Source organism: Homalodisca vitripennis, chromosome 6 (assembly GCF_021130785.1).
Source record: "Homalodisca vitripennis isolate AUS2020 chromosome 6, UT_GWSS_2.1, whole genome shotgun sequence".
NCBI lineage: Eukaryota > Metazoa > Arthropoda > Insecta > Hemiptera > Cicadellidae > Homalodisca > Homalodisca vitripennis.
In genome coordinates this window covers 66,087,178-66,156,128 of record NC_060212.1, presented here as the reverse complement: position 1 = coordinate 66,156,128, position 68,951 = coordinate 66,087,178, and the positions used below count along the sequence as shown (strand labels likewise).

Genomic DNA, 68,951 nt, shown 5'->3' with positions numbered 1-68,951 from the left:
TAATATAGTGATACATCTCGATAATGAGTAGAAATATTAACTTATAGTTTTGTATGTTTTACTTGCCTATAAAGTTTCAAGTAGAAACTCTTCTTATGTCTTTCTTTCTATCTGTAAGCTATATTAGTCGTCAAGAAAGAAATGATCTATAGACTTACAATTCGGCATGCAACTTCAGCGAAGCCTGTGGCGTGGCGTCCTTTATCCTTGGTTTTTATAAGAACAGTCAAGCCAAATACATTCATTTAATTCCAGTAGTACCAACTCCTATAAGTTGGAGATTTAATTACTGATCCAATGAAATAATTTGGGTACGGCGAGCAAAGGTTAATTTTGGGAATATTGTTTATTTCAAATATTTGATGAAGTATTTCTATAATTATGCAAATAATCTCGTATACCAATAAGATAATATTATTCTAAGATAAGATAGATTCTTCTTATATCTTGAAGATTATTTTAAACATATTTCTGATTTCTGCAAGGATAGGCTTTGGATTCAAGACGTTATTGTGATATACACGACAAATTGATATTACGTTAGAATTGCAGTTCGACTCAGAGGAGTTGAACTAGATTGGTAGTGACACCTCAAGAGAGAGTAATTCACCAAACACCTTGCAAAGGGTATCAATGTAGGTTCAGCTAATTGCACTTTATGCATTTCTCACTTTAAAAACATGACCGATCTTCTCAGCTACAATCTTTTGAAAGCTTTAGCGACACTTTTTCCCTTTACAGAAACATTTTATCGGCACAATCTTGTTTGTTCGCTTCGTGGATGTTATTATTACTTTTCTTTCCAACGTTAAAACAAGAAAATTTGAATACTGAACAAATTGAATATTTGCAATAAATATTTAAAACTTTCACTGCCATATGTTACGTAAATTATAAATAGGCATTTCTTAAAATTAGACATTACATCGTTTCTTACTAAGTTTGTAACTTCAAACTTAACCTAACATTAAAACTAAGTGCAAAATTAAGGTAAAAAGGGTGAATGGAGCAAAAAGTGACGAATCGGATACCAGAACTGAATAAATAAAGTTGGAGAGTAATCACATACTTGATGTACTGGGATGGTGAACACTTAGCTCAGAACGTCATGAGAATTCTTATTTCAGGCCTTATTCTGTCCAGCCACATAGCTACGGACATTTGCGAGGATCTTATAAAATAGAAGTTTTATTTAAAGCCTTATTCTGTCCAGCCACATGCCTACTGACATTTGCGAGGATCTTATAAAATAGAATACGGGGAAGAGTCGTGACAGTAGGTCAGTGTTACTGATAAAAAGTGCACTGCCACAGACAAGATTTGAGCTAGCTCTATTTCTAACTCAATTCCAAAGACTGGCGTCTTAGACCGCTCGGCAGTCGTCACTTCCAATTGCTTCGATGTTTGCAGTAATTGACAGACTACGTAAAGTCTACTCATTTAATTCCAGTGTATTCAAAACTTAGTTTATTTCAGCTACATACTATTAAATGATTTTTCAACAATTTTGCCGTACCCTCAGCTAATAAAGATTTACCTATTAGTTGACGTAATATCAAAGATACATAAATTAAAAGATTTTTAGTTATTTCAAATAAACACATTAGTTTCTATTTATTTAATGATGTTACTTTATTCTAAACTATACGTGTAGGTACCTTTATAACCTAACGATGTGCTTCATAAGATATAAATAACATTTTCCTAAAAGAACACTCGAACCGAAACTAGCTTATTCTAGAGACTAAAATTATCCAAAAAATTATAGATCTAAAGGGTGGTTCACGTGTGTCCAGAAAGATAATTATTAATTTTTGATAAATTGGAATGTTGGTAATTTTATTTTAATCATCTAAAACCATACGCGCTTAATAAATAAGTTATAAATAAGTAATAAATAATCAGAGAAAATGCTTATGAAATATGCAAAAGTTGATTAAATCACTTGTGGGATTACTCCAGGGGAGGGCAAAACCTCATATACGTACAATAACAAATAACTGCTGTACCAATCAAAAGTGGCAATACTAACTCTATTATACCTATTTACTTAATGGTGAAACAACATGTTGTATTTATAAGAAAGATCAAAGACGTAATTCTCGTTCAAATAGTGTATACTGCATAACAGTTACGAATATATGTAGAATTGGGTAAGATGCTTAATGTAAATAAAACAAAAAATGAGATGCTAATTGAAAAGATAAAAAAGATAACTGTAATATGATAGAGATAACAACAGAAAATAACATATTTAAATACAAGGAACGTAATTTAATAAACGAATAGTGAAATTATAATCATTATTTACTTAAGTTATGAAAAAGACAGCAATATAGAACAAATGGAAAATACGTGAGCATGAAAATGTAAAGCAGAAGAACAAAGAATTTATATTGTAACTTAGATGCTATGTGTATGCTTCAGACAAAGGAAAAACCTAACATATTTTAAAGAATAATTTATGAATCGACAATAAGTGATCTTATTAACTCCGCAATTTTGATTGAATTTGGTGAAACAATATTTTTCATTTATTAAAAAGATGAAAGACCTAACTCGTCTTCGTAAAGCTTATACAGTAGTAAAGTTAAGATAAATTTAGAATTGGTTTACATGCTCACTATAAATAATCGTATATATAAAAAAGGATTTTGATTATAAGTAAAAATAGTTCAATAGGAATCAGTAGTTGCATTACATGAGGATAAACTATACATATATATGATACAGCAGAGAAGAAAAAAGTGATCAGACGAGAAGAATAGTAAAATATTCTATTGCAACTTAAATACCGCGTGAATGTCCAAAATCTCTTAAGATAAACAAAGTAAAAATCATTAATTTATAACATTTTGAAAAGAGGAAACCGAGAACTATTGTACACTTGTTCAAAAAAGCATAATAAATTAATAAAATATATCAGGAGTTAAGCATTAAACATTTTGATATTTGCAAATAAACTACGTAAAACTTTTAAATTTAAAACATAAAACATAACATGAATGATTCCTATTTTTCCTAGCTCAAGACACTTAGATAACCGAATAAAGAAACTGTAATTCGGCATTGTAAGGGTCTGCATATGGTTAGCCGACCTGGCTTTAGTCATATATGTGTTTGAAAATATGTACATTTTCAGTGTAACGAACCAAGAAACATATTGTCTGAGAAAATTCATATAATTCAATAAGAACACCAATAAGGATGGCTGACCATCCAAATTTTTTTACCAATGCAAAACAGGTCATGAGCTTATAAATTTCAATTTGGCTCTTGGTTCCTCAAACTAGTAAAATCCCAATCTGAAAGTAACAGCGATCTTTTTACCCAAGAGGGTTCACATACGCCTATTACTTTTTACGTCCGAATCACGGTATAAAATCCCATCGGAACAACAATACGCTTTCACTGCCGGGTTCGCCGGTCGGTCCCAGGAGTGTGCAGCTAAAGCGGTGTTCCCCTATTTTGCATAGATCTCCTCACGCAACAAAGCTCACATTCCTGATCAGATGCCATTTTAAGTAATTAAGCGCCTGTAGATTACCAACAAATGTTAGCAATTAAATCGCCTTGAAGTTTCATTTTCATTCTGAAATGTGGATACATTCATTCCAGTTTCCAGCATTGTATAGTTTCATTAGAATTACTCATTGCGTGATTATTCTCAAATAGTTATTTATAATGTTATCAAATGTTGTTTAACATCTCTGAAAAATAACATTTTTTAATAAAACGTGTTTAAAAACAAGATACACAGGCCATAAAAGATATAACAAAAATAACTTGGCGTTGATAAAATATTTAACATGCGGAAATACTTGTTAAAAGTTTTTTTATTAAAACCAACTAAAAACCAACACAAATTCACTAATATAGTCACTAATATATAGTGATGTATAATTTATAAATTCAAATACAAACTATTGGGTTTATTTATATATATATATATATAACTACCTAATACATATTCCAGATTTCTGAAAACCTAAAATAATATATAATTTGAGAGATTTTTTTATTTCAAAATTTGTTTTGAAATACCAAATTTTCCTGAAAGTACCGACTTTAAGGTGATACTTTTAACTCTATTTTAGTTATATCTGACTCAAGAGATGGTAAACAATATTTTGTTATCTAATAATTTAATTATATTTTCATTATTAATTGGCAAAATTAAATACAAATTTCAGTAACCACTAACATAACAAATCCGGATGATATAATTTTAACATTAAAAACCTTAAACCATTAAAACCATGTAAAGCAATAAACACATTTACAAAACATTTCCAGTACGTGAAAATAGCAACATAAAATTTCCATTATACATGTTGAGCTATACTTTGGCACTATTTGTTGCTTATTGAGGATTATCAACTAACAACAGACACATTACTATATTTTACGTGTTTCCATTACGAGTGCAACTATAAATGGAGTGTTCTATAGAATATTTTATTATCAGCAACAGTTTGATTGCTGAGTTAATAAAAACATTATGTTGCGGCCTGCAGTATATTTACGATACTATTAATATCTCCCATGAGATGTCACTCTTATTGGGTTACACTACAAATGTATAATTTTTTTGCCCATTCAAGTAATTAATAATATGGCTATTACTAATATTTTCTTTAGAAGTAGCCATCCGGTTAAAATGCACAATTAAATTCAGAATGGTTTCAGATACCAAAAGTGGTATTGTATAAAAGAGAAATTTGTGTCTCCTATACTTCGTTTAAACTGTTCAAATTTATTAAAAATCCTTTGGTTCAAATATTATCTACGTTTATAGATTATTATCATTCTTTATATATAGTTTCAGTACAGCACAATGCAAATTATTTTAGGAACCATTTAGAGACATAGTAGCCGTATTAAAAATAATTTCTGAAAGTTGATTAACTCGTTTCTTTACTTGGGCATGAAAATTATTTACATAAACAACGAAAGTAGCTGATTCAAAGTCGATCTATGCAAAACTGCAGTTGAAACATCAGGAAAGGCCACCTAATCCCGACAGGTAGCCAGCAGATGACCTGATGTTTTATTTTTGAAAATAATCAAATAATTGCATAGTTGTTATGGATATAAGACTCCCCACTCACCCTAAGCAAGCTATAGTCCACAATATAAAAAGCCTTTCAAAAATGTCGAAAATATCACTACATATTATGTCGACAATTGGCGAGAGAATATGTGGTGAATTTGTTTGTACGAAAAAAGAATTAAAGTTTTAGGATTTCTATATATTTTTCGACATTTTTGAGCTTTGTAAAAATAAAACAAAACCTTATTTTTAACTCCTTGTGACGTCGAAAGAAGGTTGCACACAAAATCCACTTCCTGAGGAAGGAGGCTGGCACGAGTTGTATCTTTATTATACAGCTTGTAAGACATTCCGTTAATTAATTTCTGATAGAAACTTCCGTTCTCACCAACTCTAGAGAAGCATCCCCCATCTTAATTTACGTTTACTCAACATGGATAACAGACAATCATGAAATATATTTGACACTGACCTATCAAATTATGCAAACTACACGTATATTAATAAGCATGTGCATGATCTTACAAAGCATTATGAAATTATTAGAATTTTTTCTACAGCAACCACCAATCAATGATATTGATGAGTTATATCACACACACACACATCCGAGTATGTTGGTTCTGGTGACCTAGGTGTGGCAAAGAACCAACATACGATATGGTTAATATAGAAAATGTATTCTTTAAAATTCTTTAACTCTGCGGGTCGTGTTAGAATATACTTTATATATTTATTAATTAAAGGGATATATTTATCAGATAACGAAGGTGTTTTCAAAGCCAGAGGTTTTAATATAAGCACCCTTTCTTCCTCTTTTAAATCATCAAATTTTTATTACGTTCTCAAATTGGACAATAAACACGGCTACTTCATTTTTTTAATTTTAAATATAAACATTTATTCCTTTTAATTTTTTAAAAATGTTATAAAATTAAGCTGAGTTTAATAAATTGTTCTATAATCTATCCCCTTTCAAGAAACAAGTTTAAAACAAACTATATACTTTACTAAAATGGTCTTCTACAGAAATGTTATGTTGAATCTACGACAGATGCTGAGTGAGGTGAAAAGTCTAGTTTACTGAGTTACTAACTGTCCTTATCAGCACTCCAGTTATAGTTGCTGGGTTGTGACAAACTGTGACCCCCCTAACATTAGAAAAATGTGTACAGTTTATCGCGGATATATATTATTCGGTCAAACATTACTTTGAATATATCAAAATTTAACAGTCATCTAAATAGTTGACACCAAGGACAAACCTAGTTGTCAAAAAATGAATCTTCAAAAAGTATTTTAAGGCATTATTGTTAAATAAATTGTTATGCTTGATGTCTTCATTGATAAACTGTAAGACAGAACTGGCTTAGTATTAGCGAAGCTTATTGCTCAAAGAGCTGAACAATGTTATTTATATCTTTGTGCGTCTGTCCGCAAGATATCTTGAAAACAAACTGACTTATAGATAACAAATATGGATACAGTTTCATTTTTATAACATCAACATCAAAGTCAAAAGTGATGGTGCATTTTGGTCTAAAATTTTTCGCTTAGCATAAGCCTTTATATCGGTCTTATTGGTAATCATTGTGGCAACGATAAAATTGCAGAATAGGTCATCTTTAAACAAACTGAGGTCAATCATATGACATTTTACCATTTGACATAGTAACAAAGTGAACCTAATAAAATAAGCTACGGCCTTTAAATATTTTATCCAAGCTAGTTCAGGCAACAAAGTAATAGTATAGTCGCCGATACTGTGTACTCCTACCTTGTAACCATAAACGCTAATTAAAAATATTTTGTGAATGTTGTACAAAAAGTACACAATAATAAGAACACGTTCGATACATTGAATATCGATCAACTATTATCATTCATGTTATATTACCACATGTTAAAATGAGCAAATAAAAATAACCTAGTAAAAAAGTTTTGTTTTCGTGAACTTGCAGTGAATAAAAACTTACACAAATTTTTAGTTTTTTTTAATTAGAGTTCGGCTTTCAAAACATGTATTCAATCTGTAGCCAGGTTGTAAATAAGTGGTTTTAATGTTTAAGGTTATGCAGCTGCTTATGAAGTCATGGAAAATATAAATAATCTAAATGTATAAATAATGTTCTTAAGTGAACACAGATCTTCTTTACTTACAAAGACAAATATGGTAACTGTTGTGGATAAAGAAAAACATATATATTTAAGATAATTGTGCACCTGTTGAGAAGAACTGTATATTGTATTCATACTCATTTGGTATATCATGTTTTACTGCTATTAATTATGATAGATAAATTGATACAACAAGTGAATATAAAATGTTTTTTTGAATACCGATACAAACAAAGTTACAATATTTTTTAGGAATTCAGGCATTGAACATTGAATATGTATATATTCTTAATGTAGTGAAAGTTCCACCAAGGAAAGAAAATATACCACGAGACTTTTCCCCAGAGGGCCATAGGTCGGTGTGACTCACGAAAACACATTTCGATTTTTCCTCTTCAGCACCTTAGTGTTCAGTGAAATGTGTCGTACCTTACAGTACTATATTGTAGCCCAAGGGTCGTTCATGTCCAAGAATGTATATGTTCTTTATTGCTCTTAACTCCCAAATAAAAATCTGCCCTAATGAAAAATGTTGTGATAAACTTATCAGCACGTCTACGTGTTTTGATGTGTTTGCCTTTGGGGCATAACTTTATTAATTAGTTTTCTAAAATATTCCAACGAAAGTATTGTTGTGTTTTATATTCACTGAAGTACACGTTTTTCCAACTACTTTTCATTTACACTGGCACCTTAAACACAATATAACATTAAGTTATCAAGGGACTTCATATGTTAAAAAGTTTTTGAGGGGTCACGAATTGAAACTAAAATAATATTTCTTGGTCAGATAGAGAGTTATTTAATTACAATCCATTCTAAAGACCTGATGTGGATGCTCATTCCTTCAAAACATAAGAACTGTACTGGTTTGGCTTACATGTTCGAGAATATATTCTTAATACGATACATTCTGAATTGTGAAAAGAATAATGTGCTATGCAATATTGTCAATTTTAGACTGCAATGTGACATATTATTTTCTGAAAAATGTATTTAAATCATTAAAAAAATGTAATTTTAAGTAGTTGGGACTAAATAACCACCTTAACATATTACAATATGGCCGGGTACTTTAACTTATAAGACAAAATTACATTTCAGATCTCGAGGACCTGTCAATGTTAACAAGTACAGAAGAAATTGATCGAAACTTTTAGATTTACTTCTGTATCAGTATGTATGTATCTGTATGTAATGTATCAGTTCAAAATATCAGTTTTTTTCCATAAGCCGAACAATATATTAAGCTATGAGCAAAAGACAATAATAGGTTAACTAGGTACTCTGGTACAATAATTTCACGAGTGAACGCTTCTATAGACTGAATTAATGACTAGTTTACCCACAGCTAAGTTGCGATGCAACTAGGTGTACTAATGAACTAGTTTCGTCTTTTTACTATCGTCTTTAAAATTCTTCTGTTCCTTATAAAAGAGGCCAAATAAACTTAATATAATTACTCTTGGATTTTAAATTTTTCAAGGAGATGTTTCTACAAATATGTTTGTTATTCCTAACGTCACGAGACGTCTCGTATGATAAGACACTCGAAATGGATACTGATGGAATTTTTTAAACTATGATTATTCTCTAGCCATAGTAAAAATTATTATCAACAAATATTTTAATCGTTTAGGGTGGTAGCCACTTCTAAGAGCTTAGGGAATCGTATAGTACGGCATCTCATAAATGCCAGTGCCTTGGAGTCTCCAAAACCTTCCAACGGCCGACAGGTTTGGGACCCGCTATAAGTTAATAGCCCGAAATATTGGATAGTTTCCCAGAGGCCAGAAGAAATACCATAACAGTTAGGGCACACTCTTAAGGATGAAACATCCCTGTATTGAAAGCTCCCAAAAGCCGGGAGCACAAAAAGTTAAAGCGGTTCTAAAACCTTATATGTCCCAGAGTGAAGGACATTTTTAGAATCCAGAATCTTGTTCTCTATGCTTCAAACTTCCCAGAATCTCGTCTAAGCTGCGCCTAGTTTTCTGGAGCTTTCCTTTGGAATAGGAGTTCTTGAATACTGAGAGTTCCGAGTCTGAGGAGTTCCAGAGACTTTAGTAGTTTTATTGATGTAGAAAGCTGTTTCAGTTTAATTTTGAATGATGTTTTATAGGTTTTTAAAACATACTAAGAGTTTATTGTAAAATCTTACGCCTGCTTGTGACAATAATATCGACCCATTCAAATATTTACCTTGCACGAGAAGGTGCCGTTTTCAATATTTCAACTCTTTTAGTGGCAAGGAATTAAATAATAGTAGCTAATGTCTAAAGTTTTCCAGTACCTAGCGGTAGGAGGTATTTCTTAAGTAGTAAAGTAGCGCTTTCATAGTTGATGTGGTTTACACCTTAGAGATTTTCAGGAGTCAGGTTCAAAACAACATATCTAAAAGACAACAATTTTTTTTGTTTTCGGTCTGTGGTCACAAAGTCTGGTTTTATTTTAGGGGGTTGCCAAATAACTATGATAAAGCTAGGATAAGTAGAAAAATCTCAAATATTATTCCAAATTTAATTCAATTTTTTAATTTACCTTTAATATTAAAATTGTGGATTTTATTCTCTAAACAATACATGTAGCACACACAAACATTTACTATTTTTATTCTTTAATGTTTGAAAAAATCAATTTTAAAATATTATAACAGGAATGGATAAATTAGGATTTTATGATAACGTTTTAAATTCATTATTCGTAATTCATCGATCTAGTACGTACGCGTGGGTTGACGCGTACAGGTCCTATTAAACCTAATCCAATCATCTATACATTCCATAATTAGAAGAACATAACGTGCTAGAATAATTTTATTTATGAATTAAAATACCAGGAAATATTGTTTAGCAGTGCAATAAAAATTCTGGTCTAGCATATACGAGTATTGTCGAGGGGGGCAAACAAAACGCTTATGTCAGTAACACACAATTCTATATTCGGCATTCATCCTTACACATATCAAACACATTTTGTGTTGTTTTGACCATATCTATTGTCACGTTTCACTACTGGAAGTACTGTTGTTTAACGTATAAATGTTATCAAATTGCATAATTTATTTATTGCCTTAATTTATAAATAATTACTAAGAGGCATTTTCAATGAAATCAGACAGCGTTGAATTAGAAATTGTATTTCTTATCATTTATAAAAGTATGGCATTTTACCCATTGCTTCGTTTAAAATAACAAAAGATTCGAATTTTAATTTATACACAAGCCCCATTGATGATTGACAGTAAATATGGCCTCCACATCTATTTCTAAAGAGTTTCCCTGATTTAACATCCATTTTTCCTGTTAAGTGCACTTTCTAGAGTGACATTTGTGGAAGTAATGTGTGCTATAATTTGCCCTCGTGATATGAAAGTGCTCCAATAGGCAGAAGTCAACTTTGAAGATCGTTTTGTCATTGAAAAAGAATTTTGAGAACAGTCTATGGTGTTTAATATCAGAGTTATCAACTAATTGATGATGATGCGGTTTCCCCAGTGACTAATTTAAACAAATTGGTATCAAAGAATAATTGAATGCAAATTTCTTCTATATTAGTATAATATCTGCTATAATTATAATTAATTCTCCGTTTACTATGCCTATCTCATATTTAAAAGATTCATTAGGAAACACTTTAACTGTGTCTTGCTATCATATAGTATGCTAGAATTCTCTTCTTCAACATGTCTCTTTGACATTTATTTCAAAACGTAAATACCTGTAACTGCTAAACATTTTGAGAAATGTGTGGCTATTGTTATAGTAGATGAGATGGAGAGTAGAAAATTTATATTGTTAAAATGCTGCTATTAGCCTTCAGTTAATTTATTTTTAAATTTAACTTTTTGCCATATATATTTAAGGTTTTCTAAAGTTAGGTAAAGCCGGTTATATTTTCTGTTATTATGTGAGACAATTTTGTATTAAGACGCTCTTAGTTCATAGGTTTACATGGTCTATGTTAAAACTAGCATCTCAGTTATCCGGTTCATAAATTAACTTAAGTAGTATTTTGACATGGTGTGTATTGTAAAGCCTATATGTTAGTTACTTAAAGCGGTCTTTGAAGTATTTTTAGTCATGTCCACAGAAAAACTGCTGAGAAATAAATATATGTAATTTTTAAACATGTTGGCACATATAAGTTAAAGTGACAGAACACTAGCATATTTATTCCATAGAAACTTAAAGCCTAAAGTACTTTACAAGCCGTCTGCTACTTTGTGAATTTCTTCAAGGCAGGAAATATTGAAATATGAATTCATGTGATATATAACGTGCGATGTTCCTAAATAATATGAGTAATTAAGATGCCAGATGCTTCTCGTATGTATAATTTAGATTTTAGCGATAAAAACAGATTTGCAAAGAGGGTATGAAAGAACTTTGAATAAAATAACACTAATCTTTAATTTAACTTAAGAAGCATTGCAGTTAGAATTATCTGATACCTGAGAAACAGCAATACAGTAGAGAGTAAAGTAATGAGAATTCCTCTCTCAGTGTTAATAATGATACAATTCAGTTAATGACTATGTGAATGCTTCTGAAAATCTTTTTACTTTTGACTTAGTCAAGACCCCATACACTTAAGCTTAGTTGGTATTTAAGAAGTGTTTGCTAAGTTGATTCGAACTTAAAATGCTAAAATAAGAGTCGAACTCGTGAGCAGTACTTACCAGCTACTTCAATAATATCATAATAGTTTAGTATTGTGCGTATGTTTTAACTACGTTACTCCGTATACAAAATATAATAAAATGAAAAATTAACGTCCTAATAACAATTCAACTTTTTTTAACAAGATTATACAATAAATCATACGAGATATATTTGCAAAGATCGGGGATTATAATTCAAAAGAATTAAATAAAATATTATAAGAAACTTAGGATCATTCATGCCATGGATTTTAGATTAAATAATATACTAGTATAGTAGCTACTCTTAGCCTCCAGTCTATATAAACTAATTGTGTTTAGAATTTAAATGTGGTAGCAAGGAATATACTTAACAAGAAACGAAAACTTAGATATTAGATCAATTATCATCGTGCTCAACCATAATTACAGCTTAAAGCATAATATTGTGCCAGATACCATGAGAGCAACTGAAATAGCTCGCTTTCTGTATACGAATTTGGGAGGCAAATTAAGTTTCAATTTCATCTTTACTTTTTATAACATAAAAGTGATATTTTTATTTCTTAATGGTACTATGCCTATAAATCTCCACATTTTTAATAATTTTATACGCTATTATCACACATTACGAATTAAATTTTTGGAACTATAAGACTTTCTAAATAAATAACTATTTTCATATTAAAATGTTTTAGTAATACTAAAGGTTAAATATATCCAGAAATATATTTTTTAAATTGACAAGTATTGACGAGACATAAACGGGACCCAAGTGGTTGCTTAGCGTGAAGTACCAGGTGTTGAACTTGACTGATGGAGATAGATTAGTAATTGAGTATGGTGAGGAAGTGGGGTGAGGAAATCCACAAATCACACCGCTATATCTACACATATTTGGATAATACATTATATAGAATATATTCCTATCTATTTGAGTCCTCAGTGGTTCTGATCCACATTCTTAATAAAACATTTCATACTGTAATTCTTAAAATTAAGAATTAAGGTACATTGCTAAGTATATTATAAATAATTAAGAGTTAGACTGCCTCATTAAATGTTTGTGGTTTAAAACTTTTAAAACAAAAAAACCATAACAGTACACATAGTTTTACAGAATAGTATATTTGAGAAATATATGATACACAAATCTGTGCATGACAGTATTCAACAATGAATTATTGTTGACATAAACTATCGGAGGTCTACCAACATGGGATGCGCTGTAGGCAACAGTGCATATGTTCAAGGTGTGCTGGTTTTTATCATGACATTTTTAACAGAACTGAGGTTGAAATTAACACTTTTTTATTTGGTTATTTATTATTACGGGATATTAGATAATGGATAACAGCTGACTCAGGACAGTTCAAGCCTCTACAATTTAAAACATTGTACATAACCTAAAAATTCGAAATAGAGTTTTAACTGATTTTCATATTATGTTTTAAATGATTCATATTCATTCTTTCATGTGACGTTTTCTTTATGTTCTTTGTTTCTGCACCGTGATATAATTTGGGTCAATTGTTTCCAAACTGGACGTGCTATTGGTGTACGTAAATGTTTTTAATGGCCATACATTGCTGCACTTTTTAAGTCTTCAACGTTTTTCTGCATAATTATGTGTTAGGAGTTTTGCATAACTGAGAAGAGAGTAAGTATATTTCTATCATTCATACATACTGTAGTGTCATACGTTTTGTAATATATGACGAACCAGTTATCCTTTCAAACTATCATAAATTACAAACATTATACTGAAGAATGTTACAATATTAACTGGCACACCTTTGGATTTATTATGTGTGATATTAAAATAAGACTCAAAAGTACTTTTCGTCTGTACAAAGTGTGTATCTCCTTTATTTTACACGACCTCAGAACTAATGGTTGTGCCTGAAAATAATTACACCTTAGTACAGTTCTACTTAATGCTCGCAAACCATTGCATATCATATGTATTGAACTGGTTAGTTTGTCGGTGATAAATATAAGGTTGATTCAAATTTGCATGGATTTCTTAACGTATGGTTTATTCCTTTCTTGCTATTCTGTCGAACAGGTCTCTCACTTTAAGTAAGTAATGTCTGAACCAATGTTATTATTTCAAATATATACATTAAAACTGTATTTAAAATTGGTATTGTAATACCAGTAATACTAATTTAAGTACAGTTTAAGTGCGGTATGTACGATATACCATTATTGTTATTATGATAAAAATTATGACTGACGAACTATAATTACGGAATATTCAACTAAAATTATTCAATGATAAACTATTTTTAGTTAACTATTGATAGTTAAGTTAAAAAAATACGGTAACTATATAAAAGTTCAGTAATAATAAGAAAAAAAAGAAATACTTGTTATGCTCTCGACCCTTTATTAAAAATTGTCTTGTTTCAAATGCATATCATTTGTATTAATGTAAACATTTATTGCACAAAACTCCAAAAACTGCATTATTTGATTACGTAAATAGCATTAGAACATCTTTCTCGAGTTTATCTGGCCCTTCTACATAAGCAAATTGGACTTCAGATTGGATTAGCTAAATGGCGCCAGTACACACTAAATAGCTGGGTACCGTAGCGGTTCTTCCTTGTATCAATTAATACTGCCTCTTTTTATAACTCCGTCTGTAATCTGGTAGTTTTGCCAATGTATACTAGTATATAACTAACTAGTATATCATTCCTTGTATATATCCTATATCCTGAATTTTACAATGGATTCGAATAGTTTGTTCAACTAGTAACATTGTTTCATTTTCTCTTCACTTCAGCAAATTAAAATCTTCAAATACATTCTGTTTAATTATATATATATATATATATATATATATATATATATTATTTCTCGGCATTTTTATTGTTTAAATACTAATTATTTACTTATTATACTTAATTAAGATTCATATTTGCACGAAACTAAGTTATTACCCAAGGAGTAGAACTTTGCTAAGCTCTGCATGCCAAATATGCTTGATGTAACTCTGGGACATACATTGCTATCCCAAGTTAGACTTTGTTCAATGTGCATTCGTAGAAACTGAGTGGAGTCAGTTTGTTCTCTAAGGGCACCATCCACAAATATAGCAGGCAGCTCTACGTACTCATGTGAATTGAGGTAGAAACTGAACAAATCACATTAGTTTTTACTGATTTGTTTTGAATTTAATGTTACTAAAATAATGGATACATGAGATCAATGCTATGAAAGTGTTATTCAGTCTTTTGATGGTTTCATGGATCACTGACTTTGGTCTACAGGCAATAGAAAGAAAATAAGCCTAAGATAGAACCCTGAGGACTCCGACCTTAATATCATTCGAAATATCCACGCAATGGATTTGTCCTTGAGGTAAGAAGCTACGCGTTTGGCAGATACCATTCATATAGTGTATGATTATATGAGTACAAACATAAAAAACAACAATATGATTAGTAAAGTTAAGCTTACGCTTCTGGAATCTATGAATAGCTTACAGTATATGTAAAATTTACAGCAGAAGTTTCCTCAAAGACAGAATTTTGGTAAACTTTATCCCCATTTTACATGCAAGCCAAACTGTTTTTGCTATGTTAACAATGTTTAAACCTGTCTTAAGTATGTAAATGTGTCTCAATGTATAATTTAATGGTTTTTTTTATTTAATTCATCGAGTTTGAATATTGTCTTCGTAAGTTATTTACAGGGCCATTGCTTATGCTATAAATTTAAAAACTCAATTTAATAAAAACATTTTTTTAATTATGTATAATCCACTTCCACGTTGTTAGCAACAATGTATTACCTTATACTGTTTGCTTGATTATTGTTAGTAAAAATAGGGTACCAGTATGTTACATAGTGTTTTTTTATCCAATTATTTGCTACGAATATTTTTGTATAGCAAACCAGTGCAATGTATTGTTCGTACCACTATCAAAAGCGTATGGGTTAGCCGGCGGGCGTAACTGACGTATTGAATGGTAAATCGCCTGGGTCTATTCATCCTATTGCTTCCCCCAACTGCATATCTTTCTGATCACTATCTATTAGTATATTGATACTGTTAACCCTTTTTTGTCAATTAAAAATAATACAATAACTATAATACCAATAATTATAATATAAAAAACGTCTTTCTGAGTGTTATATTACAGTTTGTAAAAACAAAATACACTTGTTTACAGATTCACGATCCATTTTAAACTAAATGCCTTTACAAAGTAAAACAATCGATCTAGGGATTAGCCATGGTTATGTTGATGTTTTGTACCTGTATAGTAAGATACAGCTCTGAATTCTTTTCATAATGAATTGTTTCTGATGCAATTTTTATTCAGAACGTTTGCAAATCTCACGTATTCACAGAAAGCTGCTTCATTCAGAAAACAGGCAGAATCTCAATAATTATTATTTATAGTGACGTAATATATCAAATATAGTTTACCTTTCGTCTTACATAGATATAATTAGTTAAATGATTTTATGTAATTTTTATGAAATTATTTTCTTAAAAATTACCCACTTTATAACTCAAAGTTGTAATTTTAATGATATATATATATATATTATTTTATTGCTTTATTGAATTTTCAATTCTGTATGTGAGAATCGGGTCGGTAAAAATTAAAATTTTAATTTTTGAACGTACTAAAAAATTTAATAGGCTAGGTATACCAAAAATGCAATTTTAGTACAAAAAAAGAACAAAACATAATTAATATTTACTATAGGTAAACAAGGCTAAATTACCAGAAACATATTGTATTACATGATATTTTATCGTGAAATAAAACCATATTATTGCACGCAATATGCAATAAAAGCATTGGCAATTTTAGGAATTATTCGCCCTTTTACTCTTATCTCTGGTGAAAAAAGTTACGATAGAGATAACTTTTTATGAAACACCACGAGCATTTAAAAGTGAGGACCACTGGCTCTATCTTGGGGTTAAAATGGAGAAAAATGGGGCTACGAAGAGATACATTGTTAACTATTGTACCGAATGAAGATAACACATGGGGTGGTGACTTCTGAGGTCGTAGTAATAAATATTCGAATCGCAAAGTTTACTTATAAGTTCAATTTTATTAATGAAACTTACAAGCACCACTTTTAGTTGGTAAATTAAATGTATGCCTTGACACGTTGCTGCCAATTAGAGTACAAGAACTAAAAATGTATATCTTATAGGTGGGCCTAAAATATCCAATGTTCTATGGAATTATGCCAACGATATTTTACTTTATAAAACTTTAAGATTTTACTTCCCTTCGCAATATGTAGACTCACAACCCGGGCGTCGGCGTCTTGGCACGAGACATTGAAGCTGTAATCTAAGAAGGGTTATTTCTAGTCGGTAATTACTAGAAGAGGAATAGAAGTTATGAAAGTGGTAGCCATCTACTAAAATAATACGTGAGCTCTCCTAAAACAAATTCGCGACAGTATTAGACATTTAATGAGACAAAACACTTATGACGACAACGTGCTCGTCAGAAGGACGACGCCACAACTTGTATCCATTTCATTCAAGCAAATAAAAGATCTTCAAGGGTAAGTTACTTTACTATTTACAACTTTACTTTACGTTACATTCATTTTTATATGTTTGGCATCAAAGGGCTAATTTAATAATACGAAAATATATATTTTACTTACGGACATAGCGCGCTAGGTGAAATCGGTCACGTAGTTGGGCTGCCACAAAGGGTTACAATAAAATATTCATACGCGTGCCAATTAGGTAGTTATTCCGTCGATAATTTAGTTCCGGAACCTTGGATAAAAAATAATATTAAGTTGTACTGGCTAACTAGTTGCATTATATAAAATGGAACTAACTAACGGTACACTATCTCCGTAGGATGTTAAGCGGATTCCTCATTTAAGTGAATTAACGCATTTCTCATGAGTAACAGACAGATTTTTTTGTTTATTAAGTAAATGAAGGTGAAAATCCATTTGTTGCATAGCTATGACCTAAAACAAACTATGATTCCGGAGACTGGAGTAACAGAATATATAGCATGGGAAAGGTTGGGGTTGGGGCTACTTCCCGTAGTGATCCCATGAGAAGGATTTCGGGCTATATTTTTCATTCCATATTGCATGAAGGGATAGCTTGCTTTGTTCCAGCCTCTTTAGTAGAAACTGGGCCGGGTGCTGTACTCCCTTATGTCCAGACTGGTATGAGCCTTTAACATTAGAGCAACTCCACCCACTCCAACAGCTATCTTTGCCAGTAAACTATATTTATTGATACATACTTCCACACCAGTTTGTGGTTATAGATGTGGCGTTCTTGGATATTCATAGAGTTGCACACTTGAATACATCGAAATTGATACATCGTTTTATGCTATTCGAAGTATCAGTTCAGCTGTACACCATTTTAGAGTGCAAATTTCCCGAAAAATGTGTTATTATTCGTCTATGAGTATAACAAAACGTGTTTATGTAACTAATAATATTGCTATATAAATATGCCTCTAGTTCATTTCTGGTCTCAGACGAATAGGAAATTGTAGAGGATATTTTTTTTCAAGAGGGAATCACAACATTTATTATTTTTTATTTATTTTTCGTCATATTTCTAATTTCAAATTTATAACGCACTCAGGTATCGTTTTGTTATGTAGCTCAAACAATCAAGACGAATATTGTGGGTCTACAAATTAACTAAATACTATTAATTATTTGATTTTGTATAAAAAAGCATAAACATAAATTATTTTTAATAAGAAATTAATCACCAAAAATAACTTATATTTCTTACTTAACAAGGACTAAAATATATAAAGTTAGATAATAAAACTGCGCTCCGTTTTCCTAATTAGAGAGAGCTTACACTACTCCAAACAGACTACAAATTGGATTAGTTTAATGGGATTAATCTAGACCACTACCAACTGCAGCGCATCCATTAAACTACATTTAGGCAAACAATGTATTACTTGTATATATGGTAAACAAAAGTTTTTTATATATCAAAAAAAACATCAACACCTTTAACAAAATAAAAGTCATTTGCTAAGTATTTGGTCATCCGATCATATGCTACTTTGGTTATTTAAACGCATATGTGACAGATACGGCCAAATACAAGATAACTGAATCGTAAAAAGTAAGGGCTGTGTGGTGTAATTGTAATGGTAGCACATTCACCCGGCAGGTGAGAGATCCGGGTTCGAGTCCCGGCGGAGCAAGTACTTTTTGCGATTCAACGTTTATTGAAATTAAATTAGGCTATTGCCAGTTATACAAATTTAATGAATGTAAATAGAAGTCATTTGACAGGTGTTTGGTCTTCCGATCATATGTTAGTTTGGTTATTTAAACACATATGTGAAAGAAACGGCCAAATACAAAATAATTGAATCGTAAAAAGTGAGGGCTCTGTGGTGTAATGGCAGCACATTCACCCGGCAAGTGAGAGATCCGGGTTCGAGTCCCGGCGGAGCAAGTACTTTTTGCGATTCAACGTTTATTGAAATTAAATTAGGCTATTGCCAGTTATACAAATTTAATGAATGTAGGCTAAATAGAAGTCATTTGACAGGTGTTTGGTCTTCCGATCATATGTTAGTTTGGTTATTTAAACACATATGTGAAAGAAACGGCCAAATACAAAATAATTGAATCGTAAAAAGTGAGGGCTCTGTGGTGTAATGGCAGCACATTCACCCGGCAAGTGAGAGATCCGGGTTCGAGTCCCGGCGGAGCAAGTACTTTTTGCGATTCAACGTTTATTGAAATTAAATTAGGCTATTGCCAGTTATACAAATTTAATGAATGTAAATAGAAGTCATTTGACAGGTGTTTGGTCTTCCGATCATATGTTAGTTTGGTTATTTAAACACATATGTGAAAGAAACGGCCAAATACAAAATAATTGAATCGTAAAAAGTGAGGGCTCTGTGGTGTAATGGCAGCACATTCACCCGGCAAGTGAGAGATCCGGGTTCGAGTCCCGGCGGAGCAAGTACTTTTTGCGATTCAACGTTTATTGAAATTATATATATATATATAAACACTTGTACCAGTTGTAAGACATTGGTCTGACATTTGATGCAAATAATATATAAATCTAAATAAACTTGCCTATCATCATAAATAATAATTATGGTTGCATAAATAAATCAAAAGTAAAACCTAAGTATATTTAGAGGACGCTAGTTAATAGACATTAAGGGCCCCTAGGGTAAAATATAGTCCTGTAAGGTGAGGCACATTTCACCGAGTTCTGAGATGCTGAAGGGCAAAACAGAAGTGTGTTTGCGTGAGTCACATCGAGCTAAAGCCCTCTCGGGAAAAGCCTCGTGGTACATTTTCCTTCCTTTGTTGCACGTTCACTGCATCAAGAAAATATTGGATATTCAATATCTGAGTTTCTTCAACGCTTCAGGCGTTCCAGAAATCTGTTTAACCTACAAACATTCAGTACTATTTATGTTCTGTTTATATCGAATATTAAAGACTAAATGTTAAAACTCATGCTATATTTGGTTTAAAAGTATTTGTATAAGGTGTATAAATAAGATTTGACAATCGGCCGGTAGTTGATAACTGAACGAGTTTGACATCTGTCCACTCTTATCATTTTTAAAAGGTTACCACATTATCATCATCATTAGCAAGTTACAAGAACCTCAACTGGTCAGTCAGAGTAGCTCTTTCGACAGAGTGCTTATTTTGTACAGACAGAATAGATAGAGGACCTAAATATAAACGGGCCGCGAGAAATAACTTTTTGCTGCACGTCGCACAAAAGTTATTAAATGATTTAACATTAATTATTTTAGTGTTTGCATTGGAGTTTAGATTTTAGTGAGTTTATTTTAACATTGGTGAACGTTATTATGTTATTTATTACAGATTTATTGCACTACTTGTTATTTTCAATTTATTACGTTTTAATAATTTAATGACTAGTAATGTAATAAATATGTATCATTTATTCCTGTAAATAAGTGTAAAAAAGTGTAATTTTAAATTCTTTTACAAACTTATCTGTATATTTTATCTTTTGAAAATTAAATATATATTTCATTTTAATATATCAAAACATTCATTGTGTTGAATTTTCAGTAACAAACAGTAACCTTTGTCGCCCTATCCTGAAAACTGCACTGTCATGTTGGTCTATTTGTTTTTTTTTAGTATTAATTTTTCCTTACACAATTATTCTTACCACGCACGCGGTACATTTAAAAAGGAAAAATTTACTTATTATCACGAGTGTCTAGACCAGGTTCTGGATTCTGATGTGACTGATTTTGCTGTGTGATTGCGTTCGGCTTGCTGGTTCTAATCACCAACCAAAGGGAGGATGGTTTGATTGAGCTTCTACCGAAATGCTTATCGTTATCGAGCATCTAATTAAACAGACTGAGGTAAACAGAAAAATAACTACAGAGAAGTTTCGACTATCTCTTCAAAAAGAAGATTTATTGAACAATTATAGAAAAAAGAAGAAGTCAGGATAACTTTGATTTGTCACAGGATGTGGGAAAGAAAGTAATATAAACTAAAAAAATGTGTTTGTTTAGAATAATTGTTAAAATACCTATCTCAAGGAATTCTATTAGACAAATTAACAAATTTCCCATGTGAATGACAGCATAAACATATTAAAGATTGATATAGAAAATCTTCGAGCAAAAAAACTAGCAATTAAATGGCCCAGATACTGCTTCTTCTTGATGACAAGGGTTCGTTGAACCTTTCTCCTGAACTCTCAGTTTTCATGGGTAGTGATGTTGTTCCTACTTCTAACAACCTCAAGACTTTATCACTCAGATGAATTTGAGGAGAATTGCTCAACATCTAATCTAGTAATTTATAAATTTTGTACACACTCGCAAAAAATAAAAACAAAAAAATACAAAAAGAAACCATTTTAAATTATATCATTTAGTCTGTATAATGACAGCAATAGACACATGTATGTATCCTTTGAAATTAATGTTTCTCTAAATCGTATATATAAAACCATGAACGGTACAAACTGGTGCTCCTTTAAGTGAGGTTTTGAATGTAGTGAAAAACCGAATCGCCTAAATTTAAGGACAATGGCTATTTTGTTATTATAGGAAGTACAAACGATGTGTCTAATTGTAGCAGTGAGAGCGACATAGCGACTGTATACTCTGATCTAATGGTCTCTGTACCAGACCAGTTGTCTGATCTCAACCATCCCAACCAGATATGACCTCAGTCTTTTTTCAATAAAATATATTTATTTGACGGATCAATACTAACATTATAAAGTTTTTAACTTAAAAAAAGTGCAATTTTTTGACGGTTAAAAAGGATTTTAGAAGCTTTAACAAATGCAGAACTTATTTCAACAAAAAAGCGAAAGCTATAAAGAGCTGCAGAGAGATCAGATGCATGGTCAATTCATGGGTGAATCGAGAGTTCGATGGGGTTGCCGGGGAGTCCCATACCTCCCTTTTAGCTGCACAGAGCAGCCATGGTCCGTCAAGACACCCTGTGGGAAACATGTGATTACCCTAACTCCTTACATCCAAAAAAAATCTGTTTTAGGAGACATAGTATCAACTGTTAACCATTCCAACAACCAAATTCTTTATAATGCCAATAAAAATTGAAATTTGTATGATAATTTTGTATGTTGTTTGGGAATATTATAAATCAATTTATTGCAGTTCATTATTAGACAAATAGTATGAAGCAATATCTTGCATGCAATGCTGATATACAATCTAATAATAGCTATTCTTTTCAATCAATTCAAACTTTCCAAATAAAAATACTTCAAATGTTCAAAATATAAGAGTGCAACAAACAAAATAGGGAACTTGAGACTGTGTTGTACGCCGAAAGGGTGGACTTGGTCGGTTTAAGTGAGCACTGGATGACGACTGATCAGGCATCTTATCTTTCGGTCAGTGGCTACCATCTTGTACCATCCTTCTACACAAAGGATCTTATACGCGGTGGTACTGTTATACTTACCATGTAAAACGTTCCCTGGCTTGTGAAACTATGAGATTACCTAGAGCAGCACAGTCAGGAACTTCATTTTAATGAGGCAGCGGTCCGGAACTGAGAACCAAGGTTATATGTCTATATAGATCACAGGACGGACGATTGGATATTTTCTTTCAGAAAGTTTCATAATGTTGAATAAACTTTGAAAATAGAAGAACAGAGTTTTTAACATAAATATTCTTGAATCATTCCGAGACAGCTTTTCATTCCTGGACCTGTTGAATAGATATGATCTCATTCCACTTACTATACATGAAATTACGAGAAAATCTGAAGAAGGAGCGTCATGTCTGGATAATATTATCACACATTTTCATTGCTCTGCTTCAAGTATCATGTTATTCCTACATGAGGATCCATGAAGATCAAATCGTAAAAATTTTCAAAGAGGAGCTGATTAAATCTACTGAAAAGAAACCCAGCTTCTCTAGTGGCTTTGCTAACAATCAGTTTGTTCCTTAATAAATATTTCAAACTACCAGTATTTGTGTATAGAGACTGTAAACATAACCATTGTATTAGAGAGAGCACGTGACAGCTGGAATCTTATTGACACCCATTGTTGACTGTTGTTACTTGCAGCAATGGCGTTATTTTCTTAAAATGTTATTCTAAAAAAGTCTTGCTATACTAATATACATTCTTACTATTTCGTTGTATATGAATGCGTTTGTACTATATATTGTGTATATGTTATTGAGACGTTTCAAAAAATCGGACTTTTATTTTCACTGAGGAAGTATACTCGTATTTGTATCTTGGGGAGTATTTATTTACCTACCAGTGCGAAAGATAGGTTTGCCATGAAATAGGAGTTTAACATGTTTTTTTTTCTGAGATATATTTTCCAGCAGCAATTGCTAAAACTACTGTCTTAAACATAAAGTTAAAATTAATTAAACTTATATAATTACTCAGTGATTATTGTTACACGTAACTGATGTTAATGCGTACTTGTTGGTTTGATAAATACCGTAATATATAGACTCAATAAATCTACTCATCATCAAAACAACTCTATTTACATTATAATACAACAGTTTTTACATAGATTTCCGATTTCCTCGTATTATTATTATTGTTGTATTAAATAGCTATAAAAATTACTCACAAACTGTCAGAATATATATAAAATATACATATATATATATATATATATATATATATATATATATATATATATATATATATATATATATATATATATATATATATATAAATAAAAATGAATTTCCGTTTGTTAGTCTCGCTAAAACTCGAGAACGGCTGAACCGATTTGGCTAATTTTGGTCTTGAAAATGTTCGTGGAAGTCCAGGGAAGGTTTTTAAAGATGAGAAAATATAACAAAATTGCAAGGAAAAATACTAAAAACGACAATTTAATTTTCCCAAACAAAACTGTTCTTACCTGTCAAACGTTTGATTGATGTTTATGTATCGATAATTAGTTTAAACAGCTGTAACAAATACAAATGACGAAGTGTCTCAGTGTCATATGTTTACTTACTACTGCATGCAATTTTGGGTAAAACAGCTGTCGCCATTATTGGTTAACATTATTAGTGCAAGAAAACATTAATATCAGATACTGCTTACAATGCCGAGAAAGAAAACGACCTAACATAGGTCGTCGAAGTAGATCGAATGTGCGGCGAGCTACCTCACGCGCTAATCGCACTGATGACCAGCAAGAGACTGATAATGATAACAGTCGTATTGGTATGGCACATTTGCGTTCTACAGTAAATCAGAATGAAGTGGATAGACAAAGAATGCAACAAGTTCGGGGCACATCGATCACAACAGCAGCGAGCCCGGGAAAAGGAAATTGACCGATTTTCCGAAAACGCAATGCTCCTGTGAACCTGGAACGGAGCAGCATTCTCCTACGATCCATAAATCGATAATAGTGCCGACAAATACAGTACATCCAAATAACGCTGAATGTTATTATCTTAGATTGTTATTGGGTGAATGTTCGTGGTCCGACATCGTTTCAAACAATTGAGAACAGTTGATAAACATCTGTGTGCTACTTACCGTGAGGCGTGTCAACTATTACAGTTACTCGAGGATGATTTACATTGGGATAATACGCTCAAGGATTCCATCATATCTTCACCACATCAAATTCGAACATTGTTTGCGATTTTTAATATCCACATGCTTCCCTTCGAATCCGGAAGATTTGTGGATGAAATATAGGGATTGGCATGTCTGAGGATGTGCTACATCGTGTGCGATGTCAAACTTCGAATCCTACACTACTAATTAATGCGGAAATTTACAATTAGACATTGATCATGATAGAATATACGTGTTTATTTATGGCAAAAAAAGTACTGTCGTGTTTTGGGCCTGACAGCACCCAATATTTTATGTCGAATATTTTTGTTACACATGGTAAAGTATATCTTTATATGTTTATACGCGCCGCAAAAAAAGACAAAAAATATAGTTTACCAGAAAGCTTTAAATTGATTACCTGTATTGATTGCCTTTTGTCCGATATGATAATGATGATAATTTGACAATAAATGTGTTATATTTAATGTATTAAAAAATGTCATTGTTTATAATTTCTGATTCCAGGTGCTGAAACCAACAAAAAAGTCAGCTCTATGAACTTTTATTCATACAGATTCGTGATGCTATTAATGCCGTTGCAAATGCAAAAAATGTGGAAAAAATTACAATTTTGCCGGCCACTTACATTGGAAGCCCGCGCCACATGCACGAATACGCGCAAGATGCGATGTCGTATGTTAGACAATATGGCCGTCCAGACCTATTTATTACATTCACCTGTAACCCACAATGGATGGAAATTAAGAAAGAATTGCTACACGGCCAAACACACTAATTGATAGGCATGACATCACTGCCAGAGTGTTTAAGCAAAAATTAAAATCTTTAACGGATTTCATTATAAAGCATCGTGTGTATGGCCAAGTACGTTGTTGGATGTACTCTGTTGAGTGGCAAAAGCGTGGTCTGCCACATGCGCACATATTAGTTTGTTTAGTTGATAAATTAAGGTCAGAAGACATTGATTCCATAATTTCAGCCGAGATTCCCGATGAAACACTTGACCCAAAATTGCATGCAGTAGTAAGTAAACCATATGATACACGGACCTTGCGGAGTTTTCAACAACTCCCCTGTATGGTCAACGGCAATTGTTCTAAGCGATACCCTAGAGCATTTGATTGCTGAAACCATCTCGGGAAATGATGGTTACCCGTTGTATCGTCGGCAATCAGTTGAGGACGGTGGGCGATCTGTAATTGTGAAGATAAAAGGACAACATTTTGATGTAGATAATCGTTGGATTGTGCCGTACTCGCCAATATTGTCCAAAAACTTTTGAAAGTCACATCAATGTGGAATTTTGTAACTCTGTCAAATTGATAAAGTACATATGTAAATATGTTAACAAAGGTAGCGACATCGCCAAGAGGTAAGTGAAACGAAGTTGGTCAGCTAGTATATATATATATATGTATATATATATATATTATATATATATATATATATATATATACAGGGTGAGTGGCTCTTGGTGTGACAAAATTTTTCGGGTTATATAATGCAATGTAAATATGATACAATGGCGGTTATAAAAAAGTCTAACTCCAAAAATTAGGTCTGAAATGAATTATTTTCAGTTTTTCTAAAAAACCCGTGTTTTTTGTACATAAATCTGTGATTTCTCAGCAACGTATAGACATATGTGAGCAAACTACATAATTTTTCGATTCTCTGTTAAATTTTAAGTTTGAAAAGTTATCGGTTCAAACGGTAAGGAAAGAAAATTAAGCTTCAGGTCGATTCAAATGGCAAAGTTGCTAAGTTTTAGAAAAACTTAAATATCATTGAACCCCTTCTTTTTACCACACACTGTACACAAGAATGTGTCAAGTGATATTAAAAACTTTGCCATTTAATAGGCTTTTACAATTGTATGCCATATGACCATAGTTAAGTATTCGGTTCCTACTTTTATTGGTTTTGAATATTAAAAAACATGCAAGCTACAAAAAGATTAAAACAATTTAATAACAACTTTACTTAATTTTTTATGTTTTATAAAACTGCTCATAAAACAAGTTGGTATGCCATACCAAACTATTTAGGTGTTTTGCCATTAAAAAAAATCAGTATAGGTTAAAGGTTAACACTGAGTAGTCATAGGACGGTATAATAAACATAATTTTTGAGCATTAGTAAAGATATTTTAATAATGGAACTTTAATCATATTATCAATAAAGTAAATGAAAATTAGAATACATAATGAACACAAAACATTAAAAGTAAAATCATTGCAGTTCATTCTCAAAATGGCGACGTTCTTTTCTCACACAAGCTCTTGCTCGCTTTCTTCATTGCTCCAACGGTCGTGTTAAAAGGCAGTTTTCCCGAAGCCTTTGAGCAGCCAGACCAATTCTGCCTCGTAATTCTTCTTCTTAGTTTACTGGGGTGGAATAATAACTTCCTGCTTAAAAAAACCCCACACAAAAAAGTCCATAGGTGTAAGGTCGGGAGATCGGGCAGGCCATGCGACAGTTCCCACGTTCAATCCACTCGGGATAGTTTTCAGTCAGCCATTGACGTACTGTTGCATTAAAATGTGGAGGGGCTCCGTCCTGCTGGAATATAAGCTCGTCTCTTTCAACATTGTTTAAACCATCTAGAAGGTTAGGTAGGTCGTATTGCAGAAAATTTAAGTAGTTTTGTTCCATTTACAATTCCATCAAATATGTGAGGGCCAATCAATTGGTCGCCTAAGATTACGACACCAAACATTAATACTAAAACGCGTTTTAAAAGGATTGTTCCCTTGTCCGGTGTGGGTGATTTGTACTCTAGGAGCATAATCAGTTGCTTTCAGACCTTGAACAGGCGTACAATTGTATGGATGGAACTTGGAACTTCTTATGGAAAATGTCCAAAAACCTTCCATTGTGATACACCTACGTCTCTAGCAAGTTGTCTACTACTATCATTCCGAACTGAATTTAGAACTACTTCATCTAATCCTACATCAGGAACAATGTGTCCTACTTCGTTAGGTCTTTTGTGAACTGTACCCTCCCTCCACAAGACGTTGATAGAGTCTTGAGAACACAGAATGACTGGGAATTCGGCGATCAGGGTAGCGAGCTTGATACTCTTTTTGGGCAGCACGCGCATTTCCATCACAAAACCCGTAAATAAAGTGCATAATCAGCGTATTCTCGAGTAGTGAACTCCATGGCAGCCTACACTTGACTAAATTGAACAGAAAAAATAGTTTATTGGAGGTGGAAGTAATTCATGTGGACACTGGTCTTATAAAAAAAAGATAAGGAATGAATGTACAATAATACTGGTGAGAAAGTGATAAGATAAGAAATTAAAACATTGATTAAACCATTAATCAATAACTATCATCCACAATTATTTTAATCTGCTTTACTTTTTTGTAATCTTCAATTCCTTGTTTTATGAGGCAGTTTTATAAAACATAAAAATTAAGTACAGTTGTTATTAAATTGTTATAATCTTTTTGTAGCTTGCATTGTTTTTTAATATTCAAACCAATAAAAGTAGGTAACCGAATACTTAACTATGGTCATATGGCATACAATTGTAAAGCGTATTAAATGGCAAAGTTTTTAAATATCACTTGACACATTCTTGTGTACAGTGTGTGGTAAAAAGAAGGGGTTCAATGATATTTAAGTTTTTCTAAAACTTAGCAACTTTGCCATTTGAATCGACCTGAAGCTTAATTTTCTTTTCTTACCGTTTGAACCGATAACTTTTTTCAAACTTAAAATTTAACAGAGAATCTAAAAATTATGTAGTTTGCTCACATATGTCTATACGTTGCTGAGAAATCTCAGATTTATGTACAAAAACACGGGGTTTTTTAGAAAAAACTGAAAATAATTCATTTCAGACCTAATTTTGGAGTTAGACTTTTTTATAAACCACCATTGTATCATATTTACATTGCATTATAACGCATAAAATTTTGTCACACCAAAGAGCCACTCACCCTGTATATTATATATGACAGTTTGTTAGTAATGTTTATAGCTATTTATATTATATTATATATATATTATATATAATATATATATATATATATATAATATATGACAGTTTGTTAGTAATGTTTATAGCTATTTATATTATTATATATATATATATATATATATATATATATATATATATATATATAATATATGACAGTTTGTTAGTAATGTTTATAGCTATTTATATTATATATATATATATATAATATATATATATATATATATATATATATATATATATATATCATGAATTTAGTTAATTTTTATATGTACGACATTAGGTTAAGTAAATAACTGATAGTGTTTCACAAATATTGACATGTTATTAAACTTTTATTTTTAGCGGACTCCTTTCTCTACAGGTAGAAAACGTTGCCGTAGCACAGAGACTGAAACTTTATTAGAAGCTTAAAAGCTCATAAAAGCATCCAGTCATAAAAGTGTTATAGTCGCTAAAACCAATTTGTCATTTTGTTACAGTAACAGAAATGCCAGAGCTGGAAGTATACGGCCTTAAACACCTTTTACTGTATGTCACAATACTATTCTACCTTTTCAATTTAATAAACCAGGTGTGTAATATTTACATGAATAAGTGGTAAGTTTAGTTTATAATATCAAATATATTATATAGTTTGTACTTAATAAACTGGCCAATTAATTCAAATGTAAGCCTGAAACAGACAGTATCCTATCTTCTGATTAACCCTAGCAATCACGCCACTTCGATAGCGTTGTCATTTGGTTGGTTCAATTTTAATGTTACATACATCCATTGTTTAAAAAATCACTTATTCAATGCATAAAGACTTTCCTGGATTGAGTCAATAGTCATGTAGTTTTACCACTTAATCAATTAATTATAGCTCGATTGAAACTTAGTTCCTTAAGGCCAGTTGAGGGCATCCAAGAGTAGTCTAGAAGAAACTAAACAAGTACATGTGTTGAACGTAGTAAAAGCTAAAATAATTTGTGAGTTCAATTATTAACTACTAAAACATTAATACGGTGTGATATTAAAGGAAGTATCAGCCATTAAATCAGTTTAGTTATATATAACACACAAAATTTTCTAAATTGTAAGTTAGGTCATTTTAATTCCCTTTGTTTATAATAACTAAAATATAAAAGGCCTCAAAAAATATTTTGAGTATGAGACAAACGAAGTGATTATTTGACCACATATAATTGAACACCGATGGACGGTACACTTTGCTATAATATCAGGAAAGTAATAACTTGACATAAACCATCAAATGTCACTTGAGGGCTGATAAGGACAGTTACTTAATCGTTAACTAGGCCTTTCACATTATTACTATGCTCATATGTCATAAATTCAACGTACAACAACTGATATCCCCAGGCATATTGCCCAACCATTGTTTTCTCATTACGGGCAATACAAAATCAAGTACTTGCATTTAAAACTCAATAGTATTTTCAGTTCAAACAATTTTTGAAATTAGAAAATTATTTCACTAGTTTGTTTTACTACTGGTATACTCTATAGTTAGTAGACTTGTAAAAGTTTAAAGTAAAACTAAAAGCATATTTTATGAATACTTTATGTTCTTACATTTCGAAATTACTTTAGATATTGTTTACAGCGTTATATTCCGACATTACTATGACTATAGAACACAAAGTTAAACAAAGACAAGATAACTTTTCCTTATTGAACATTGACTATTATATACACCTTTAATTTGCGTTAAAAGATTGAAATCGAAATTAGTTGCCTTTCGACAAAATTAGGCTTCTCAGAGCATTGTATGTATATATTTCTTATTACTTGGGAAAGGCAAAATCAGCTATAGAATAAAAACAAAACACAAAAATAGGAGTAAATTAAAATGGCTATAAATATACACATTTTAAAACACTTTCTTGATCAAGGGAAAAAGGCCAACTCAGTATTAGCGTATGAAATAAAATTCACTAGAACCAAGTAAAATGCTCCTACAGGTACAAAACCTGCGAAATTACGCGTGAAGCCGCGGGTAACTGCTAGTAATAAATCATGTTCAGGGTATCAGGAGCAAATATAAAATTAGTAAATTTATTTACTGGTGTACACTCTCCTTGAATTCGGTATAACGCCTTCGGGGCACCAGAATTCCTGCTGAAGCAGAATACATTGCATGGACTAAGGGGTCCCTATATTCCATATACCTTTTAATGGAACAATATCTCAGGCTATACCATCAATAGGCGATTCCAGAAACGGAAATCAGACATGGTATAAAGCAGATGCTATAAGATTCTGCTAGGTCTAGAGGTACATCGTGATGTCTCTACCGTGTCATACGTTGGACTTTCCTGATGAGATTATGAGAACGTCCAAATACTTCTACTTTCACCTTGGACATATATGATGTTCCACGATGAACAGCTATGCCAATCTTTTTAAAGAAGGATAATGAGATTTTAGGACTCAAACTCATCACGAGTTATAGTGTTGTGAATGAGATTCAGAGTAACCTCTTACTCATATGTAGAAAAACAGCCAGAATATACGTATCTGAAATATTTTAAAATTTTTAATTAAATATTTTTAAGTTTGTAATTACGTAAATCTACAGTCAAATGTGCTTCATATTCAGTTAAAATGTCTAACGTAATCTGAGCAAGGTACGAAAAACAAATGCATGTACATTATAAGGAGATAATTGACATGAGAAAGGAGGGAAGGGAAAAGGGGTTCTTGGAAAGTATATAAGAGTGCATCTAGGTGTGAGTTATTTTTATCAGAGTATCTCTTGGAACGCTGTCATGGTATAAACCCTCAATTTATATAATAGCATATTATCGTATAATGTCTAGTTTTAGAGAAACGTAAAAGTTAAGGATGGTTAAGTTTATGAGTGTAGATATTAAAAATGAACGATTACTTGTCAATTTAATAAAACAAGATAGTTGTGTTTTATGTGAAGTCCCTTCAATGCACAGGACACTACTCCATTTACTGTTCTGAGTATGGGTCATAAAGAATTATTTTGTTCCAATTATAGCCTTCCATAAAGCTTTATGGAAAAGTCAAGTTTTACGTGGTTGGAGAGAAAACGTAATGACGTAAGAAGATGTTATTAACGAAGATTTTCTTGACAGGAATCCAATTTTAAATTCCACACCATTAAACAGAGTTGCTAGTTTATTAGAGAATGGTAGCGTGAAGGACCGTGTCAGAAGTGGACGACCAACCAATGTGATAGATAACATACCTCAGTAGATGTCTCATAAACATTTATTTAAAATCCCCATGAATTTAATGGATCTGCGGCAGATAACCATAGAATTTCTCATGAGCAACGTGTAAAGTTTGATAAGAATTATTATTAAAATTGTGTACTTCCAAATCACACCGCGCTGTACCGCGACCGCTTGGGCCACCGGGGATTAGCCCCTGCTCACGTGACCTGCACTGTTGAAGAATTCTGAGGATAAATTTTCTCTATCCACCGTATCGTATGCTTAGTTCTTGGTCACACTTACATCAACACAACCTACATCCTCTGATTGGTGTTTGACAGAACTCTTCAATACAGAATTAGTGGTTGCTATAGAAGGTGGGGAAATACAAGTAATGTCATAATAATTAATAAGATCACGCCCATGAAGGTTAATGTACGTGAAAATAAAGAGTGTGTATAAGCTGATAGTTTAGGGTAAAGAATATTTCATGACTATCGGAAAAGCATGAATAGAAAACGTTATGGCGGAGGTTTGTCTTGAGTCGGTGAGAATGGAAGTTTCGTTCCGGAAGAGATGCGATTCGAATTAAGGGCATATCTTCCAAGGTGCATAATAAGAACATAGCGTCGTGCCAACGTCGTTCTTCAGGAAGTGGATTTTTTCTACAACCTCCTTTTGACAATCTCAAGCAGCTCTATATTATATATGTTTATCTTGATCTATAAATTAATAAATTTTTGTTGAGTTTTATGTTTATGACGTTGTTATTTATTAATAATAATTAGAGACGGTGTTTTAATTATTAAACTGCATATAATATTCAATTTACCACTTGTTAATAAATGTATTTGTCCAGGAGTTACATTGTCCTAAAATTTACGAATATTGTGATTAAGGAAAGTAGTTATGTACATTACATTTGTAGTATTAAGCATAAAAAACAGGGTATAATTATTGTGTTTGAAATTTACGTAAAATTTGTTCACGGCATCTGGAAAAAGATGTGGCATCGATATAAACGCATATATGTGATTTTAAAAACAGTCTATGGAATTATTTGTATAAAGTTCATCATCGAGGATAACGAACTTTATACAAATAACTTGAGGCATATACACAAAAATTTAAGAAATCAACAAAAAAAAGTAAAAATATAATGCTTCATACGTATGTTAACTTTTATGCTTAAACCTTGTCTAATATTTTTTGAAAGCCGAAAAAAAGAATATATATATATATATATATATATATATATATATATATATATAGTTCTTGAACAAGGATCCTTAATTGAAATATAATAAAACTGTGATCCTATTATATATTGAAGTCCATTTAAATAAAAAAATCAAAATAATATTACTTTGCTTGTGTAGCAAGGTTAGAGCATTTATAAACCGGTGTCCGATCATTAAAAATTTTAATTTAATATAATACAAATTTTAAAACATTTGAGTTCTTAGAATCTTTATTCAGCACACCGGAGTAAACAGCGCCATGTCAATGGTACTAGATCTTTAATCTTACAAGTAGGATACTCTTATATCATTTTTGAAATTAAAGCATCTATAGTTTTAAATTTACCGTTGTATAAGTCTTTAAATAAATTTATTATGCAATGATTACGATATACAACGCTAAAAATGTCCAATTCCAAAAGCTTAAGTATATCTTATCTTATTATTTATAAGTTTACTTTTCACTAGGTATTTTTTAAATACTAGTACTCTGGTTATCCTTCACCTTATAGATTCACTTCTACGTTTATAGGTACTTGAATAAAACTTGTTTCTTATCTACAACATTGATAAAATAGGAAAATTAAAATGGAGTTATTAACTAGTATTATTTATGTTTATAACTGAACAGGGCTAACTACCAAGAGCCCCTTATCTATATATATAAAAATGAAACTGTTCGTGTGTAACAGCATCACTCACAAACGGCTGGACGGATTCGCCTAATTTTTTTTTAATTTGTTCGTCTTGATCTGCAGAAGGTTATAGGATACTTTTTATCCCTTTCCCGATTCAGGATTCCGCCCCACTGGTTACAGAAATACCCGTAAGAAATGCATTGCAGCAAACATATGTTATTAAGTGAAAGAGTCTTTTCAAATTTTTAATCAGCTGTTCTTTGTAAACATATATAATGCGACAAAAAAATATATTTATATATAAATTTCTTTACACTTATAGTTTTAAAGCATAGAGTAAGCTTAAGAGAAACGACAAATTTTGTTTAAACTGTTTCTGCAATCATAATATATAAAAATGAATGTTTGTGTGTTTGTCCTTTATAGACTCAGAAACTATTGGACCGATCACTATGAAAATTTGTATTTTTCTATGTAGAAGGTTTATACGCAATGCCCATTGATGTAACTAACCACCAGGCTGTACTGCAAGATATAAAAGTTATCAAAGCGCCTGCACATTATAAACTGCAATTACAACACAGTAGTTACGTATATTAAAATATCCAAACACTATTTGAAGGCAAAGAAATATACGGGCAAAGCTTAAGAGACGCGTGCGAAGCCGCGGGAAACAGCTAGTGTTACATATATTTTTCATCGTAAACACACATTACAATTCCTGTACGCAATGTGCAACAAAACATATGATAATTTTGGGATTATTAGCCATTTTACATATACGTCCTGTGAAAAGTTTATGATTAGCATAATTGTAGATCAAACACCAAGAGACGTTGGAAAAGTGAGGATTGACTAATAAACATAAACAGTAACAGTTATACTGAAAATTAATCAGAAGTAGGAAAGGTGAAAAACAGCAGGAGTGGGACTCTGTGAACATGGTAAAAGAAATAGAACGAGATACCAACGTAGGTCTTTGGACCTCTGGTTCTATCTTGAAGCTTTTAATAAGGCACATCTACAAGGAGTTTCATTGCTACCTGTCTTTAGATTTATTCCTGACAATCGGTAAGGCGAGTCCAACCTCTAAGAGAATAAATCTATTCCTCTTACGTAAAAAAGAGTTTTTGTAAATATAGGGCGACAATTAGAAAAATCTTTCTTAGCATTGCCTAGTCCTAAAAAAACATTTTAAATTTCCGGAGTGACAGGATATCGTGGTTGGTAAGTTTTGTAGATAGAGGCCCAATCCTGTCGTGATAATATGAGGAAGGAAAGCCATATCTGTCATTTCACTTTGCAATTAGGGAAGACCTGCTTTATCCAGCCTCTTTTGTCGAAGTGGGCCGGGTGCAGTACTCCTTCATGTCTCGTCTAGCAACAGACTAGAGTCATCCGTCAGAATAAACTAGATCTATCGATCCATCCTTCCACACCAATTTTCTGTCTTGAACATTCATAAGGTTGCCCAGATATAAGTGATACATCGGTTTATGCTGTACCCGTTGTAGGTTTAACTGTAAGGTATGTGTTCAACATCCAGAAGTAAACCTTCCTGGAAAAAAGAATTATTATCCATGTATTACTGTAATAAAATTATGTTATGTAAGCCAACTCTCTCTAAACACACCTCTAGATTGAACAATAACCGGTCTATGGAATCGTAAGTTTGAAATATAAAAAAACTTAATCGCAATTGATGAAATACGCATTATTTTTTATTTTCATTGCGATTATTTAAAGAACATTTTTAAACGACCGATTGTTAAACACAATAATAAAATATTCATTTAATCTGTACGTACCTAAATAAGTTAAGAAACAGGCAGGTAGTGATAATTGGAACATTTCAGAATTGCAAGCGATGGAATGAATACGTGTTGTAAGAGCGGCTGTCAGTAACAGAGTTTGTCCACAGCTGTTAAATACATTTATATCCTGGAGTTAAAGGTACAGTTACATTCTCAACAATCACACTCTTTACAGCTTGTGTTATATTTCCCAGTAAATTCAACACAAAAACAAAGTTGTGGAATAAAGATTTTTTGAAATTGAAATTGTTTTAATTAATTATAATATATATTTAAAACACTCGGATTTACAAAATGCCATAGAAAGATCGGTTTAAGTATGACAAAACTCTGTAGTTTTGAATTACATTCTACTGCTATTTAATAACTGGAGTAAAATATATTAATCTAAATCATCACCAATGTTTCTCCAACGACGCATAATTTTGTCCTATAGCTCAAAGAATTAAGGAAGAAGATTGATTGATTGTGTGGCCTACTAGGTAAACTATAATTTATCACATTTACACTGAATAAACCATATCTGAATGAAGGAAGTGTAAAATAAATGTGTCTGTTTTAATGTCTTTACCCAATTTAAAAAAAACAACATTTATATTTAGAGCAAAACTACTGTTAATTATACTATTTTGATTGTGTATAAAGAGCATATAAGAAAATAGTCTTTATTTAGTAATGAATCACCAAAAGTTACTTATTTGTGTAACGTAACGAATACTAAATTAAGTAAATTTATAAAATAAAACCGTGCTCTGTTTTTCTAATTAGAAAGAGCTTAAGCTACTATAAAACGGGTTACAAATTGGATTAGTTTAATGGTTATTAATCTAAGCCACTACCAACTGCAGTGCGCCCATTAAGCTACCTTTAAGCAAACGATGTATTACAAGCATATATACAAAACGAAATTGTTTGCACTAAATTGGTACAGTTATAGTTGTGTGCTGGTTTCATTTAGTAACAATGTTCATTAATTTACAAAAACTATTTGTTATTTGTGTATATTACTCCAATGTAGTTGAAACGTCTAATCAATAATAACAAATTTACAACTCAGTGCCAAAATTGCGTTATAGCCCAAAGATTATTAACACTTCTGCTACGTCAAAATTTTTTGGATTTTTAATTTACATCGAGAGATTACATTTTTGTGAAAGTACCTACGTAAAGTATAATAATTTTAATTTAACGAACTGTACTTATATGAAACTCATGTGATGGTAAATTAAATAATAATCTTTTATGTTCTCAGCAATTTTATTTAATATTTGTTATTTATTGCCATGGTACAAATAACATTCATCGTTCTGCGCATGCAAAATCTAAATAGGAATCTTTTTTGACTTTACACGAAAAGTTAAATCCATCAATGATATGTAAAGCAATAAACATCATTTACAAAACATTTCCAGAACAATGAAAAGAAGAACATAAAATGTCTATTATATATAAATGCCGATTTTTGTTTCGACACTATTTGTTTCTCAGTACTGTAAAGGGTTATGAAATAATACCAAAGATACAACATAAAATTTTACGTGTGTCCATTCTGAGTTCAGCTGTAAATGGAATTTTCTGCAGAATAGTGTTATATCTGCAACAGTTTGATTGCTGACGTAACAAAAAACATTATGTTGTGGCCTGCAGCGGTTTATGACACTATTAATATGTCCCATGAGAGGTAACGCTGTTGTAAAGTTATATTACAGATCTGTAATTTTATGGACCTTACAAGTACTTTATAATGTGTATTATTCGATTTTTATATAGAGAATTAATATTTAAATTAAAATATGAATGCATTTGAATATCACAATAAAACTTTGGGTTTTGTGTGTAGGTTATTGGGTAAAATTTTGAAAACTAAAACATTTGTAGATAAATTTTCAATTTAAGACTAATGTATAAATAAATAACCTGTCGGTAACACGTTCGGCAAATGAATGATCCGGGTGCGAGGCCCGGACATTTTGTGATTAAATATTTATTAAAAATGTATGTACAGATTGCCCTAGAACTATCTACTAATATTTTCAGGTATTCTTACTAGAACAAAGATAAACCAAACTTTCTAAAACTGAATAATTATTTGAATAGCCGCCATTATGTTTTATGACTTAAATATTATAAAATAATATCAAATTTGAGAACATCTTGCTTTAGTGAGTTGAAATTAAGTAAATATGTTTATGGGCTAAATGCCTAATTAAAGAAACTATTTAAATTTTTAGAATCTTTATTTTAACAATAGCTGCTTCCATAATTGGCGGATAAATTCCACGATATTAAAATCTGTTGATAAATAAGGTTTATGATTCATATTTTAAACCCCAGTACTATACAATATGCACTGTGATTATGTGAAAGCACTTTTTGTGAGCCACAAAAATCGGCTGCTTTAATTTTAGTTGCTCTAATCAGCTGATATTACACTGCATTGTTTAACAGTGGTCGAAATCTTTACCAATTTCAGGATTTAGGTTTATTTGGATTAAAACATAGGAAAATAAGCTTGACTTTACGGATTTCAGTTAGGTCTATATTTGTTAATCTATGATAGACAATAGGGGCAAATTGATTCGATCCATTATTGAATTCTTTCTATAGCTATACACCTTGTCTTTTAGTAATTGGTCATATGAAATGCCTTAGCAAATTATAAAGTTATAGATGTATGAGGTGTCGTTGTAAATTTGGTGTAAATTTTATTCAATTATTCAGGTATTTTTGGAACACTTTGACTTGTTTGACAGTCAAATATTAATATAAGCTCACCTTCGCGAGACATTCTCAGTTCATGAATAAATGACTTAGCTTTACGCTTATGGAGACCCAGGCACACATTCAAATTAGATTTTTTATCTGGGTCCCTAGCATTTTTCATATCCTCTTTTAGAAATAGACATGTGTAGCAGCAGCCTGCAGATGGAGATCCGAATCCAATGTTGTAATCTGTGAAAAACGCTTGGTAAGTTTACTGGAAAGGTACTGTCTATTGACTCATCTTCCTCTAAAATATTGTAATTCAAGCACTGGGAAAGACTCAATCAAAGTTGCTACACTTCAGCTTTCATTTTAACCCCACTAATTTTTTGAGGAACGTCTCCAGACTCCAAGTATTTCTTAGCTAGAAACTGAATCCTATCTCTATATGCAACGTGTTTTTATGAATAGATTTTTCCAAACAGTAACCTTACTAGTGATATCTCAGCCATCAGGGCCATGTTCAAGTATAGGCATGAAATATTTATAGTTACTGCATTATTTTGAGGGACATTATCTTGCACTCGAGGGCGCGTACGCTTTGGAGTTTCCACTGTAATGTAGTGAAGTATAAAGTTGTTTATTCGACTCTATTAGGTGTTCCATAAGCTTCTAGTGGAAGTGTCTGACGTCATGAAACTGAAACTTCGCACACTGATATGCCTGTGATGAGTGATGGTAACATGCTGGTGATGGTGGAAAACTAGGAGAACTGTACACAAGCACAACAAAAGAGAAAAAACAAAAAAGAGAAAAACGCAACGTACTTAGAAAATTTAAAAAATAGTATTTGATATTAAACCATGTTTATTATACATATTATATAGGTATAAATATGTTTATATAAATTCAAATTACTTGAGGCAGATTATAACAAGGTACTTTTTTAAGCAGACAATTTGTACAGAGTATTTTGTACAATAATTATTAAATATAATAATAATAAAAATAACCACACTAAAATATGAGGTTAATTTCTCAAACAAGAAAGAAGTGAGATTGTGTCAGAAGTCATCAGTATTGGAGAGTTCAACCAAGTAGACATTACGGAGTTTGGTGCAGTTTGAGATAGGGATAAAACGGATTTTGCAACGATTTTTAATATTTTTATCTATTTCATGTTTTAACGAGCTTTGCAACAACTGAATTTAGTGTAGTGTTCCTCTTATATCACTTGATACGACGGCGCCCATACATTTTTTTTTATTTTTGAACATAACAAGTTTTGAAACTAACCTATAAACTACTGAATTAAAATATTAAAAAACAAATAAAAGTTCACAGATGACCTTACATAATTCAAATATAGGGCTGTTTGCGATGTTGAAAGCAGGTTATACAAAAATGCCACTTCTTGAGAAACGATGTTGGCACGACGCTAGATTCTTATTATGCAGCTTGTATGATATGTCCTTATTTCTTATTGCATCTTTTTCTGAACAAAACTTCCGTTCTCATCGACTCTAGACAAACATCCGGTATAACGTCTTCTATTTATGCACTTCCGACAGTCATGAAATATCTTTGACCCTAAACTACCAATTTGTACCCACTCTTTATGTTCACGTAAATTAAACTCCATGGTCATGATCTTATAAACTTTTATGACATTACTGGTATATCACCACCTCACTCAAATTTGTAAAATGTTTTTTGAAACTGGACTACTTAAATATCATAGAATTTGTTAATTTTGGTGTTCATACTAATCGAAGCTAACAAACAGTAGTTTAAAACTAATTTGAAGTGAAACTTATATTAAAAATTAATCAAGCATGATAAAATTTATCTAAACAAAGTAACTTGTTGCCATGAAAACTGTATTTCAATATTTAATCAATAAATTGTATAATGCAATGCAGTTGCTCTTTGACATGTAATATAATGAAAATGAGATACCGCATTACAATATAATAAACAAGCTCTGGCGCTAGCTATGCTTCACACAACGACTGCAAATTGGACTGTGTCAGTTTGGCTGGGACATTCTACAAAACGATAAGTTTATGTATATATGGGTATATGATTAATATTTATGTAGTATATAGTCACCGATAGACGCCATCTGTATATTGCTGTATGTAATGTAGAGTATAATTGTGTAACTTAATATCACTTAATACGATTCGTATTCCGTTGGAAAGGAACAAAAATGTATCGCAATATAATGAATATGTGATATTTAAACCTTTCTCTTTTACTAGGGATTGGTTGTGTTATATGAAAGTAATTTTACATGTATTCTTTGGTTCATTTTGTATAACTGGCCTTTGTTTTCTCAAGTGCTATTTTAGAGTTGGTGTGCATGGAGTTGACACAAAAAGATTCTTGTGTTTGCTTTTTACTTTTGCGTGTCTCAATGCTATGGTATGATTTGTCTATTCTAACATAGATTGTAGGTACTTATTAGGCCGATCAGACACCTGAGGAAGAGATAGGATTGTAGATTTCGAAACTTAGGTTCTTTACAGTGACGCTCCAGTGGCAAATAAGCAATAATTTTTTGTAATTATTCTACTGTCAAAAATGTACTTTAAATAAGAATATTCAATAGCTTTAGACCCTTCACTGACGCTATTACTAGTTATTATTAATGCAAAAATGTATGTAATCATCAAAACGCAATACAATACGCACTCAATTTTTGTTCATATTTTGTTGAAAAATATCTTAGACTCTTCTCATCAACTCCATAGAATATTCGCTATGGATTCTCTAGCTGCAATTTAATGTCACAACTTGTAACACTGATTACACACTCTTCTGAGATTACTACTGACTCTCTTCCCCTGAATATCTCACCGCATTTCTAAATGTGTGGTTAATGTAATAATTTTTAACACTGATAGTCTACTGGCTCTGGGACCTTGTTTGGTTTTTCTGTCGGTTTTTTTGGAATGATTTTTTACACAGATTACCAAGAGACTCTTGACCCTGAATGTCTAGCCGGTTTTCTATAGTCGCGATTACTGTAATGCACTGTAACATTAACTACCTATGGACTCTAGTCCCCTGACTGGCTAGTCTTTTTTCTTTAGACACGTTTACTCTAATTATTTGTAGCACTGATTACTTACTGACTCTTGACTGAATGCCTAGATTGTAAATGTGGTTGCTGTAATGGTTTGTAACACAGATTTCCATTTGAAATCATGTTCAATGACATTAGCAGGATACGATATACTGCTAGAATCGCCATTAACAATAAAATTGTCATTACTTTATTACTACTAGGGTCAAAAAAGTCTTGTTCAAAGCATCAGCTGTTACAGGTGCAATATTATTATTAGCCTTACTCTGATCACCAGACCCATGTGTAACAAAATATTTATTAATGGAAATAAGACTGAACATATACTTTCTCACTAAAACATAATATAGACATTTTGTGTGATCCTTATTTTTATCCTTTAAAGCTGTTCAGTATTTTACTTGACACAAAACTGAGCTAGAATGCACATGTTAAATATCTTTGGAAAAAACTCTAGAATAAGTGCAGGCAAATAAGCTTTTTAGGCAAAAAAAAGGCAACATGAGCTATCCCTGGTTTGTCAGCTTCCGACTCTTGTAGAGCGAATTTTCCTGATCTCAATATCATGACATTGCGTTGCTTGTAAATACAGTAGTTTATTACACGTGAAAGAATATTTTGGTATGATTAATAACCATAGTTTATATTGTATTATTATTATAATGAGACCAGACAACGTATTAATTTAATGAGCCCAAATGTTAAGGTTGGAAAAGACTCAAGTTTTACATTTTAAAAATACATATTTTTGTCAACAAATGATCATTAGCAGTAAGGTAATTACTTTTAAATAAATATAAAAGTGTGATATGTAGTTTGTTAAGGAGAAAATGTTTTTGAATCACCGAAGAATATCATGACTTTATTTTAATGATCTCGTACATTTAATTGAGTGATTTAGTATTATTTTATCAGTGCCTTCGATCTTGTACTGTATCAACTCACCCCTTATTCTTTGAAAAGATCCTCGCACAGGCCTGTGGGCTATTTGGACGGATACAATGAGGCTGAAAAGGAGATCTCCCCTAAGAAAACTATTCATGATTAGAAGGGTTCCTTTTTTATCTTTGCGGTTTCTTTTATTCCTGCATATTGTGAAGGATCTACCATTTGTCTGTAATTAAAATAAATTTTGTTTTGAATTTGTTAGACTCTCAACTATCTGCTAACTTATAGTAATACTATTAATTTATAACTGAAATAAAAGTAGCCCTCAATTCTTCACGAGCATTTAAGTTTAGCAGTACCTAATTAATCCAAATAACGGGTGTAAGCCGTGGGTTTCCAGAAAAGTAATTATAAATAGGTGTTTAGGCTCAGTAGGAGGAAACAGGCAGATTTTAAGATAAATTACACATTATTAATGTATTTTCGTAAGATTTAGATATATTTAATACCTCTCAAACGAACATACATTGATACCAAAATAGCAACAATTTTGATATAATAAATTGTGTATTAAATCTTGTAAACTTTTGAGAACACGGGTTACCCTTTAGGTTCATAAATAACGGAGTTATGAACTTAAAACAGATTTAAAGGGCCTTCAGTAAAAGGTACACCTGAGATTAGTGATAGTCACGGAAGGATATCCCTATTTCTGATACATTTAAATTTAAGTTCAAATAGCGGGATTTTTGGGAACTGAAGTCAGAGAGCGAAACAGGTTTTATAAGTACACGTGAAATAACTCCATTCCTCGTATTTGATTAATTACGCAACGAATTCAGTAACAGTTTAACTATTTTAAACAGGTGTGAAAGACTTTTAGAATTTAACTCCTTAGCTTTTCATTCAACACACTTATGATGTAATAGATTATGGGGCTCAATGTACTTTTTAAACAGAATTAGGCATATTTTAGGTGCATAGTGTTTCAGTATTCATGGTTAAAAACTTCATATATTAAGCAATATTACTAATGACTTCTATTTTAGGCTTTGCGCGATTGCTTATAGTTATACTGAATAATATTTTCGACGCTACGGTTGAGTTTGCTTTGTTGTTCCAATATATATACACACACGTATATATATATATATATATATATATATATATATATATAAATAGTATTAAAAATACTTGAAAAAATCAAACAATTGTTGGATTAATATATGACTCTGATGGAATATAAGCGTACACACACACACACACACACACACACACACACACACACACACACACACACACACACACACACACACACACACACACACACACACACACACACACACACACACACACACACACACACACACACACACACACACACACACACACACACACACACACATATATATATATGTAGGTCTGAAATACCTATATCTGTCAAGAAGTGTGTAATTCTGGTCCTTTTAAATTTTTTTACATACGTAGGTCTGAGAAGCCTGTCAAAAAAACAACCAAACTTAAACTTACAAAGTAGATTTTTTACTAAAACTTCCAATTTTTATTACCTGGATAAGCTCAGTGTTCAATAGTGATTACAGAAACGAGTAAATAAGAGAAGTATAGATACTTTCAAGCTTGTTGTATGCCTTAAAATTTATTAATGTAAATACACTTAAAATACTAGTAAAATTAATAAAACCTTTCAGTGTGTTGTTAAATATTTTGCATAGAACAGGAAATAACTTGTTTTGGCATTGTATTTATACTATGAAGCTTCATGTGTTTTGTCCTCAAAATATAATCACTGAGTCCAGTTAGTTGCCAAATTTTTTTACTTCAAATTCATGGCATAAATTATTTGTTAAGAAATATATTATTTTCAGACCGTTTATTTACATATCATATACTTGCAATTTTATATCTTTATTTTTGTTCATGTTTGAAATTTCAAAATGTGATCACATAGATTATAATAATCCGTTTAAAGAATGATTATTAAATGTGGTGAAGGTACAAAACGTTCTTTCTTATAATGTTCAAAAACATTTTTACATTTCTTAATATTAACAGTACATTGATTGAATATATGATCAACACCACCCATGTTTTTGTATTATTAGGACTATCTGATATTTTAACGGATACTTAGAAAATTAATAACATGTGTTTATATTAATGCATTTTTTGCACGAATTTCCATTAACGAAATTATTGAGACCCCAGTAGTGTGGGGACCAGATAACAGATATGAAAATCCTTCCACAACACGCCTCTGGGACATATAATAAAGCTATGTACCAGATTACATGTCTCTTTCTTTCATAGTTTTTGCAGGGTCTTGATGAGTGTTGCAGTGTAGTTTCATGAAATATACTTTTATTTAAATATTTTTGAAATGATGGATAGTATTTATATAATAATTTTGAATAATAAGTTATATACATTTTTCAGTCATCAACGACATATAAGTAAGTAAACTATAAAGTTAAATATAGCCTAACATGAACTAAATATATACTATTTTTACAACTGCATGGAATTTATAATTTTTGCACATATCTCACTTTATAGTGCAAAATATTATTAAGATATTAAAAACCTTTAAAAGTATTAATTTTAGATATTTCGATTTACTCCATTCCCTCACAGAAAAATTTCGTTTTTATTTTTAAACGCCTATCTGTTTAGCAAAATACGTGCTTCTTTGGCTCCTCTCATATTTACTGGAACGAAATATTAAAAACTTATAGTACTTGTATAATCATGTACATTCAAAGCTCTTGAACTATTTATTACGACGGAAAAAGAATTACAAAGTAAGATTTGTGTTACAATGTATTTTGTATTTCAGATTGGATGGTGCCAAGAACCAACGTTCAGGACTCCGGCAGAGGATCCTTACTTAGCTGCAAACCCAACTTCATCTCCAGATCCCATCCTACCAACATCAATGCAAATTTCTTCCTTTAATTTTTTCCGTAGCCAATCTTCTAAAACATTTAAAGAAAACTTTACAGATCGGTAATTTATAAATTTATATAGGGATCTATCACTTACATTGTTTCGATCAAGCCATTTATATTTCAGCTCAGCCCCATAGCCCAAAGATGGTAGATTTGTTTTCTTCACTCCATACTTTTATGCCTCCCACACTGAAATGTTTTGCTATCTTCTATTTGACATAATTAAATTTGACATTTATAAATTCATCTATAAATCTATCATGTGTATGATTTCAATAAGACCGCTTATATTCCAGCAGAGTCCTATAATCCAATAATTGTTTGATTTTTTCAAGTATTTTTAATACTATACTAAAACCTATTTTCCTTCTCTTCTTTTTGACGCATTAATCTCAATCATAAAGTCCAGTAATACATTTTAAATTAAATTGTTGTATTCTATATGTTATTGACCCCTTCTTTTAATTGTCTTTAACTACATTTCTTAAACCCTATAAATACAATTCTGGACATATCTGATCTAATCTTAAACACACCTATTCAACATGTCGTATGTCATTTTTTCCTCCTTTCATCTCCACAATTATATTTAAAGTGTCCCTACTTCCCGTTAAAATTAATCTTCAATAACCAATCAGATTTCTTATATTTTAACTAGTACATTTCGGATTGTTCTCTATCTTTTCTAAATTCAAAGGTATTACACTACTTCCTCCACCAATCCTAAGATTACTTTCTCTGTTCTGCTTCGTAATACTTCATTTCAGCTATCCATAAAATCAAACACTTTTTTGTACTAGAATCCTAATACATTCAATTTTATATTTTTCTTCTTCATGCAACTTTTAAAGCTAAATTCGGAACATTTGTTAGACTTCAGTCTATTTTTAAAAGTTATTTTATACTTCTGCTATCGCTCTTGAAAACATTTCCTCTTTCGTTTATACAATTCCATTATCATCCCATCCGTCTAAAGCCGTGTTGTCCCCACCTGTCTATTCCACCTGTGGCCGGTAGTATTCTCACCACCGTAAAAAACCCTTTCCAATTTTCTTTTATTATGCATGTTTCATACCACTCACTGTCAGTGTATATATTCAATATTTCCTTGTTCGTTATCTTCTGTTTCCGGTTCATACTCCTCCTAATTATTAAGTCCTAACCGTAACACATCGTGATGTCTTTATGCTATTGTTCCTAATCCATAACATATTTTAATCAATTTAAATATTCCTCCTTTCTAAATAATTTATACTTTTTCTGCATTTGGTTAGTAAGACAAATTTAGGACATGTCCTTCCCATTCTTACCCCTTCACATGACACCTCTTTGCCTTGATTTTCAACTTTCTAGTTCAGTTTGCTAGTATCAAATCGATAAACAGATTGTTCCATAAATTCTAACTTCTATTTTTTTACGTAATTCATGTACTTACACCCTTAATCCTTGTCCTTCTCCTTCGCAACACTTCAGTTTATTATCTATATGTATTCACACGTGCTCTTCCATTCTACCTCTTTCTTCGCTACTTCGTCTTTTCAGGAGCCACAATTTTACCACATAGCCCCATAACATATTGCCATAATTTAAAACCTCCTTTTAAGCAGGCTATTTAATTTCAATTTTTTTGCGATAATCATTTCAGGCCACTCTTTAGTCTTTGTTTTGCTTTCAATTTTTCCCCTACTTTGCCATTTTCTTCGTTTTTATTTAATAGTTTTTTCATAGTAATCACTTTTATAAATTATCATATAAATTCAAACTTTCTCTTGTACTAGGCACATTTCTTGTTATAACATAATTAAAAATGTACTTGCTACCACATAAACATGTATCACATTTAAATTCCAATATTTTTGGGCCACTCAGTTTCACGATTTAAAGATTTTTGTAATTTCTCCCATTTTCACAGATTATTTTTTATTTTGTTTCATATCATTCGCCTATTTCATCTATTCACACTATAACAGTGTACTTGGTTTTCTTCTTAATACACCCATTTAGTTTTTTTTTCCACCCTTTCATAAGTTCTCCTGTTAGGGTCACTTTAGATTACTCCTAATTCTCCTATCTTCCCTGTAAACCTCTTTTACTTTTTGTTTGTTCTTAGGACAAGAAGCTTATAAATTACAGTTAGTCCTATAAGGACCTCAGGGCTGCTTCTGAAGTGACAGGATATTCAGGATGGGTAAGGTTAGAGGATAGGGGGCGCCTCGTATCGAGATCCTAGGGTACTATTGAGCAAGAATTAGGGCACTAATCTCAAGTCATGTCCCGCGGAAGAAGGGGAGGCTAGCTCTAAACCAGCCTCTCCAGTCGGGGCAGGCAGGAGATAACACACCCTTGTTGAGTCTAGTAAGAACCTCTGATACTTAGGGAACGAACCCCAACAACTCCAACAGTCATCTCCCGCAGTGGACTAGACCTATCGAATTACTCTTGCACCGCAGAATCTCGGCATTTGTGGTTAGTGATGTGCCGCTCCTGGACATCGATAAGGTTGCCCAGACTTAAGTCACACATCGGTTTATGCTGTGCCCAGTGGTAGGTCCAACTGGTAGGTATAAACCAGCCAAAAATTATCCCTGCTGGGTAAACCTCTTGCTTAATTTTGTTCATATTACTCCATACATTACTCCTGTTATAATTTTCCTGTAGTTTGTTCTTCAAAGTACTCATGATTTAAAAACTCTTTCTTTTTAAGTTCCTGCTACATTTTATCTTTTTTACTCACGAACTACTTTACGTAATCGAAGTTCTCACGTTTTTTTACTTATATACCATAAATTGCCCTCAGTATGTCTTTTTGTATATATTGCCAAATTCTACTATATTGCATGCATTTTCCTATTTCTGCCATTTTCAATACATTGCCCTAATTTTTTATAGCCTCCTATTTAATATTCTATTCATTCACACATTCTTTTATATTTGACCTGTTTTACTATATCCATAACATACATATTTCTCTAATATTCTTGCCATCGATTAAAATCCTATCCTTTTACAACTTGCTGCATTTTTTATTTTCGTTTCTATGATCACTTATTTACTCACTGCTCTGTATTTCTAAACTTATTTGTATTACTCCTTTTAAACATCTAGATGCCTTCTTTATTTTGCTTCTCCTTATTTTAATGTAGTATTTCTTTAATCATAATACATTAACTTTAATATAACGTGAGTAGGGGCTCATCCGTGGTGGCCCAACTGGTACAGTGCGGTGTGATTTAGAAGTATACATTTGTAATATTATTCCGTTTTAAAAACTTTACAGATTTGCTCATGAGACATTCTATGGATTTCTGCCACAGGTTTAATTAATTTATAGAGTAATTGAATGTTTGTGAGACGTCTAATGACATACAATTTTGGTCACATTAGTTGGTCGGTCACTTCTCGACCGGTCCTTCACGGTTCCAGTCTGTAATAAACCAGCAACTATTTTTACTGATGTTGACGCTAAGTATATATTCCTGTCAGGAGAATTGTTTTAAATAACTGCTTCGTGCGATCTTACAAATTCTCTCCAGCCAAGCACAACTTTTCTTTTTCATCAATCATCATTAAATGCCCTTTACCAGTGATAAGAAAAATGACTGTGACCAATACACAGGACAATATGAAGTCAATTAGTGTGTTATGCTGTGAATTAAAGGAACTCTTTCATAGAAAGATAAACTTCCGTTGTAACTGTGTGTATTCGTATGTCTATCTCTTCCATTCTTTCGTTAACTTAGTCTATTTCAAGGTGTGATTATATTCAATAGTTACTAGTAAATAGTCAATTAATCTTTTATTTTTAATGCTTACATTCATAAACTAGTACATTCTTCACTATTACGTATCTCTAGATCTGTACATTTATATTATAATATGCTATCATGCAAAATGAGATTTCCAATAACAAAGTGTTGCAGTTGATAGTTTGCTTAAAATAACTCACACGTAGAATATACCAACTAAAATTAGATCACATCCAATACCAGGTAATTTTCCAAGAGCCGTTCCTTCCTCTCTTTCTCATGCCAATTATCTCATTTCATTCCATAATAAACATGCATTTTTTCTTATCCTGCACATTCTGCTCTTATTACATTAGGCTGACTAACTGTGAATGCCAAGCGTACTTTCTAGCAACTAGAATTACAAACTTGAAGAAGAAAAATTTCTCAATCAAAAAAAGTTCTAACAGTTTTGAAATCATTATTAAATTTCTAAATTAATATAATTTATTCAAAGTAAATTTAATATGATATTTGCACATTTTTCCAAGTTGTGTCGCTAGTTAGGTCTTAGAATTTCTAAGCCACTGCTTAATTCTTTCTTCGAACAAAAGTTTAAGTCTTCTTAAATTTAAGCCTTACTCAGCTATAAATTAACAACTATTATCAAACTAAAATCGAAAACTAATATCATAATTGTCTTGGTTCTGTGCGGTGACACAAGTTGGTAAATTCTGTACAGTTTGGACTTCATGGTGTCTATCATTATTTTATCTATTATTGGCATTCCCTTTGCTCAATTTTTAAATTTGTTAATGCCTTTTTAATGAAGGCTTTTACAAATATAGGAGAGGGTAGATTTCAATCATTCAATCATAGAGGTATACCTTTTTGTTGGAGGTTACACATAACGATGGTGATTTTCTTCAAGAAACATTTATTCTTTCTCTTCAGTGGGAACAAGAAAACTTTTCTAAACTGCACCAAACCCTTTTTAACTTCTCTCCTACCCAATCCAGCCGATTTTGCTTCCTAACTAACATATCTAAATAAATTAGATTTAACATATTGTGCTAATTTGTGCTAAAAACGAAAATAATTCATTTATGTGGCCTCCAATTGATTGGATTTCACTCTACCACGTTTTAGTAATACGAGGTACTTCTAAATATATTTCTCATGCATATACTTAGAACCGCCGGAGACTATAAACAATAAAATAGGCAAAAATACAATAATCATATATGAATTATCTTCATGTACTAACATACGGTAAGAGTAACGACGTAATTTTCGCACAGTTTAATATTTCTAAATGTGTAAATATTCATTGTTTTTATTATTATGAATTATATACGCGGTCATATTTAATTTAAGGATCATTTTGGTCCTTTATAAATAAACTGCTAAAATGGGTGACCTTTGCTTTAATATTTCATTATATCCTTTCTCAGTAAATATCTAAATTTCTTTTGTTTGTATTGCGCTTAGTACATTTACTTGATTAGTTTTTCTAGACATCTCCTGGGTGCCCTTAACTAAGGCCATACTGGCCTCAACCTACTAACATTTATAATTCCACTGTAATTGTTTATTGCTCTTACATACAATATGGCTATTGACTCAATACAAAAAGACAAAATTATTAGAAAAACTTGTACGTCACTGTAAAAAATGAACTAACTAACAAGAGATGATGCAGAATAACACAAATCTCTCATCTTAACCGTGTAGAGTTTACCCACAAATGGCCGGCCTCACCGGTATAATATAACAAAGATATTGCCTGATTTTAGGCTAAAAATTACTTTACCTAGTCATTTTATTAGGTACAATCTATTATATATACTGGGTTCTCAAAAGTCCCACCCCCTTCTAACTTTTGAACGGAATTAAAAAAAACCAATATCCTTTGGGAGGTAGTTATATAATGACAAATGATGATTTTTGCGCTACATGAGAACTTAGCCCCTCAATCCAAAATGGGGGGTTGGGGGGTCAAGTCAAAATTTTTAAATATAAACCCCTATCAACACTTCATTTTAAAGGTATTTATAAAATAAGAACAATGCCACAGACTAGAGGTCTCTATCTCAATCCAGTACGAAACAACGGCTTATAAAAGTTTTATTGAAAAGTTACGCTATAAACACTATTTTTCTTAACTCATCTGTTCAGACTTATTCTTAATTCTAAGTAGTGCTAAATTAAACTTAAAATAATTAAACTTACGGTTGAAATCTTACCTCAAACTTTTTGAAGCTCAAAGTAAATGCTTAAAATGGCCCCCATTTACTTCTTGGCAAAAATAAAGTCTTGATTCAAATGAATGCCTTACGTTTTCCAACATTTCTGGTGTTATAAGTCGGCAAGCGTGTTAAATCCGCATCCCTAACTCATCAAGGTTCTGAGGTTTGGTCTCGTACACTTTTATTTTTTTTAATTCTCAAAAGAAAAAGTCTAGGGGAGTAAGATCGGGTGAACGAGCTGGCCACTCTACAGCACCCCGTCGACCTTAGACTGTCGATTGGGACTTTTGGGACACCCGGTATATATCATGTAATATTAAGAAAGTAATATTACTTACTAAACATAAAAAGTAGTAATGTAAATACTCATTTCATTTTAAATTACAATGATAGACTATTCTTGTAACATTCAGTTTGCAAACTGATGTATAACACAAAATATGTGTAAGACTGTGAACTTCCAGCACTAACATTTTCTGTTACTTGTTACTACAACACAATGGACAAATTGCTTTTAGTGGCTATAAAAATTTTATGACTGGATGCTTTTATAGGCTTTTAAGCTTCTAATAAAGTTTTAGTCTCTATGCTAGGGCAATGTTTCCTTCTTGGAGGAGTACACTGCAATAAATGTTTAATAACGTGGCAGTATTTGTAAAACACTACGAATTTACGTGATATAATTAAAATTATTTCAATATTAAATATAATTTATTAGTAATTGCTATAGCTATTTAATGAAGCAATAAAACATATTATACAAAATACTAATCAGGCCAATTCATTTAATATTTTATTAAATAGTAAATAGTACGTGTAATCATGACCAAGTTCAATTTATATTTGTAACAAAAACACGACAAAAAGTTCTAAATATGTATTATTTTATGAACAGTAAAAATTTATCTTGAGAGAAATATCTTACAAACTTAAAACACTGAAGTAGATTCATCTTGGCTGTAGAAAGAACAGTATTTAATTAAAATTTAAAACCTAAAATGGGTGTCCATCTGTCTTTCAGTCCACCCAACTTCCCTTAAGTGAGATAGCTAATGATATAGACGAATTAGGGATTTTTAACTCGAAATATATGTCGCTCTTATTCTACGGAAAAAACCTATCAATTTGTGTTCAAAAGTTTAAAGGCCATTTCCGCCTTATGTCTGTCGCTTTGTTTGTCCGCCTGTGTAATAACTCTTGATAGAAATGTCCTAAAGACCCAAAACTTGATACGTAGGCTCCTCTTGGTCCAAGAAACACTTAAAATTGATTTTAACGTGGAAAGTATAAAGACCAGTCGATCCAGACGTCTATTTTTCTGTTTTATAGATACCCTGTTGAATGGGTTTATTTTACACACATTTACGTCTATTCAAATGGTTATATATCCTGTTAATAAATGTCTCTGAAATGAGAAAATCCGGTTAGGAATATGTTTGGTAAATGTAAAATGTGTTACTATTGTTTTGAAAATGAGGTTTACCTACACCTCAGGTACTCTTTAATATCTGTTATGTATAATAGTAATCACTTGGTATATACATTCCATAATTATCCGTCATGTCCATGACAGTGGTTTTAGACATTGCCGCTACGAAATTACTCTCAGCAAGAAAATGTATATCACAAACTTATAGCAAACCTATCCTGCTAGTACTAATCTCAGTTTTTCACCTAACATAAAGTTATGAAGAGATTCAATGTAACATGTAACCACATAAAATAATTTTAGTTCGTTTCACGTCTTCAGTTTTCTGCAATCAATAATACAAATTAAATACTATTAAAATAAAATTATGTCATCATATAAGTTTGCTCAAGATTATTTTTTACTTTCTAAACTGATTATTAATACAACATCTATAAAACAGTAACTTTTAAATGCTAGCCTTTCATATTAAAAAGTAAATATAATTTATATATTAAGAAGGTTCATAGTTTACCACTTGAAATCCAAATGCCATCTAGTAGTGCTACTTATTAATAGTATGGAGAGTAATACTTCAACATTGACATGAAAAAAACCCAGAAAAATAAACACGAACCATATTTTTACTGAAGACATAAATCCGATGTTTTAATCACCATAATGCCATATACAATGAAGTAGTAAAAACGTATTGCAGTATAGTCTAACATTTTCCTTAGTTAAATTAAATATGCTAAGAACTTATTCGAAACTTAAACTAACCCAAATAAAATTTATTTAGCGCCAAAATAATGTCATTGCTGGAAGAGTCAATAACGGATCAAGAGTCCGAGTTAAAATGTGCCAAAGTTAGGTCTAATCTATAGCAGAAATAAAATACTTACGTATAAAATGTTGAACATCCTGTAATAATACCTGAATTAATAATAATACTAATATTCAAATTTGGAAATAATAAATGGATATTTAAATTATTTTAAAAGGATTTGATTTATATTTAAGTATAACCTTTGTAAACATGTAGCGAGAACTATATTTTAAAGTACTCGGGAAGTGGAAAATATGGAGTGTTAAATTATTATAAATTATCATACTTTGAAAGTACTATACATTTATAACAACATAAAAATATTTTTAATAATATAATATTCTAATATAAACATCTTTTGAAAGATGGGTAAGAGGTTTTTATCGTAATATAAATTTATATGCAAGAAGGCTAGAGGTTAAGAAAACAATCTTCCTGCTACACAAATTTTCTCAACGTACTAGTTTTTAAGGAAGACACTCTCAAACATTCTGGTTAAGGACACAATTCCGTTTTGAGTATATGTATGCATGTTTAGTAATTTGGGTTCACGTCATAATGAATTTAGTATTACATCTTTAATAAAATTCACTACAATCAGGATAATATAAAAAGTTTTTTGAGTGGAGATATAAACAAACTCATAAAATAAAAATAATTCAGGTATTGAATAATCAATATATTTTCTTGATTCAGTGAAAAAGGTAGGAAATATACTACAAGCATTTCCCCTAGAAGGCCATAGGTGACACACACAAACACATTTCCGGTTTGCTCCTTCAGCACCTCAGTGCTCAGTGAAATGTGTCGAGCCTTACAGGACGATATTGTAGCCCAGGGTTCCTTAATATCCTCTCAATATAGTGGTTCCTAGAACATATGCTTGGTTGTGTTCGTGACACCCATATAACAAATCAGCCGTTTTTGAAAATGTATACAAAAGTTCTGTATGATGTGTGTCTACGTATGATAACTTTACCATTCTAGCACACAAATACAAATATATTTATTCTATTGCTTTATTGTTGCCTTTATAGTTACTGATAACACTAAGATCGGAATGTTTGCTAAAGCTCAGCCAAATCCAGTGCTTGAAATACATCGTCATCAAACTCAGTGTTCCTTATATATAAATTAAATCTCGTGCACAATTCGAAGTCTATAGGTCAGCTCGTTTTCGAAATACGAGCGGACAGACAGACAGATCTATGGACAGACAGAGGTTAAATTTTTCCAGCCCTACGAATGATAGTCTTCGCTGACGCTCAGCCAATAAAATATAGCTCCGAAGTTCAATACCTACAAGTCTCAAACGTATTTCCATTGTCGCTAATCAGAGCAGTTAATGTTCCTTCTGAAGATGTTCAGTACATCCAAATAAAGAATTACACATATATTTCTAAAGTTATAATACAACAGTTATAAGATCCGGACAATGACAAGGAAAGAAGATGTTCCCTGACTCGTTAGATATAGAGATAAAGCATTGTATAACATTTTATATTATTAGTTATTTCTTTGTTATTTATAAGTTCATTACAATTAGTTATGTTTAAAACCACATCTGGTTAGTCGCTTGTTAATAAGACATTTTTATCATTATTTATTCATTTATACCAAGAACTATTCAGCCCTTACTTACTACGTTAATAGTTATTTATTTATCTATTTCAACGGTTCCACCGATTTTACAATATTCAATGACAAAATAATACAGTCAAGATGGTAAATATGTTTCTATGCAACTTGTTACAACCCGCTGGTTAATACTAAACATGAGAAAGACAAAAAAACACCTATGGAATACATTTTAACAATTATTGATGAGCATAATAATATTGAGACACTGCAAAACAGGAAAACTAACAATTCGATTACACTTCAACAGAATAACAAATAACTAACATAATCACAATAAATTAACAATAACGATAACAATAGTATTCACAGTAACAATAATATCAGTAACAATGCAATAATTTAGTACATGCTAAGAACAACTAAAAGTATAATAAATTAATAACAACATTCATGCTGAGAAGACTAATTTAAGTGATAGTGTGAGAAAAGAAAGACTTAACTTAAAAAAATGCATGTTTTTATTGCCAGGTCTGTCATTCTATGTGTGCGTGTGTGTGTGTGTGTGTCCATGATACGTTCAAAATTGAAGCTGCTGTGAGCGTAGATAGTATTTCTTCTTCAGGGAATGTATATGGAGTCATCAAAGAAGTCGACATGCGCTACCTCACTTCCCAATCTCAGGAGTCTGGAAGTGCCATGATTAAGGGTATAATGTATGGGGTGAATCTTCTCTGAAAAAGGGAAGAGAGTTACTTTGTAGTTTGACAATAGAGTTGCTGGTTAGGCCTAAGTCGTTAGTGTCACTAAAGTTCTAAGTTGGATAAAGTTCGTTTAATGTTTTAATTATTTGTATAACTTACTAGGATAATAAACTGGAGGAACTCACTTATCGAATACTGAATATTTCTTGGTGCAGTGAAAGTGGTAACAAAGGAAGATCATATACCAAGAGACTTTTTCCCAGAGGGTTTAAGTCGATTTGACTTACGCAAACACATTTCCGATTCGCACCTTCAGCACCTCAGTGCTCGGCGAAATGTGTCGTACCCTACAGGACTATATTGTACTATGAAGCCCTTAATTTCCTATATATATATATATATATATATATATATATATATATATATATATATATATCCCACATAGGTCAAATTTTATAAAAAAACATAAACCAGTGATCAAGTGGACTTCCCAGAACCATTTATCAGAAACAGTGATTACGAAACAAATAAACAGAACCTAAACCAAGAATTAAAAACATAATCAAAAAAGAAAAAACAAGATTCCAAGCAGCCAAATTTAGAATATTTTTTAATGTTTTCTTAGAAATAAACGTTTATGTAAAAGAAGGAAAAATAGAATCACCCTATCCCCCTTGTTAAACCTATCTGATTGCCTTGATTTCAAAATTAATTGATGCGTAATTACAAAAGTTTCGTAAATGATCAGATTAGTACTTTGGTTGGGATGGTACTTCCTTTTAGGTTGAAGCAATTTTCTAATTTATCTTTATTGTGTGAATGAATCGCATGTACGAGATAATGACTCTCTCACAAATTTTGATGGACAACATCAAACCGAAGATTGGTCATTCTCATTTTTAATGTAGTGATAGTTTTTTTTTTTCAATGTAATTTTTGGTGCAGAATTTGCGGGTTAGTTGACAATATACAGGTGACCATTAAATCTTAGGACGACTTTATAACTTTTAAACGACAAGAGATATTATAACCAAATTTTGTATACCGTTACTGGAAATTGCAAGCTACTTTTCTGTGTACATGGTGGTCGGATTTCACCTTTGCGGGACGGCCCGTCGGGGGTTATAATAAAATCATTAATTACAGCCTATGTTGAGTTGTACATCATTTTAAATGTCTACTTGAACTGAAAACAATGCCGCAAACCGAATTTCAAAAGGTTGATCCAGTCGGAAGAAATCGCTGTTCAAAGTGTAAAAAATGTTTAATACCATTATTACATAGTAACTAACTAATACTGTAGCTGTTAGAAGTTAAGAGGAATACTTACTGAAAGTCTTTCAAAGTGGGTGTTCAAAATGTTCACCATCGTACGTCTGGCAATGTGCTAACCGGTTATAAAAGCCGGCTACTGTTTTTGTATGTATTCTCGTGGAATAGCTTGAGCTTCATGTGATCTATGTCTGAGTTTGTTCAGATCTGTAGGCTGAGTTCGATACACTTTGTCCTTGATGTAGCCCCATACGAATTAGTCAAGCGGAGTTAGGTCAGGGGAACGAGCCGGCCACTCAATCGCACCACGTCTTCCAATCCACCGGTGTGGGAATACTGCATCTAAGTATTGCCTTACCTGAACACCATATTGTGGCGGTGCTCCGTCTTGTAGGAAAAAACATGCTTGGAAGTCAGCGTCCAGAGCAGCTTGTAAAGCATGAACAATCTCATTTTGGAGCGTATCATGATACTTGTTGGCATTTAAATTTCCATCGATGAAAAATAGTCCTATAATTGAATTACGTACGATACCTGCCCACACGTTTAACTTTTGGGGATGTTGGGTGTGACACTCACTCATCCAGTGTGGGTTAACATTATCCCAATGCCGGCAGTTATGCCTGTTAACATGGTCATTCAACATAAAAGTCGACTTATCTGAGAATACAATACCGTCTTAAAGAATTTGGTTTTGGTCAATTTTATTCATCATAATTTCACTGAATTCTATCCGGCGATCAAAATCATCTTCACTTAGTTCCTGCAACAGGGTAACACGGTATGCTTTGAAACCAAACTTCTTTAATAATTTGCGAACCGAATCACGACCTATTCCATGAGATTGTGCTGCTGATCTAACTGATTCGTTTAGATTTTCAATGAAAGACTGAATAATGTCTAATGAGCCGACTTCGTCTGTTACAGTACTTGGTCGTCCAGATCTGGCTCGATCCTTTGCAGACACTATCAGTGTCTACAAAGCGAGCAAATGTGTACTGTGCTGTGGATTTAGAAATAGGAACTCTATCAGGAAAAGTAGCATTGAATAAATGTGTTATTTCTGCAAACGGTCTTACATTATCACCCCAGCCGCGCATCATTAAGAGTGTAATTCTTTCACGCTCACTAAGCGACATCTCTTAAAACTTATAACTTACAGTAACAGGATATGGCTGAAAAAAGTACTGTAGCTTGAGTGAAACTGATAAGTGAACTGATAGACAGATAACAGCCATTATGGGGAAGTCCAGTGGATGGGAAACCCCGACCTAGAGGCACTGTTTTCACTTTTCATTGTACTTCTTAATACAGCAGGTTTTTCTGATTACACGTAAGATTTTGTCAGACGGCCGGAAGGAAACATTTTGAACATCTACTTTTAAATGTGTTCACTAAGTATTCCCCTTAACTTCTAACAGGTACAGTATTAGTTATTTCTTATGTAATAATGGTATTAAACATTTTTTAAACTTTGAACAGCAATTTCTTCCGACTGGATTAACCTTTTGAAGTCCGATTTGCGGCATTGTTTTCAGTTCAAGTATACATTTAAAATGATGTACAACTCAACATAGGCTGTCATTAAAGATTTTATTATAACCCCCGACGGGCCGTCCCGCAAAGGTGAAATCCGACCACCATGTACACAGAAAAGTAGCTTGCAATTTCCAGTAACGGTATACAAAATTTGGTTATAATATCTCTTGTCGTTTAAAAGTTATAAAGTCGTCCTAAGACTTAATGGTCACCTTGTATATAATATTTAATAATATACATACAGGGTGATTCATGAAGTTCTCCCCCCACTTCTACAGCACATTGTACTAGTAAAAATAATGAAAAAATGTTATATAAACATAGGTCCGAAAACGCTTCGTTAGCCAGTTACAGCTAGCGAAAGATTTCGCCTGAATTCCTGAGTAAAGAGTAAAATAAAGCCATACTGAACTTTTGGAAAGGTTAATTAAGTAAGAAATATCGTGGACTCTTATGTATTTTTACCTGGTAAAGCTAATAAAATAGGTTTCAGAACTGTACCTGTAGTAGTTTTTGAGGGATTCAGGGTTAAATGCAAAAATTGGGGCACGAAACAATTTTTTTTTTTAAGTTTGATGTACAATAACTTTGTTAAATTGGTAATAAATACATAAAATCAATTAACATTAATTGTAGAGAATTTAATTCTGAGAAAATTGATATAATCAAAGTCTAAAATAAAACAGAAATAAGTACCAAAAAATCTATAAAAATTTAAGTAACGTCCGATTATTTATTTTTACCTGTATCTAGCATACCAGTTTATTGTTTAATGGAATAAGTGTTTTAAACTACAAATGAATTATATGAATTATGCGTTTTGGTAACATGTCATTTAAAACATTGTTACATGATGCAGCCAGGACACAATTAAAACACCAATGTATAACAAAGCAGTGTTAATATTTTTAATAATAAATAAATTCATTAAAGTAAATTATTTCTTTTATTCGTATACTAGTAATCGTTCCCTGGCCTACAGATAGTTTAATAGGTGCGCTGTAATTGCGATTAGTTTAATTAATTGATTAGATTAATCCCATTACACTAATCCAATTTGCAACCTCTGTTTTTCTAATGTAGCTCTCTAATTAGAAAAACAGGACATGTTTTTTGCTAACTATAGTACTTAGAAGTTTATACTAATAATAATTTGAAATGATACAAATGATAAAGGGTTTAAATTACGGTTATATACTATTGTTTCTTTATTAAATATTTAAATCAAATCATTGAGGGCAGTTTTACGCTAAAGTACGTAATGTTATATTTTTGGGGTTTTCTAAGGGTTGAAACATTAACACGGACGCGGTTTCATTCACACAAATTTTCACCAGTAAACCTATGTGATAACTTATCATTTTAATTAAAGCCCAGACAGTCGATCAATTATCGTTGTTGATAGTTTTACCTATTGTACATACTTCGAATAAAATCTAGTGATATAAAATTTTTAAAGGCAATTTTCATTGTTATCATTCACTCTAGGTATTAAATAATACTAAAAAAAATATAAATTGTTAAGGATATTTCAACAATGAAACACATTTTTTTATTGAAATTCTTAAAAGTTTAACAAAATATTATACTTTGTTATTTTTTATTATGAAATATATTTAATTTTGATTGTACTTCTTGAGGAACATATCCCTCATGTAAGTGTATGATTGTGGCTACATCTTTAAATGCGGGATGTTTAACACATTTACGTATAGCACTCTTCCACAGTTCTGTGTCAAACAAGAGCTTGTTATTTATTTAAATTCTGCCTTTTATGTTGGTCATATTATGTGATAATAAGCGTGTCACATAAAGTATAAACTATTAAACTTTCTATGAGTACAACCAAGAATGTAATTTATCTTGTAACCAACGAGAAATATAATATACTTGACCTAAATATACCACAAACTTTGCTCTCACCGTTTTGGCAACTAATTCATCTTCCAGGAAAATAAATGTTGCCGATTCTGTCCCCATTAGTCTGCTGCTCAAGTTATGTTAGAGTTAGATTTTTGCTCTTATAAGCTACTTTATTTTGATCTGGTTTTAATTTAAACTACGAGACTTAAATTATAAAAAAAATTGGTTCACATTTTATTTATCATTGAAGATTGACATATTTTTCACTATTTGCTCATAAATTATTTGACATTGAATTGTGTCCGTCATGGTTGCAAATAAGGAATGAAATTAACTGTGAATTGAAATGCTATCGCAAATGATAATAATGCATTTATATAAGTGGTATTTTTAATTTAATATCAATATATATGAACAAAAGTACAGATTTTTTAATAATATAAATATAAAATGGACTGGAGTACTCTAATATTTAGTGGATTAGTTGTGTTGTTTAATTTATAGCACTTGTGCAGAGTGTTATGAGTTTTTTAGTTACCGAGTTACCAACTACCTTATCAGCGCTGCGGGCTGACATATAGTGAAACTAGGGTAGGGTACAATAAGCGGACCCGGTTTTTTATATCGAAGAATATAATCATCGGTACCTAATATTCACATCTCAAATCCTAGACTATCAATCGATATAAAAATATCTATAGTCCGCAATAACAAACATACATTAAATTAAAATGTGAATTTAATATTAACTGTGATCAAACAAATTATTATAACCGAAATTAGGAAAACTGGAGACGACCATATTTGCTCCTCTCACAGGTAGATTTGTTTCTTTCCCACAAATTTCACATAATGGCTTTTTCGGTACGAGTTCTACATGTTGAAGCCACGAAAAACATTTCTTATCATATTTCTAAGCAATGTCGTGAAGTTTAATAAAATTGACTACCATTTTTAATAATTAAACGTTGTCTAAATATATAAAGAGAAAATGGGCTGGAGTACACTAATGTTTAGTAGGTTAGTTTTGCTGTTTAGTTTATGGCACTTATGTAGAATGATTGTTCTAGTTACCGAGTTACCAACTGCCCTTATCAGCGCTGTGGGGTGACATATAGTGATAGTTAGTTTTTTGTCTAGTTAGATTAATAATCAAATGTTACTTATGTAAAATTGAAATATGATCCTACGTGTATTATTTAAAAGTGTTTACAGATGTTGATATTGATTATTTAAGTTAATTATTCAAAATAATTAATTATTATCGATTGATTATATCAATGGTTATGATTAAGTAATATCGTTTGCCAATTTCGATATAAAAACCGGGTCCGCTTATCGTACCCTATCCTGAAACTATTTTATGGAACACATATTCAGTCCTCAATAAGCAGATACTGCCTTAATCGTAACTAAGACAATTTCATGGTAAAGGATAACATTTTTTAATTACTAAACATAATTATAACAGTAATAAAAAACTGTATCTTAGGCACAAATTTATAACAATCTATCACAAACAACAAACTAACATCTACATTATAACAAATTATACTTGTTTATTTAATTATTTTAAATGACAGCAACTCTTATTTTTTATTTACTTACCAAATGAGTTATAATGATCCTAGTTTAACCTGTATCAGGACAGTGAATAAAGTGAGATATTCACACACCGTGTGAGCTACTGTAAGTACTTCTCCGAGCTCATGACTGCACTAGGCTGTTAGATGTTTTACCGATATTAAGACTCGTATTATATGTGTTATGTTACTTTTAGTTTAAAAGAAATTAGGTTAACATTATACACTTTACACAGGAAATTATCACAAAAATATGCAGTTGGTGGCCACTAGTATGGAGGATAGACCCAGGCATTTGTGACAGCTGAACAAACAATGAATGTGCACTAGTTAGCTATACAAAAATATGCAGTTGGTGGCCACTAGTATGGAGGATAGACCCAGGCAGTTGTGACAGCTGAACAAACAATGAATGTGCACTAGTTAGCTATACAAAAATATTGATGGCCAACGACGGCTTGATAAAAAAGGATGTTACACTATTGCCCTTCTTGACTACTACTTTTTTAGCGTTACTAATGATAATCAAGCAAATAATATAAAATACATAAATTGTTGCTCATAAAAAGCGGACAGTATACTTTTTACTCGCTAAATAAACTTTATGTAGTTCGGGATAATTTGCAATAACCTGTAAAAACATTGTAATTGTTTGTTTATAACTGAAGTATGAGTGAATTAACGAATAACGTTTATTCCAGCAGTTTATATGTACATATACACAATCTTTTCTTAGATGAAATAGCTATTATTATATACGAGTATACATCAGCTTATATATAGAAGCAAATGTAAGATAAGTGTAACGAATAGCATAGGAAATAAAAAAATACTGGAAAGCCTACATGGGCAAGCCTGTATGTAGGCCTAGTTGCATCTAGCCGCCAACATAAAATTATAATATTATAAAATTATAAATACGCGGCATATGTTAGTAATACATTAAGAATAAAGTAAAAAATATAAACGGTATATGTGTATTGTTTCTTGAATTTAACTAAGTAAGTGATTATTTTTATTCAAGCGGTGATAAAAAAATGAAATAAAAATGGTATGTGTGGCTCAACTAAATAATCCGTTTATGTGAGAGTGTGTGTGTGTGTTTCTGTGCGTGTGTACGTCTGCAATAATAATAATAATAGTGCAATAATATTAGTGCGTGCATTAGTAATGGTTTGTGAAGAAAAAAATCGAAATATAAGCATGTTTAAAACCAAATACCATTAAATTATAAACAGGTACAAGTAATTTAAGCCAGATTAAATTTATTTTTTGGAAATTATTGCAGAAGGTGAGAGGCTTACTCGTAATTTGGAGATTAAGACTCCTCAGCACTGGAATTAAGTCAACTACTACTATAGATTATAAAGATATCATAAGGTATTTATACATTCTGATGCATACCCTGCGTAATTTATTTATTACCAATATGTATTTGTTTAGTAAGGTTCTTTACAAAATGATATCCTTTACAAGGAAATTGTCTTACTTACGATTAAGGCAGTCTGTGTTTATTAAAATCCAAATATGTGTCCTTCAAATAGTGTCATACTAAAATAAAAGGTTATACTTGTCTAGATGAAGCTGTACTGAAAGGCGCGTCACAAATCTAACTACACAAACAACAAACTATCACTATATGTCACTCCACAGCGCTGATAAGGGCAGTTGGTAACTCGGTAACTAGAACAATCACTCTACATAAGTGCCATAAATTAAACAGCAAAACTAACCTACTAAACATTAGTGTACGCCAGCCCATTTTCTCTTTATATTTTAGACAATCTGTACTTTTGTTCATATATATTGTTATTAAATTAAAAATACCACTTATATTAATTTATTATCATTATTTCCGATCGCATTTTATTTCACAATTAGTTTCATTGTTTATTTACAACCATCACGGACACAATTCAATACCAACAAATCTTTGAGAAAATAATGAAAATTATGTAAATCTTAAATAATACCTAAAATAAGAACTATTTTTTTAATCAAGTTAAATATAAGTTAATGTAAGCTCGTATTTTAAATTGAAAATCAGATAAAAATTGAATAGCTTATGAAATCAAAGAAAGTAGCGCTAACTCTAACCAATAAAACTGCCAACACAAGTTGAGGAGCAGACTAATAGGAACAGAATCAGCAACATTTATTTTCCTGAAAGATGAATTTGTTGCCAAAACGGAGAGAGCAAAGTTTGTAGTATATTTAGGTCAAGTATATTATATTTGTCGTTGTTTAGAAGATAAATTACACTTCTGAGTATACTCATCTACAAATTACTAGTTTATACTTTATATGACATGTTTAGTTCAAGTTAATAAATGTGTTAGTTATAACTTGCTATTTGAACCTTGTTAAGAAAATGTAATTTTGGTATAACAAAAGCAAGGACATTGTAACCTACTCATATATTACTGACTTGAAATACCACAGTTGTCGTAACACAGCTATTGTTCACTACTCGGGTTGTATTAATTATTTTTGTTAGTACAACTTTTATTAAGAACGTTGGTTCATCGTATTCATCGTATTCAAACTAAACTGCAACATAATTATGTTGTATTAAAATGTACAAACTTTTTGGTATTACTTAAAACGTCTATCATTCCAATTCCGTAATTAATTCGATGGAGTTAATTTAAGGATTTTGTCATTTGTTTCTCCAAATTAATTAAATACCTAATTCAACTTTGTAAATTCAGTAATATATTATTTTGCCATTTCCTTTAAGTTTTTGCCATTTACTTTAAGTTTCAATAATGTATGTGAGAACGGGATGGTTAAAAAGCATAGTTTTGAAACCTATAGAGGCCCTTGAACGTCTAGGAGATCATGGGTTTTGGATAGGGCTTGGCCATCAGGAGATTGGGTTTTCCTGTCGTCTTACGAGTGTTTCAGATATTCCTGATACTTCGTCATATTCAATAGAAGTGGATGGTAAATACAATAAAATTAAAATATATTTCACAATAATTATAGTACTAATATAAAATACTACGAATACAGAAAACCCCGAAAAATCGGTGGTCCTAAAGAAAATACTCTTATTAATTTGGATTTATTTTTAGTACTGTTAAACCCACGTATAATTGTGTGTATTAGATAAAACAAAGAAGTCGAAGATAGATTGGTTGTGTAGCTTTTCAGTAAAACGATAATTTATCACAAGTAGACTGAAAAAGATTTATGTGATTGAACGTTTTTATCAGCTCCAATAAAAAATCTCAATAATTTGATTTTGATTGTGTAGCAAAAACCAGTATAAATATGAAAGTTAGTCATTTTTATGATTTCAAAAACTACGAGTAGAACTAATAACTTATCAAATATAATCGTGCCCTGTTTTTCTACAATGCTCTAACGACGGTTGAATTAGCCAAAAACAGGATACAAACTGGATCAGTTTTGGGATTAGTCTCAACCTTTACCAACTGCAGCACAACCATTAAACTACCTGTGATTAAACAATGTATTACGAGAATATTTTTAAAATGAATAATATATTTAATCAATCACATTAGTCAAAGTTATTTCCACTGCTTTATTTTATTAAATTATCAGTGTTGCAGTTGTGCACTGGGTGTATTTTATAACATTTTTTTTATAATGTAGATTACAAAAATGACTAATCCATGTTATTTAATTGTAGTTGAACACATGCATAAATTAAAAACGGAAACTGGTAGGCTATTCACTGGTGCGAAATTCAGAGGGGAAGTTACTTAAATTTGGATTTAGTTGGGATACGACATGGGAACATCCAGTTTTTGAGGATGTATTCTGATAATTAGAGAAACCGCAGTCATTTCTTTATTACTTAATACGTATGCGCACAAATTCAAATTTACATACTATGCAAATCTTTCAATATGCTCCATTGTTCATGTGAAATCACAGTCCTCTGCATCAATTCTCGGGCCACTGTTATATCATCGATAGTTAAAGCTTTTGCCTAAATATTTCCCATATCTAAGTATATGAATATATATATATATATATATATAATATATATATATATATATATATATATATATATATATATGTACCTCTTAGAAAACATATAAAGAGAATATACCTAAACGCAACACACATTTTGATATGATTAAACGTCTACGTTCACCGTTAAAGTATAAAAGCATGAATGAATATTTCTCCAGTAAAAACCATATTACTTGCATACTCCTTCAAAACGCTTTTTATTTTTAAGAGAAAAATTTAAAAAAAAATTATTTTTACACAAAATAGTAGATGCGTTCTTAGATTTGTCAAATGTTGAATTTACCCACTGTCTCGTAACTCAGTAAGCTGAAATCTGGCCCAAGGTCGTAAAAAAAATCATGCTGAATATTTTTACCCACATCCGATTAGAACTGTATAACAACTTCAATACATTTTTTTAAATTTTCCCTAGAGGCTGTCACATTTTATGCTAGGGATTATATTAGGTAAACGAATTCTTGAATACCTATGTATAATTTACAATTATTCAGTTTTTATACAGTATGCATTTTATATAATTAGTGGTTTCATTTGGTGAAACATTTTAAACGTATTTCATTGACAAATGATATGTTTAATGAGATATAGGCCTACTTGAAATATTAAAATAAAATGATCCAATATATGAATTGAGATAAAAATATGACACATCCATACATTTAACCCTTAATTTGTGAAACTCATTTTACATAGTTATATTTTAAATGTTAGGTTACAATAATATTAAAAATGTAACCCAGTCACGAAATAGTGTTGTGGTTTTTATAGGTAAATGATGTGAAAATTGATACATATGATTGATTTAATTTTGCCTTTTATAATTAATCCATCAGATGTTTTTTTGTTTATGTTTTAAAAAATGTGGTTCTGAAAATACAATTCAATGTTATGGCAGATTACAGTTTATTTCTTATTTTTGTAAGTTTAGTAATTTAACAGTGGCGACGAGGTAAAAAGAAGGAGAAATGACTAAAGAAGAAGAAGAGTTAGAAAAACTAAAAAAAGCTCGATCTATTATTAAGGGCCAATTTTCAAAGGGCAAAAGACTTGCTGAAGGTAACCCTACATTAACCGAACTAAATATAAAACTCAAGGCTGTGACTGAATACTGGGAACGTTACAAGCAGGTTCAGAATGGCATTGATTGTTTGACAGATGAAAACTATTTAGAACATGAAATAGAATACAGATGTAATGTGGAGGATGAGTATTTAAACCTTACAACAAAATTACAAGAAATGGTACACAATCTCAAAGACACAAACATTACATCTACTTCATCTCCAAGTGAAGCTGTTTGTACGGTTTCAAACTACACTTCAGGGAATATAAATTTCAATCCCTACCACCCTGATGAAACCATTTCAAATTTTGTGAGAAGATTAGAAGTGTTTTTACAACTAAAGAATCAAAGAGCTGATGATAAAACTAAAGTTTACACATTGCTACATGCTCTCACTCCCCAACTGCACCAACAACTGTACGATATTTGTGCTCCCAACGACCCGTTAGATAAAGATTACGACGAGTTAGTACAGCTTCTTAAGGATTTTATCGACCCGCAACCAAGCCAGTGGGCCTTGCAGCATAAATTTATTTCACGGACTCAACAAGAACATGAATCAGTTAGTGAGTTCTCGGTGGCTCTCAAGAAGATGACAATTAACTGTAACTTCAATTGTGGTTGCGGTAAATCAGTTGCAGACTTATTTCTCAAGTTACAGTTTATTCGTGGATTGAAAGACATAGATATTCGGACTAAATTACTCCAAGACCGCGAGAAACACACCTATCAGGACATTGTGAACATAGCTTCGGCTATAGAGCTTGCTAAAGCAGAAAGTATGACTGTTAGCCGAACACGTACTGAACACATTGAATTAAATCAGGTTCAGCAAAGACATTCAAATGAAGAAAACACATCTAAGAGAGTCTCACCTCGGCCAAAACCTCTACTTAGTCCACGTTCAACAAATTCAGCTATTGAAAAGCTCAAAGGAAAATGCTATCGTTGTGGTTCACCCTCCCATCGTGCTAATAGCTGCAGATTCATAGATGCAACTTGTCGAAAATGTGGAAAAGTTGGACACATAGCTAGTGTTTGTTTGCAAAGTAAATCTCAATTACAAATGAAACCTGGACAACATCAAACTGAAAACAAAAGTGACTTGAATAGTGAGAATGAATATGAGATTAATGTAATTAGTGACAGAAATAATGACAAATTTATGGTTAACATCAACATCGAAGGCAGGACATTACCCATGGAATTAGACACTGGTGCAGCTCTTAGTACAATGTCTTACAACGAGTTTAAAAAGCTTGCCATCCCACAGAAAATATTTTCTACTAACATTGAACTTCGAACTTATACAGGAGAAACCATAAAACCGAAAGGAGTAACATTTGTTAAATGCACGTACAAGACTCAGAAGTTTGTTGGAAAACTTTACCTAATTGATCAAAACGTTGACGCCATATTCGGAAGGGACTGGTTGAGAGAAGTTAAATTAGATTGGGGTGAGATTAAAAGTCTTACAACGAGTCAGACTTCAAATCTAGGAAGCTTGTTAAGTGAATTTAGTGACTTATTTGATGGAAAAATTGGTGTTATACCTGAATATCTGGGACATTTTAGACTTACTGATGGCGCGACGCCAATATTTGTAAAACCAAGACAAGTACCGTTTTCCCTAAGAATTAAAGTAGAAAATGAACTTACGAGACTAGAAGAATGTGGA

General features: G+C 31.6%; 1 long non-coding RNA gene across 1 annotated transcript; it reads left to right on the top strand.

Moving 5' to 3' along the window:
- Positions 1–13,199: 13,199 nt before the first annotated feature.
- On the top strand, positions 13,200–45,588 carry LOC124365207. Its single transcript, XR_006922714.1, has 3 exons — positions 13,200–13,473; positions 29,400–29,491; positions 45,341–45,588. It is a non-coding gene; the product is annotated as an uncharacterized LOC124365207 (long non-coding RNA).
- The last annotated feature ends 23,363 nt before the right edge of the window (positions 45,589–68,951 follow it).